The 72089-nt window shown below is 46.4% G+C and overlaps 1 protein-coding gene across 1 annotated transcript; it reads left to right on the top strand.

Moving 5' to 3' along the window:
- The first annotated feature begins 16001 nt into the window (after positions 1-16001).
- Positions 16002-70542, top strand: LOC8037882 (fatty acyl-CoA reductase 1). The gene is made up of 12 exons (XM_040219890.3): positions 16002-16770; positions 39848-39964; positions 44342-44517; positions 45302-45374; positions 46109-46215; positions 50707-50884; positions 54582-54626; positions 56738-56856; positions 62956-63195; positions 63966-64095; positions 68264-68391; positions 69061-70542. The coding sequence occupies exons 1-12, from the start codon at positions 16675-16677 to the stop codon at positions 69197-69199; spliced, it is 1548 nt and encodes a 515-aa protein (XP_040075824.2). The 5' UTR covers positions 16002-16674; the 3' UTR covers positions 69200-70542.
- The last annotated feature ends 1547 nt before the right edge of the window (positions 70543-72089 follow it).

The following is a 72089-nucleotide window of genomic DNA, read 5'->3' as shown; positions in this document are numbered from 1 at the left end:
AGCGCAAACTTTCCAGCGAACACGAAGAAATCAAATGATGCTGTTTTGTGGTATACGTGCATAACATGTCCAATGACGTCACGAACTGCCTGTGTGTCATCAGCCAAAAGCGACATATCTGATGGTCTGGAAATTATTGTCACAGATGGGCCTAGGAAGCGCTTGACGTGGCTTAATTATGCTCACACTTCGTGATTGGCTCTTCTACGTTCTTTTCGGCCAATGCCGTAATTTGATTGACTGAACAGCGATAATGAGATTCTCCGAACTCGCCACGCCATGTGTTTGTTAAACTGTCAGCTCCTATTCACTGAGATTCCTTTCTTCGTCGGTCGGCCCTGAGGTAGACATCTTAGCTCTGACGTCTTCGCGACAGTTCAGCCAATGACAAAGGACAATAAAGATTAGATGCGACGCCCATGGGTGTACCTACGTCCACGATACGCGCGAACCACCCTCGAAAGTGTTTGTGTCCGCTTTTTCGACATCGGGACTAAGGGACCATTAAGAGCCCACACGTCAGACGCCCGGGAAACACGGGAACTGAAAATGTCCATCGTCATCGTGAAGCTCGAAGACGCTAGCGCTTTGACGTGGCATTCAGGAAGCGTCCGTAGGCAGAGTCCATCGGACGGGAATGCGTACGCTTCGGCGAATAATGGTCAATTAACAACGTCTGGCGAAACAAAGAACTTCGACACCGGGGGAGGCATTAGCTATAACCGCGCCGGAAGAACGTAGTGGTTTCCATCCGGAGTTATTGTCGACGTCGGATCGATTGTCAGGAAACGTCACCCGTGTAATTGTTATTCGTCCCGCAGGGCACACGTACAGCCAATCGAGCTACTCGTAATCCCCAGGAGTCAGACGGCACTTTTATTCCCCTTCTTTATATTTCTTTATCCGAAATTTTTAGAATTTTGCGAGTACCCGCCAACGTCTCGTACAAACCAAAATTTCGCACGAAACGAAAGTTTCGTACCCGCGAAATGTTGTGGCAAATTCCAATAGTAGATCTGGAGCGATTCAAAACCGCTTCATGCTCGCGCGTTTAGAACAGCGAATGCTAGCTCGAGTTTGCACATGCATAAACATACAAAGAAACAAGTGCTCCGCAACCGCTCAAAGTCTACCAGCGGAATTTGCCATTAAACGTCGCGTCAAACATTTCGCGGGTACGAACCCTTTGTTTCGTGCGAAACTTTGGTGAGTACGAAACTTTGGCGGGTACCCGCGAAATATAAATTTCACCTAAATACCCAGGAAGGAACTCAGCAGTATTATTCTTTTAGTCGATAAACAACCATCCAGAATTTAAATCTCCAGCCTATTATAAATTTAAGGAAGTGTTAAGTACAAAAATATTGTCATTACTAAAAGGTAAATACATGAGCATAAAAGCGTGAAGCTACCACCGTTCTAAGTGTGGAACGAAAATCGCCGCGGCCTGGTGGTCGAAACGTAAAACGGAGGCAAAGGGGTTACATACACGCCAAACCTTATTTGGAAGGGACTTTATCCTTCCCCGAGCGCTAATGGTAAACGGACTGCTCTACCGATGATCTCCGACTTGCGCCCTTGATTACATCGCACTTTACACCGTTACTTTTCTATTTGTACATTGCGACGCGGATTGGGCGCGGTATTTTTTCTCCTCATGTTTCGGCTGTACATGCGCACCTCCTATATTTAATCGTTCCGATCGGTTATCTTGATACGGGTTCCGAAAGGCGTCAGAAGCCATAGGAATGCGCGCTCTTTCAGTTGATCGTTGCCGTTGTGCCTTATTTTTGTCCTCGCCTTGACAGATCCCGTAATTAGTATCCCCGCGACTTGTAACTCTATAAATAAGTAAACCAGCCTCGTCATGGCCTCCCTCTTATAGTATACGAACCTAAAAGAAAACGAAACAGGACGCCGCGCCCGCACCAAACGTTGCTTTGAAAAACAGGAATAAAAAGAAAAGTAAGACGATAAAATCGATTAGCATAACTAGTCAGTACGTGTTACTCTTACTTTTTTTTTTCTTCATCCTATAAAGCATTTAGAGTTATGTTCGCGGTGAAGGTTAGATGCAGCCAGGCACGCAGCGCGGCTCAAATGAGAATGCGATTCTTTGGAAAACGCGACGCGACACGCGACGCCTCAGATCCAGCGACGTACTTTAGGTCAACAACCGGCCGGCACTTGGGAAAGATACAGCCTTAGAAAGGTTCAACTTGACTTCATTGAGAAGCTTTCGCTGCACGTCTGTTTTCTGCATTTTTTTCCCCTGTGTTTGCTCGCGTCAGATATGCTGCAAGCGAGCTCGCTCAGGTCGCCTTTGCCAAGCGCACGCAAGCAAGCGCTCCACTCTTCCATGAAGGCCGGTTTTCACATGTATTGCGGCGTTTCATCAGCGCTCATTTAGCGCCGAGAAAGCGGCGATATATGCAGCGACTAACATCGGTCTATCAGCTCTGCATGTCGGCCTCTCGGAGCCGGGTTGTGCTCGTCACCCGTTGCGAAAACCGCTGGAACACTTCATCAGCGACAATGAGGGCTACTAAGTGAAACGCTGGGCGAGATCGCCGACCGCCGGGATGAAGGACACATTGGGCTTGGCGCTTTCAATCGCGCCGTCGGCGATCTCTCCGACTCTCTCGCTTAGATATGGGTACAGCTTCGAGGCCTTACTGCGATCTACCTTCACGCAAAGCACAATAGACCCTTTTTTGAAAGTCCGCACCATGGCCTGTTCGTCATTGCTCGATCCCGTGCCGTGAGGGTGGATTGGACACGAGGGTTGCGTCAGGGTTCGGCGAGGACTCGGGTCCAATCACGCGATTCGTGTCTAAGCAATGGCGGCCGCCAGTTTCGAATGTGAATTGGTCACTCTTCGTTTCTTCAGTACGCTGACGATATTAAGGTGTTTATGGAGGCATACGAAAAGACTGGGACTGTGTTTTGCTACAGGGAGATGTTGATGCTTTTGAAGAATGGTGCCGTGAGAATGACCTAAAGATAAATAGCTATAAAACGCAAGTCGTGTCGTACACTCGTGATACACATAACATTGTATTCCCATATGTTGTTCAGACAGACCTTTTGGAACGTATGAACAGAATCAAAGATCTTGGCGTGGTGTTTGACAGCAGCTTACACTTCTCCACTCATGTTGATCACATCGCGAACGCAGCTCTACGCGCGCTCGGGAGTGCGTGCCGCATCACTAAAGAGTTTTATTAACCCCTGCACATTCCTTATACTCTGCGGTGCATTGTTTCGACCACAGCTGGAATACGCTTCTGTTGTATAAAATAGAATTTGTGCCACAAACTCCTCGAAAATAGAAGGGGTTCAGAACAAGTTTCTTTCTATTTATAGACATCGTTACTCAGCGCGCATTGTGCCCACCACTACTGATTTTCCTGTCGCATTCAGTTCAGCGTAGCGTGGCACTACCTACCCTGCGTCGTAGTATTTTTATACAAACTTGTCGATGCCGCCACTGATTGCACGGTATTGACGTCTAGAGTCCTCTTAAAAATAAAAATCACAATGCAAACTGCGTCCTTCTGCAATAGGCGTCTACTCAACCTTCACGATCCTGTGTCCAGACTTGGGCATACTTAGAATTCTTTTTCTGAAACACTCGATATATTTAACAATAACACGCTACAGTTTGTAAAAACGTTAAAGGCCATCACTTAAGTTTGAACTGTACGCACTAACTTGCGGTGTTCACACCTGAATTCCACACTCTGGATGCCTTTTTTTTTTCTTCTATCTAACGATTGGTGGTGGCGGTAGTACCATCAAGCTTATCGTGTGTTGTGGCTTTGTGTTTATTTTTGTCATTTTAGTGCATTTTTGTTTTTAGAGCTTGTCCGTTATGTTTGTTGTCTCTACTATTGCTTTATGCCCTGTTATACCTTACATGTTAATCAGTGCACCTGTACCAAGACCGCAAGGTTGTTCCTGGGCACGAATAATTTTTTTTGATTGATTGATTGGTGGATTGATTGATTGATTATTGATTGATTGATTGATTGATTGATTGATTGATTGTACACACTGCTAGCTCGTGGACCGTAGCAGGGAGGAACAACATATAACGAAACGTTACAGTTCATACCTCCAATAAAAACTTTGAACAATATCGCATTTGCAAAATTGGATACAAGACGCGCCCGAAGCGCAAATAAAGAAAAAAAAAAGGGGGGGGGGGGGGGGGGGGGGGACTAGATGCACGTAAAAAGAAAAAAACAAAGTGATAATCACTTTAACAATAACAATATACTGACCGCAATAATCATCAATAACCGAAGGCACGTGCCGCGTACATTCGAACTGATAACAAAAGACGACGATATAAAAAGACAAGAACTACAATACAACATTCAAAGAATCACGCGATATGTCTATATTCAACTTCAAAGAAGTAAAACGAGAGAAAATAACACCGAGGCGACATGCTTATGTTTTAAACTTGTACTAACAAAGTCTAACAACATCCTCAAACATTGAAATATCGGTGTGATTTATAATATGCCCGGAAAGCTTTTTCCAATCGTTAATCGTATTTGCAAAAAAAAGAATACAGTACTTGAAAACATCAATTCTGGCCATATGATTTAGTCTAGCTGATCTGTTGGTAATGTTCCTAAGAGAAATGTCGCGGTACTGATCATTACTTGGCCATGATAAATAAGAAACAAAAGCTTTAATGGTACAATTTTTCCCCTAATCGCGAAGGGTTCAAGTCCACAAACATTCAACATTTCTGTCACAGAGAACATTGATCTGTAATTTGAAGTTATAAAACGAGCTGCCTTCTTCTTCTGTATTCTCTCGAGCCTCTTTATGTCGGTTTTGGTTGCGGGGTCTCAAACGATCGAAGCGTATTCTAGAGTAAGTCGTATTAGAGTTTTGTATGCTTTAAGTCTTACTTCCTTATTGCTATTTTTAAGTTTATGTCTAAGCATGCATAATTTCCTATATGCAGCTGCTCAAATATATACAATACGCGGCTGCCATATGCTTCAAGAGTTATACGCCGTAAAATAAAATGTGCAAACAAAACAGAAGAAAACCTTGGTAGTTCTCTTGCAATAGATCACATCTGTTTTCGTCTAATTCTGCTTCCGTCAATTTTTACCGAAAAAAAAAATCGTTTCGGTCCTTGTTTTTTTTTTCTTTTTTTTTTTTTTTTTTTTTGTTAGCCAACTGAAAACTTTTTTCTGCCCAGCCTACTAGAAGAAAAAAAGTTTCTGTGCATATAAATGTGAAAAAGTACTAAAATAAAAAAATAACGTGTTTTTGTTCTGAAAGTTCGTAAAAAAGACGAATCCCAGAGAAAAGCTCACCGGAGAAAAGCTCACCGGAGAAAAACTCACCGGAGATAAGCTCACCGGAGAAAAGCTCACCGCAAAACCGGCGGATGCGGAGAAAAGCTCACCGGCCATTGAGCGTATGCGGAGAAAAGCTCCCCGATTTGTTTTCATCTTTTTATATGGAGGCTGTCGGATCATGCGTAACATATATAAATTTATTATCATTAAAATTATTCAGCTTTGTAAAAAAGACGCTTCCTTTTTTGTAATATTTGTTAAGGTTATTAGGTGTATTGCTCCCAAATTAATAATTGTGGGCGAGTGTTTTTTGTGGCATCGAAAGCCTGACTGAAAACTTTATGAATTTGAAAAACAGGAAAAAGTCCGCCAATTTAATAATGTCTGCCTAAAACCTAAAAATCAAAACTGTAAATTCCGAAAATCCGAAAGAGCATGTGCAACATCGCGGTGCCTGAAATTCTCTTCGAAGCTTTTGTTAACCTCTGAAAACAGGATAAAACAGTCAGTAGGATATCGAGGCTTCTTTCTTCCACGTACATGCACGTTTTCTAGCCGTTCGTGCTGGTGTTTCCACACGTTGCGTTTGTGTGATAGTGCCCTTTTACGGCGAGCCACCCATGACGACAGAGCTGCACACTCGCACCGTTGTTACTCGTGACCATAGGCGTAGACTACGGAGGGGGGGGGAGTGGAGCTCCCTCCCCTCCCTCCTCCTCCCCCCCCCCCCCCCCCCCCCCCCCCCCCCCCGCCGAAAATGGAAAGTCTACGCCGCTGCTCTTGACCTATATAAGGAGTAGTCTTCTGTAAGGTAGCGAATAGGGCGAGTTGGTAGACGTTATACATGATGAAAACCGCTCAAACGACGACGACGGTGTGAAGACAACAAACACGACAAGACTAAGCTGCTCTCGCAACTAAAGTTTTGTTAGTGAAATTAACAGAAAGAAAACAGTGTAGCCGACACTGATTACATCAACAAACACCTATACTTGTCTATTAGGCACAACACACTATTTGGAGCTGAAACGGTTTACACACCGCTATTCATATTAGCTCGCAAAGAACAAACCTCTTTATTTGACAGAGCTAGCGACGGCACACTGTCAGTTGTCAATAGAATGTTGTCTTTTTTTACCGGTGCACGATGTTCTGATTTTATACCCTTGCGGCTTCATTAATATACAAAATGGGTGATTCCTAATTTCCAAGGAATTAGCAAATATGCCCATATGAGCTTCAAGAATATTACAAAAACGAGGACATATTTATAATGAAGTGACGGTTGCGAATTGTGTTAAATTGCCACGTTTAACGCGAAATCCGCTAAGATAAAAAAAAAAAAAAAATCGGTGAGCTTTTCTCCGCATCCGCTCAAAGGCCGGTGAGCTTTTCTCCGCATCTGCCGGTTTTGCGGTGAGCTCTTCTCCGGTGAGCTTATCTCCGGTGAGCTTTTCTCCGGTGAGCTTTTCTCCGGTGAGCTTTTCTCCGCCGCCCAAAAAAGACAGTCCCTAACCTTTTTTTTTTCAGGTTACAAAAAATTTTTTACAGCGATAGCTGTTGTGGCTTTATCCCACCACCGGAAATGACGCCCGTTGCGGATGTTCTCGTAGGCACAGTAGGTCGTAGGGCGTACGTCATGGATGCAACCAAATTCTTCTTAAAGATCGCCCGGGCGGGAATCGAAACCGCGTCCGCTGCGTGCGATGTGGAGGCGTCACCACAGTGCTATGCCACGGCGTCAACTCCTGTCTTTCAGACTTTTTTGCTGTTTACAAACGTGAACTGCCGCTTGCGTCCCGAGCAACTTTTGGTCGCTCCGTCTTTGCAAGCCTGTCGTGCTTGCTTACGTCACCAGCGCTAGAAACGATAAGTGCTACACGAATAACAAATTTGCAGATCTAACCAGTGCCTTCCCCTAATTCTAATGGGGAAACACCACCAGGCGGTGCTCCAGTCATTGACGTCCCAGAGAACAATCCGGTTCTTAAAAAGAACGAAAAAAAAAACCCTTCGGCACCGCTGCTTAAAGGGGGGTACACCGGCGATTTTTCGAGCTAGCTCAACTAACTACATTTTCTGACTCCCCGGCCTTTATCCTTTCCGGTGTGCTCTTCAGTATCGCAAAATTCACAATAGTTACTGTGAAATCACAAAATAAAAATGATGCAAAAACCGACATTCAAATATACCCATACGTTTCAGTGCAGTGACATCAGTGGTGGGCAGGCAGGCTTGCCAGTGGAGCGAGCAGTCTAAAAAATAGAATATGCCAATCATTTGTTCCGTGCTGGAGAGCGGGTTCTCAAGCGAGCTTTCAAAGCCTTAATTTGACACCATGAAACTGCTTCGAACCAGTTGGGAACAAATCCTACAGTCCAAAGAGTGAGCCCCTGCCCTACACTGACGTCACTTTTTCGTTGTTGCCAGTAGAGACTTTCAGTTTGAAAAACACGGTAAGGACCAAAATTGCAAACTCAATAAATTCGCGAAAAAAATATTTTGACTTCATATTTGGGGCACAATTTTAGCGATATTTGTTGGCGAGTTTAGCCAATTTCAAGCAAATTAGAGACCATGAAGAAATCGCCGGAGTACCCCTTTAAAGAAAAGCTGAAGAGGGTTTTGAATTTGATTACAAACATTTTATTTGTCTTAATACCACTCCAAGCATGACGAATATCACAAAAAAGTAGGCTATTTCATGCCCGCATCACTTGGAAAGACGCCTTTGAAGTTGCATTAAAACCACGCCCCTCCGCGGCTGCGGGAGAGGGCAGTAAAAGGAAAGCATGACGTCACGAAAGGTTCCTAGCGCGTGCTCCTCGACCCGCAGAGCCGACATCGTGCATCGACGATACTGAGATAGTTAATGATTCATGCTTCTAAAAGATGCCAGCTGGACGCAGGAAGATACACGAAGAGAGAGAGAGAGAAAAGAGGAGAAACAATCTGGCTGGACTAGCAACCATTTACTGAAAATCTTCTCGCACACCCTAGTTTCATATCTCGGAACGAATGGGCGTGGAAAAAGAGGTTAATCTTCAGTAAATGGTGCCTAGTCCAGCAGTTCCGAGCATCTTTCTACAAAAGAGGCAGGCACCTCAGGGAATCCGAGGAGCTTACGCGAAGCGGAGTCAAAACGAGGTAAGGATTTTCAGTGGACAGTTGAGCTACAGAATGCAATAAGAATCGCTCCTGATCATTTCATGACATCACGGAGCAACCCATCAATGACGTTCGGCGACAGCGAGCGGCCGCATATTTTTCGATTTTTTTTTTTCAAGTTTAGCGTTGTGTTGAGAAGCAATTATGGTGATATTTACATCTTCCAGGAAAAACTACGCCAAAAAGAAGCATTAACTTTGTTTTTAACTGTTTTAGCTATTATTTAGGTGACCAGATAAAGAAAAATTAAGTCCGAGATCTGTTCAAAAAATGTTCGAATATTCTCGTAAACCAATAAGCCGAAGGTCCTCGTTCGATCTACAAAAGGTAAGGGCGTAAATGAGCTGGTGGTGGTTAAACATTTCGGCAAAAACCCCGAGACTGGGACAAAAAGGGACGGACAAGCACAAAGTGTCAAGCAGAGCTGAATTTTATTTGACAAGGAAGGGTGCTTATATAGGCGTCAAATCCTACACAAATAAAAAAAGACGAAGGAAAGAGAGGGAGAAACCTTCACAAACAAAAGAGACGAAAGAAAAAAGAAAAAAAAAACCCCGTGCCACAAGCAGTACAACAAAAAACAAGCATTACAATAGAACTGAAAAGTTTATACAAAAACAAAAGCTAAGTAGAAGGACTAAAGTGCATTAGTCCCCAAGAGACCCCAACACTACAACAGGTCGTTTATACAGAAACAAAAGCAAAGTAGAAGGACCAAAGTGCATTAGTCCTCAAAAAACCCCAACACTATAACAGGAAGGACGCAACGAACCAATGACCAGGAAACAACAAAGCGAAAAGACTTAAAATCGGACAAAGGCCTCAACACATCGATTGACAGGACGTGCAGACATCAAATTTGTAAAAACTTTCTTTGTTCTTTATCTATTGTGAGGGATGGCTTATTTACCGCATTCCCATGATTCATGATTGTTATAGGTTCTTTTATCAAACGCTTCCGATCATCCTTTTCTGATAAGATGACTGTTGTTGAGTCCCAGTTGGGTAGACAATTATTGCATTCAACTACATGTTTTGATACTTCCGAATAAGGATCTTTGTTTTTGACCCAACGTTTGTGTTCGGTGAGACGATCGTTTATACAGCGCTTGGTTTGTCCTATGTAGCATAATCCGCAATCAAACGGGATCCTGTATACTACTCCTGACACACAACTGACCTCTTTTTCCTTGTGTTTTTTAGTGCACCCTGCTCTGGCGAAAGCAAACGGAGTCAAACGATTCAGTTTGTAATCATTGCTGAATACCGTGCTAATACCATACTTATTACCAATAGATTTAAGATTATGTGAAATCTGGTGAAAAAACGGAAGAACTACACGCTTTGTGGGTTGAAGAACACTTTGGCACTTTTTCTTGAGGGAGATGAGAAACAACAACTGATTGAACACGTAATCTTGAGGGTACCCAGCGGCTTTAAAACGGTCAAACAGGCGCTTGAGAGCAGACTCAATAAAATGGGAACATGATTTTTTCAGAGCACTGTTGATCAAATTGCGTACTATGTTTTGATCAACAGTGCTCTGAAAAAATCATGTTCCCACTTTATTGAGTCTGCTCTCAAGCGCCTGTTTGACCGTTTTAAAGCCGCTGGGTACGCGGTAAGACCTGTTATTTTAATCGATAAGGTTGTCTGTATTCTAATTTAACTTGAGCGATTCCTTATTTTGATCAAACGTTTCCGGATATTCTACGTTATATTACATTATTTTTTTTTTTACGTTGTTTGAATGGCCGTCATTTTACAGCGGAGAGTAGACGCCCTACCGCAAGAAGGTGAAGGACTTGTGGTTTTTAGTCCAAGCACGGCCTTTCGACGTTACTGAATTAAAATTGACTGTTGGGCTGGTTGGTTAAACATCTTAATTACAAAAGCGCAAAGGACAAGGACAGGACAAAGAATGAACAGGACAAGCACAAGTATTGAAGAAGAAGCGCTTGTCCGGTTCATTCTTTGTCCTGGCCTTGTCCTTTGCGCTTTTGTAATTAAGACTTTCAACGGTGTCTAGAATGATTCCATCAAGAACACTGCGGGCAGAAACAAAGACGCGGAAGTTTTTTTTTTTTTTTTTTTAATTCTTGCGTAGCTGGTATAGAGTAAAATGATTAATACATTTGCAGAACCGAATGTGTTCGAATACAGGGGCTTCCGTGGGTCTCACGCTATGGCAATCACGCGTACTGCGGTGAAGCGGAAAACTATATACACTTTTCGAAACTATTTATTCCTCCATAAAGGGAGGAACGATCTTGTAACCTATCATCTTGTACACGTTACTAAAAACAAAATCGATTACAATTACTATTACTCTTGGCTAAAAAGTATTCGATTAGATTACTTGATTACTCGACGGCAAAAGTAATTGGACATTACTTTAAGAAGTAACCGTTACTTTTCCGATTACTTTATTGTGTGGAGACACATCTTTAGCGCTCATAACAATGAACTACTTCCAACCTATATTTCACATTTGCGCAAGTATTGAAGAAGAAAAAACTGGTTCCCTCTTCGTGGTCGTTGCACCTTCACAATGCGGGCACGGGTAGAATTCCTTTGAAGACGTTTAATGATATGGGTGTTCGTCAGTTTGGGAGGGGGGGGGGGGGGGGGGGAGCGGAGGGGGTTTTAAATCTTGTTAAGCTTAAGCAAGAGTTGTCGTTCAGAGTTTGTGTCACTCATTTTCCCACTGTTTCTTGTGAATATGTCTGCTGCTACGCTGAAAACCCTCTCAACAGACGCGCTGGATGGCATGGCAGTATTGAATCTGAGGAACACTTTTTGAAGGCGAGGGAAGTTTTTCAAGAGGTCTGTTGTATTGTCCTGGGAAGTCAAGTACCGGGGGCAGTTCTCCACTGCCATTAGTCGTCCCCGGCACAGAAAAGTTGAAGAAATTTATGTCAGGGAAGAGCACGCAGTCATCTTGGCGTCTCGATTCTGGTTCCCCGTAGCATGGGAGGTCCTTGAGCGTACTAGAATGGAAAGTTGGGTTAGTTGGTGTGAATCCATATTGAAAAGCAGCGCGAATAACACACGGACAAGGAGGGGAGAACAGCGCCTCGTCCTGTGTGTTCTCTCGTCCTTGTCCGTGTGTTACTCGCGCTGTTTTTTCAATATGGGTTCTTGAGCAGTCGCGTTAACTAATGCCGTACTGTACATGCAAAGGGGTTGACCTCGTTTCCTACAGCTCCGCAAAAAACTTTCTTTTTTCCTTTTCGAAAAACGAAAAAAATTTTATTTTTGTCATTTCAGAAAAAAAAGGTGTGTACGGGGGGGGGGCAAGGGTGTTCGTGGAAAAATAGTGACAATTAGAAGTAATTTTTATTACTTCAAAAAGTAATCGGACTATTCCTGTGATTACTGCTGAATAAAAGTAATCAACTGATTATAAAATACTCCAAAAAGTAATTGACTACAAGTAATTTGATTACTTGTAATGCGTACGGTACAAGTCTGCACCTATGTGCCTTCAGAACGGGAGAAGCTCTCGTCCCTGAAAGCAGGGAAGCCAAATTCCTCCCTCGTCTGCATCTCAATATGGCGGTCCCGAATCGAGCTAATCGAACTCAATAAGGCTTAACGAGGACGCCGCGTGAGTTGTTGGTTTTAACACCGAAAGTTGCCAGGATTCAACCGAAAACACTTGGTATAGTATTAAGAACAGGTAAATACCTCGGGCTACTGGCAACCCAGAAGAGCAGTCAGCTGCTTCGTACCCGCGCGAGCAAGCCAGTACTGCTTTCGGAGCGAGGGGTGCAGCAAATGAAAACATACCACGAGGTCTTCACACACTGCATTGATTGACGAAGTCAGCTTCCCGCCCAGGTAAGGAAATTTGAGTTTCGACCGCAGTTACTCACTCCTCTCGCTGTCAACACTCAGAGGTTAGGGTGCATTTACACTTGCGGATTTCCAGGGGGTCCGCACCGGCGGCGTGAAGTCTTTTTTAGAGCCGGGTGTCGAAATCATCTCTTCGCTGGCGGAAAATCTGGATATGCGTGGGTCCCAGACCGGACCGGATTTTCCGTCGCCCGGCTCTAAAATCCGCTCACTGCCGACGCACATCAGCCCGCCCATTCGCAAGTTTGAACGCACCATTAGACGGATATAACCGAAACCCGGCAACTTCACGCACTTCACATCTTACCTTTGCTATTCCTCGAGCCATTAATCCTTCGTCAACACCCCACGTCATGGTAGAGTGGTAAACCATTCGCGGAACCAAAAAGCGCTTTCAAAAGTGCTAATTCGAAGCAACATATTTAGCTCACCGCACGACATTGCACGGCAACCAGAAAATATCGCGAAGCGTGAAAGAAGGTTAAATAGCTCGCCACCAGATTGTAGGTTCAAGCAGAGTAGTTGCAAGCAGCTAGGATGGGTGGCGCTAGATACCGCCTAGTTCATTGGCCACAAAAATACTTTTGCTTGCTCGCGCACGTATTGCATTTCGAGCATCTCTCATATGGACGTCACACTTTACGCAGCGCAATATACGATAGCATCAGCTAAACATATCACATACAGCAAGATTACACACAAGACGTACAAACATCAACACAACCGCACACTACCCAGATCACTCATGCATACTCTACGTCTTGTGGGTACGAATTTTCTCGGTGATCACCTAAGGTCCTAAACAATAAATAATGTTCCTAGTATGATGAGCTTTTGCCAGTAATGTCATTCGTCAGAAGGTATCCGCAATGACCTAAGGAATGAATCCCTCAGTAAAAGAATGAAGGACGTACGTTCACAACTTCCTGTAACGTCGAATTAGAGCGCAGCTCTTGAGGAGGAGGAGGGTACGGAGAGGAGAGTATGCCCCTCCTTTTCATCCGTATCCTTTCCTCCTTCCCTCCTCCTCCTCGCCTCTTTTCCTCCTCCTTCTCCTTCTCTCTTGAGGTATTTCGATTTACCAACTTCGTCAGACGTGCCACAGAGATCGATGAGTACAGAACAGACCCGTATCCATGTAGACGGCCACCTGGAAAACGATACACAACGTCTTCATACGTGCCTAACTGTGATTTATGAATGGTTATATCCCTTGCAGAACGGGTAGCTGGCACCTCCTCCTCCTTTCCTCCCTCCTCCCACTCTTCCTCTCCTCCTTCTCCTCTTCCCTCCTCCTCCTTCCTCCCCCTCCCTCCCCCTCCTCGTGACCCTCGTTACGTCACACGTGACGTCACGCGTGACGTCATTATGGGAAATGTCCCATAATGCAACGCGCGGTCACGCCGACGGCGACGCCGCTCAAGCCGGAAACGGGCGTTTAAGAGTTGCGCTCTAAAAGCAAATGTTCATGCCATAATTTTTTGCGACAGACAGTAAAATAGCCCGCCCAGTCGCGGTTCCTGGTACTCATGTGTTCGCTTCCCCGCAAAGGACGTCATAGAATGGCACAAAGAACGCGTTTTTCTATCTAGTTTTTTTTTTTTATTTTTTATTTTTTTTTTTTTGCGTTGTTTGTGTGCGGTTGTAATAATCGTCATGGATTAACCTCTCTAAAGGGGGTATTCCCCCAGCTGGAAACGATGCTTCATGGGCAGAGAAATCGCTTTTGGAGCAACATCCACGCGTTCAAAGCCGCTATTTGCGGCAAGAGTTGAGTATGGCTAGCTACGCTGTGGCGAGTTCGAAACCCAGTTTCTCGGCCACAAGTCGATTGCCGAGTAAAACTATCCAGCTTAACGCAAAGCAAATTTACGCAGTACCGCATCGGTCTTCCTGTTCGATTTAGTTTAATGTTAATGTAACAAACTATAAATATACGTACTTTCCGTCATAATATATACATATATATATATATGTGTGTGTGTGTGTGTGTGTGTGTGTGTGTGTGTGTGTGTGTGTGTGTGTGTGTGTGTGTGTGTGTGTGTGTGTGTGTGTGTGTGTGCGTGTGTGTGTGTGTTCAGAGCTTTTGGGTAGTTATCAGCAGCCTACACTTCATGTGAAGCAAAATGAGCTATTGCACTGTATTCTTATAAAGAAATTAGTGTGCCTAAATCTGTGCAATAAAAAAAAGCTTTAATCCTTTGTTTCTGTGTCTGAACACAAAACTAAAGAAACTTCATTAATATTGATGATCGTTTTGAAAGAACACAAAACTTTATAAGTTTTGTGTTCTAAAATTGTATTATTTTCGAGCAAATATACGTATTAAAAAAAAAAGGGTTCCCCGAGTGGCACTAGCACTATACACAGCTCTCCCGGACGTCATAGCCGGGGCTTGTGGGATATGTCAGCGCCATTACCAGGTGCTGACATAGTTTCGGTTTCGGGATCGGCGCAGGCAACGTAGGCCGCTGCTGCGTCGGCTGCGTCGCTACGGCGGTTGCGGCGCACACGGTGCACGTTCCTTTCTTCCGGTGTACGGTCGCGGTCGCAATGGGGCAGTCATGCCGATGTGCGCCATGCTCGGCTGCCGAAGCAGAAGCAAGTCCTCTGCACAGCGGAGTAACACGGAGCTAAATGTAGGACTGCACCGTTTGCCAAAGCTGATAATGCGACTGTGTGAACGTGTGTCGGAGAAACGCCGAAGCCTCTGGCTTGCTCGCATACGTCGAAAATAAGAACCTGAACAACGTTTGTGTTCAGGTTCTTACGTCGTCACTTCATTACGTCACTTTATTACCTTCACAACGTCGTCACTTCATTGCCGGTAAGAAATAGGTTGGCCAACTGTACGTGGATTGCTGGATGCTTTTGTTCGCACCCTGTGCGGATTGCCGTAGCGGCTGAGGCAGTGTTTGGTGTCTGCATGGTAGTGTCACGCTGCAGGGATGTGCTTTTACCTTTCTCGCAGCGTTTCTGTAATTGTGTAGTGTTTGCAGCACACTTGTGTCGGTGGTGTTACGACGGCGGCGCCGAGTTTAACCAGCTAAGATGCTGCGAATTCTAATGCGACGAGTACGGGCACATATCTTCGTGTGCGGGCAAACCTTCGGCTCTTCGGCTGCCATAAAGACGCTCGTTTTATCGCCTGTCAACTCGCCTCGCTCAGTTCGACGATACGCCTCGATGGGAGACGCTGTCAGGCTCTTTGCCCATGCACTCGTGAAATAGTTATGGCCATCCAGGGCCTTGCAGTCCTCCATCTGTTGCAGCGACACGCAGTTCGTCGACGAAACCAGCTTGTTAATTATGCGCACCTGCGTCGTGGCTGGCAGCACGTCCGCGTCTGGAGTGGCGCCCGCGCCGACGCGTAGCGTGTACGGATCGACGCCGTCACACATCTTCACTTTAGACTCGCACCGAGCCCGTGTGGGGCCGACAAGACGTTCGAAGTAGGAAGGGCAGAACTCATGGCGAATGGCTTTCGCCATCACGCTGTACGGGCGATACAAATTCTGTAGCGAAGTAGAAGTCGGGCGGCGCACGGGCAGCGTCTGCTTCTCAGTACCTGGCAATGGCGGCCAGCAGGCGGGAGTAGAGGAAGTGACGTCACGTGAGTACTATAAATGCCATCGCACATCAATCACCATCTGCGCGGCGATTTCGTCAACAATCTTTTTTTCTTTCTTTTTCGTCACGCTTCAATGGATTCCGCCCGACGGTCGAGTTGATGGGGCGCTTACATCACACGCAGCTCCTTCGCGGGCGGGCGAGCGAGCAATGCACGCACGCGCTGGCACGCGCGCCTTCCGATTCCCGTCCTACCCGCCCTACCTTCGGCTTCGTTCACTACCTGAAAAGCGAAAGGGGAAAAGAAAGAAACGAAAACAAGAAATGCCCGAGAGAGAGAGAGAGAAGAGGAGGTGTCTCGAGGCCAAAATACGCGCCGAAACGTCACCGCTCTCTCGGATCCTCGGGATCGGTCGGGGCGGCAGGTAGAGAGTGTCGGTAGAGTCTTCGACGGCGGGGTGCGAGAGCGAAAGTGTGACGCCGATCACTCGGCACGCGACGATTGGCTCCTTCCGGATCACGTGGTACAGGGTCTTCCCCCCTTCCTTTATAAAGGACGAAACCAAGTACCGGCGCCCATCTTCTTCACTGACGTTTGGGACATTGCGAGTGCTGGTCGTTCGTCTGGTGTGCTTGTTTGTCAGTGCCGTCGATCACTCCGGGAGGATCCAGGGCGACCGCGCGCATCATCGAACGAAACCGGGAACGAAAAAAAAAAACGAGAAAAAGAAAAGAGTCCACCAACATGTCGGGGCACAAGTTAGAAGAGACCACGGACATAGCCGAATTCTTCGCCGGCAAAAGCGTCTTTCTCACGGGGATCACTGGATTTCTCGGAAAGGTGAGTTCCCGTCACAAGGGAGCCATGTCAACTGTGCTCTTGATTTCTTTACGTACGTTCGTACGCCCGTTTTTCGTATTTAACAGCATCGTTTCTGCATGAACCAAGTAATTGAAATCCGACCTCATAATCCTTTTCTAATTTTTATACTGACGTAAATCCGTTCTTACGCGAAATATTTTTTCTTTGCCACAATCATGACGGCAAAGTGAAAGAGGCTGGAAATTTTCCTTGGTTGAAAATATTGTGTTTTGTTATATTTCACTTAAAGAAGACATTTCTAAAAATACCTATCCTGCAAAACTCAACTGTGGACCCATAACAGTTCATGGTCATACTCATAACTGTAACCGACAAACATCTGCTCCATCAGGCGCCCCAAAACGATCAGGTTTAAATCCCTTACTCGTCTTGAAATATATTTTTTTTTTTTGTAACGTGTTTTTAAAAGCACTCCCTTTTAGTTGAAAAGAATCAACCAGTGGACCGTAGAACCGAGGTTAAATAAAAGAAAACTAGAGTATAACTTGAGGCATCCGTTTAAAACCCACATCGCGTTTACGTTACTCACGTCCTAAAATTAGTCAAAACAGAGCAGCGAGAGCGTTGTTGCTTCTTTTCCCCCCTTCGATACATGCCAGCAATCTTTGGCGTGTGCTTCTCGGCAAATACGACAACCCTACGCGCTATTAAGCAAGGCCTACAGCCAACGAGATCACCCGTTGTTGCTGGTGCAGTTCTGGACCTCATCCTACAAGTCCTGTGGGGGTCATTGAAGAAATATGTGCTGAAGTGTCCAACAATACGCATTACATCTAATGACTACTCAGAGGCTTACTGTTTCAAAAAGACCACTGAGATAATAAAAAAGTCTATTGCTCATGCGCGCGCAGTAATAAAAAAACACAAGAAAAACAGCTCAGCCAAGAATGGCTTGACGGCAGAACACTTCCGCAGAGTCGCCAAAAAGGATTAGCTATAGCGCTGAATTATTCATTATGCCCAACTCCCTTTATATACGTTTTTTTATATATATTTTTTTTTCAATGCGTACTTTCTCGCGTACGTCTGACGAGCTTAAACCAATTTTTCGTACTTTGCGCAAATACCACTTAAGACGAATCCCTGACGCTTATGACCAATGAAACACGCATTCGTTTTTCTCCCCACGCAATAAACGTCGCAGAAACCAAAACAAAAATACGACCAGCGTTTACACCTTCAACTCGCAGCCAGAACGAGCGCTCACATGATCTGGAGCCGAATACATGCCGCCAATGTTAATCCTAGCCACTCGCTGAGGATGGCAAAGCACAGGGCACGCGCTGATTTGCAGACATTGTTAGAGTCCGGCTATTGTCATCATTGCCAGGATTGGACACGAGCCACCCGAATGCTCGTTTGAACTATCAATTATCACGAGCCCAAATCGAGTGTTCACGCGATGCTCGGGGTCAATCCATGAGCCGCATTCAAATGATAATGCAAATAATCCAAAGGTGCAATTGAGCTGGATAGGAATGACAAAAATAATCCCCGGAAAAGGGAAACAGTAAACCTTTGAGCATAGTCATCACACGGAATGCCTGCTGATAGACCCTGGGATTTGGAGATTTGTGTTTGTTTTTTCCCCTTCTCCCGAGATTATTTTCGGCCTTCAAATTTCGTCCCTGGGGTCCCAGACCAAAACTCATTTCATGGCTCCTTTAACCAGGACCCGTGGAAGGAGCCCAATCGTTCGCCCTGTCTACATCTCATACCTATCCATCGCTCGAGTAAAACTGCCCACCGGAGCAAGTTAGTAGAATGTCATCCACCAGTGCGAAGTCTTTCTACCGCATCCTCTTCTGTTTGCAATCTTCGGCGTGAAGACGCAGCAAAAGGTCTATGTTTCGCAGGTCTACCAACCAATCAGAAGGCTGTTTTAATTTGAAGTCTGGCGACTACTTCGAAGATTTCTGCTCAACACCAACTCAACCCTCTAATGACGCGCCACTACGGTAACGCTGCTGTCTGCGATGCTCATGCGCAAAGGATTTTACCTCACGCGGATATGGTTTTTGAGCAGGCGGTAGCGCTTGTTGAGGAACGCGTTTGTTTCTTGGCCCTGGGAGGACACCGGAGCGTCAAAAAAGGTTCCCGAACAATTTTTTTAGTTGTTTGGCACATTAGTTATTGGGAAAGTTCTATACTCCGTTTAACCAACGTCTGCAGAGCCGTCGCAGCCAATCCCATGCCGTGTGATCGGCACCCGATTCCCCAATTTTCACTGCGCTCAACCCCCCTTATTTTGGTGTTCAGTGCAGAGCGGTCGCAACTGGTAATCGTTATGATTTAGATGCCGCAGTGTCAGCAAAACTCGGGCGGTATACTGGTCCGCTTTGTCGCCAACTGCTTTCAAACATTTCTGGAGGGCGGAAAAGCGTTCCCTGCGATTTGAGAGCGAGGCTTCGGAGAGCCGGCAACAATGATTCGAACAAGTGTCGCTGCTCTGAGGCGCGCCGTCGAAGCGGTCGACCTCCGGCTGCTTCTGCTCGGGAATTCAGAGACGTGCGCATGAGGTCTTCAGACAGAAACAGGCTCGCACGTCGAGTCCTTTCGTGCGACGCAACAGGAGACACGTCCCAACGGTCCCGGATCGAACAGCTAGTATCAAAATTAAAAGCATTCTTTTCACTTTTTTTTTCTTCGTGAGGTTATATACATGATTCGAGTATTTGGAATCACCTTGACGGTAGCGCCGTTAGGCCATGCACTGCTCGACGCCTCATGGAAAAAGCAATCCGCAGTGTTTCTTCCTTGCAAGACCGTCCTGACACATGCGTCGTACAGTTCGAGCCACGCACATAGCAAACATCGTTCAAATATGTTTGAGGCGTGTCCGCAAACGCCTGCGTAATACATAATGCTTTTTTTTTTTTTAATATAAGCATGAGCAGCGTTGCTTTAGGGCTTTCGGAAAGGACTTCGGCTAATGTATAACTTCGACCAGATTCCCATAAGATGGCCGAGCGCAAGGTCTCGGCGGCCAAATCCAGTCCTGGAGTGTTGTGGTGCGTGGGAAGCTTCCATTGTGTCCACAACGGCGACGCCATGACTCTCACCAAGGGGACTTCCGTTCATTTTGCGGTTTTTTTTTTTTTGTTTTTTTTTACGTTTTCTTCTTTGACAAATTTATTTCCGAGCTGTGTGATCAGCAACGTGCGTAGGCTCCGCGGGAGACGGGTTTATGGACGCTTGCTGGCGAGTGATTGGCGCTACTTCAAAGCGTTGTTCTTTTTTGTTTGTTTTTTTCAGCGACGTACGGTGGCTTCGCCTTGATGTCAAGTTGTTGTTTCGTTCTAGACTTTCTTTACGAGCCTGTCTTTTTTTTATATTTTATTTATTTATCCTTTGGAAGAACGTCTGTCAAAGGCGTCTCAAAAATGAAGTAGGCACACTCCACGCAAGGAGCCGACTTGGACGGGGTGTCAGCTACGGCGGAACTTGACACTACGTGTGTCTTCATACATAAACGTTTATGAAGTTTTCCCGACCTCTTAATTTAGAAACAATTTGCAGGAAGTTTAAACTCCTCATTTCATCCAATATAGCCTACCACATATTTCTAAAACGAAAAAAAATGAGTCAAGCAAAATTTAGAAGAAAATTAGAAATTAAAGCTGGATGTCATATCTTACTGACGACAGACGTTACTGCTCGTGATGCAGATCTCCGAAGGTAACTACGATGAAAACTATATCGTTTCCAACTTTTCGTTCGCGTAGCAATATGGACTGGAAATCTTACAGTCCATATTGCCTTTGCTTACCTTTGCTAGGGTTACCTTTGCTAGGGTTACAACTTTTGGCGTAGCTCCAGGCTTCTAGGCGATGCGAGGATGCGGTACATAAAAAAAAAATATACGTAAATACGCTCTTTTTTATTATGCGGAATGCCTGCAGAGAGCGTGAGACACCCGACAATGAATAAACCATGAGGCTTGCTCGGTCAATGTCATTCCTAATCTACGCATGTAACTTACAATCTAAACGGTGCGAGAAGCATAAATTTTAGTAAAAACGGCGGATTAAGCGTAATCTCCTACTAAAGCAAACGATTAACAATAACAATGGCGGGTCAAGAATAAGCTTCATTTAAAACTGTAGGCAACACGAGAGCTCCACACTAACCCTCGGCCCCATGGCTAATACCCATCATGCAAAAGACAGTCTACAGACAGCATGGAAACAGAGAGCCTCTGGAGGCGACGTGATGCCACCAGGGTTGAAGCCAGGAGTGTGGAGGGACTCGCCCCCAGCGGTGTCTGAAACCGTTGTGGTTTGGGTCATTGTTCTGGGCATGTCCCTCCACACTTCTGGCTTCATTTCTGGTGTCGTCATGTCACCTCGAGAAGCTTCCGACCCCGTGATCTGAGACGTGTTTTTTTTTTTTTTTTCCTGAAAGTTTCGTAGCAGTGCTTCAACTTGGGAGACTTTAATAACTCCGTAACATCGCTCATGCAAAAAAAAAGACGAAAGAAAACTGCTTACGCACATGTTGGAAGCTTACACACTACATATATGTATAAAGCGAGCATGACTCGAAAACACTTCTCTGGTTACGGCGAACACCCTGCTCTTTGTACGAGTGTGTCGCGTCCAGCGCATTAGCCGGGCGCTCGCATCGGACGAGGTCGCTGCGCGACAGCCTTTCCATCGATATCGCCGATGGCCATTCTTTCTTTCCATAGCCTGACGCGTCATACAACACTTCCTTTCTTTTTTTCTTCTTTTTTTTTCTGTCTCCATTGCGAAATCACGATCGGGCCGAGCGTACGAGTCCGCGTCTACGGTCTTTTGATGGCGGCACGCATAATTTGTTGGCTTGACTTCAAACGAGCGGCCGCGGCTCGTGCGGGGGTTGCCCCATTGTCACAAAGAAAGAATACCCGAGCGACAACGACGGACCCTTTTGTTTCTTCCGTGTCTCGCGTACGGCTTCGAGCGGGGCCGTAAGCCGCGTGGCAAGAAAACATACCGTATGGAATGTTTTCCTATTCGAGTGAAACCCTCGCTGCCGTATGGATAGCTGGGCTTTTTCGCCTCCGTTTTACTTTCCCACGGACTGTTTCAATTATCGCCGTCTGTGGGCCGCCATATTTGTTTTACTGAGCTGTGGAACGCGATCTGAGTGTTCGCGATGAAGCTTTCCTTCACATAATTCTCCGGCTAAAGGGGAAACGGAGATGGGCTTTATAATGGCCATAGAGGTACGAACGAGAGGATTATGTTAATGGGAAATGGCAAATCCGTAACCGATGTGGACCGCGATACTCTTTTGGCGGCAGTCTTTGGCTGTCCATCAACATGGTCCAGGAACGCTGGCAGCGGCCGCCATGTTGCCTGAACACGCAGTGGCAACGGAAATGATTCCTAGGTGAACCTGGGTGATTCTTCGCGCCCAGTCGATCGCATCAGACGGTGGTTCCGCTGGACCATTCCATTGGAGAATTCTGTTTACGCTTCTTGCTTTCTGATTGGTCCTTTTGGCGTTCTCAGCGTCTGATTTCGCTACCCAATTGGCGGCGGTGTGATAATGAGATGCGCTGGACTAGCCACGCCCTGAGCTTTTTAAGCTTGTCGCAGCTAATAACTTGCGTTTCAAATGGGAAATCTTACAGCGTGTCTTTTACAATATATATATATATATATATATATATATATCTAGACGCGCTGTAAGATTTCCACTTATTGGCAAGTTATTGGCTATGACGTTTTCGCTGTCTAAACGTGTCTTATTAAACGAATTCCGTCATCTCCCTCATGCTACGTCCAATTATAAAACACAGACAAAAAAAAAACTTCTGGGGTGATGTAACAAGAATACGTCGTATGTTTCGGCTATGCTCGACGACGACTGTAAACCACCCATCTTTTCTGAGAAACAGCACACATTTCTGCTATGCACCCGGAAACGTAATATCTATCTTATGGAAGGAAAACCTCCAAAGATTATAACCTCAGCAATAAAAAGAAAAAAGAGAAAAAAAGAAACGAAATATGAAACAAACATAAAAAAGTTATTGGTTCGAGGTTATAACCAACAAAAAATGACGCGTTATATCAATCTGCCTTTACGTTTATATTTCTGGGCTCGCCAAGAAATATCTGCATCCGAATGCAGCACGAACTTCGTGTTGGATTCTCGCTAACATATCTGACCTTTTCATTAAAAATAAATAAAAATATGCTTGGTTGCAGAATTCCGAGTATATATCACAGACTTATTTTTTGTCAAACCTGTAAATACGAGCCTATTGATAAAAAAAAATACTTTCCTTGGTTTATGTTGAAAAGGATCCTTGTGGAAGTCTCAGAGTTGGTGCCGACGTTTAGCAAGGAGATTAAAAAGTGTAAAGTCCATCAGCGAAACGTCCGTTGCTACTATGAGGGTTTGAACAGACTGCTTCTCAAGGTCTTCACAGCCAGCTCGAACTACACTACTGTTTTTTTAACCAACGTTAAACGCTGCGGTACTTTTTTCTGCATCTCAATAATGTCCTTAATTCCGATTCTCTTGATCATGACCTTATCCCCGAAGCATCAGGCAGAAGGCGATGCATCTAAAAAGGGGTTGCGATAACGTTAGAACGCCAACCTCTTATTGGTTGATTGGAAAAAAAAATGAAAGCCGTTTACAACACCCTTTAACACCGAATTAGAGCGCAGCTCTTGAGGAGAAGGGAATACCCCTCCTCCTCACCCTCCCTGCTACTCTTCCTCCCCTCCTCTTTCTCCTCCTCACCTCCCCCTCCTTCACCTCCTCCCCTCATCCTTCAAGCTTCCCCCTCCCTCCTCTCCACCTCCTCATCCCTCCTCCTCCCCTTTCCCCCCTCCCCCCCGTCCTCCACCCCCTCCTCCTCCTCCCCGCGCGTTGCATCATGGGAGATTTCGCATAATGCACCCCGCGGTTATACGCCGACGCCGCTCAAGCCGGAAGCGAGCGCCTAAGAGCTGTGCTCTAAAAAAATAATAATGGGTAGACCTCGAGTAATCTAGCCTTGAGGTCTACCCACTATTCTTTCAATCAAAGCCAGAGCTCGGTGTCGTTCCGAAATCACCGCAATCTGGGCAAGAAGCAGACGACTTGCCCTCCGCATTGCGTGGCTGATAAAATGCGAACGTTTGAGCACGTGACGTTATCTGCATCAAAATATACGCTATAAAAAATGTCGCCATGAGCCAACCTCTACCTAAGCCTAATATTCATCAAACCGAAATTTGATATTGTAAGCGACAATAACATTTATTTCAGCAAAAGAAAAAAAAAAAAAGACATATCGGGAAGAATTAAAAAATTATCGTCTTTCCTACAGACATTTTTTTTTCCACAGTGATAAATGCTAGAGGCGCCAACAATCTAACATTTTTGCGTGACAAATATGAGCCATGCGGACGTTGGCTCATAAAAAAAAAAAAAATCGTTTTTATTTTATATCTTTTTTTTTTTTATTTCTGGTAACGTCATGTTCTCCAACTTTCGCGTTTTATCAGCCCCACTAGCGTCACATTCTCACGGATTTCAAGCACTCCGCGATGCGCAGTTTATTTATACGGTCCAAAAACTACAAAATGAATAAAATTCAACTTCGCATCGGCGTGTGAAGGATTGTCCTCGAGGCCAAGAGTGCTGTCGTTTTTTCGCGGGTATACGTCTTTTTTAGCGGAAGGAGAAATAATGCTTTTAGGCCAATGTCGTTCGTTCCAAACGCTTTTTAGCGTTCAAGATTTCACCCAAATTTTCGCCTGCTTCTGGAAACGAGTTTTGAATTAAATAACTATACTCGTATTCACTTCGAAAAACGGAGAAAAACAAAAATCCGACTTTTCGTAGAGCATTCTTAATTTACTTCTTTTTGCGACGAATTAAGATATAGGTAGCTGAATTTTAAATTAGCTCATCGTTATTTTATCAAGACGTACATGTTTCTGACGCCAAAAGCGCCATTTCTTTCTCCGAGAACAAAATCTTCTAAGAACTACTTTTGCAGCACGTAAATATTGCGCAAGACTTCTTTTCTCTCTCTCTCTTTCTCAGAAACTCGACGCTTCGGCCATCTTCTTTCTTGAAATCATTGTTGGCTGTTATTCAAAACTTTTTTTTAGATCTAAAACGGCAGAAAATATTTTTTACGTCATCTAAAAACGTTCAAACACTCGGCGACAAAGCATAACGATATCGCGCGAGCTTCCCGACGCGGTATCCAAACGTGAGGAAGTCGCATATACGAATCAAACCTAGAGCCACCAAGAAAAAAAAAAAAAAAAATACTACGGGAACTCTACCCCACAACTTCCTGGTGGGCGCCGCCATTTTGACACTCTGCACATAGCAACAAGATGGCGGCGCCCAAGACATAGTCAGGGTATGGAATGTCATTACTCTAAGCGTAGTTTATTTAGTGACTCTATAGTTATACACTCTTTTTTTTTCTTCAAAAGTGCGCCCCGTTTAGCAGTTGCTCAGGCAATTATCCAGATCGTGGCCATTTCTTGGGCAGGCACCCTGATCACGTACTGGACAGGAGCGCTGGGACGGTGTTTGGCGAGGATTCGGATTCACGATTCGTGCCCGAGAAAAGGCGACCGCCGGTATTGCTCGATGGGGTTTTGAAAAAGGGTATATTAAACTCCAACAAAATCTGGACTGACTACCCCCTCGTAAAACACAGGGAAAAATCCATCCCTGCTTTCTGCAAAAGGGACTGGGCGAACTTCCAGGCTGATAGTTCAAACATCGCAAACGTTCATTTCGTTCTCTAGTAGTACGTCCATAGCCGGTTCAGCCAGACGCCTACGTTCACGGCGCTCTTCGTCGGATAATTTAGCGCGTGGCATGCGTACACTTGGAGTGATAAACCTGTTGACAATCCAGAACCCTTTAACCAACTCTACCTCTCCCACATCGCCACCTCGCCTACCTCTCCCCCTCACTCCACCCTTAGTCAGATGACCTCCCCGTTAACCAATCAGCGTCAAGCGTCTCCCTGCTCCACTCCCATCCGTCAACCAATCAGTGTCGAGCCTCGCGGCCACGCTTTTATCCGGGATTCACTTTTCGGCTTCACAAAATGCCGAACAATAAAAAAAAAAAAAAAACACAGTCTGAGGTGCGGCACTGAACATGGTGAAACGTCGTGTTTACTGCCGCAGCACAATTTTTGTTTGTTCTTTAGGTCTAAACGTATTTTACTCCTGTCATTCCGAGCTCCTTTCCGATTATGCTTAGCGGGAAAGTAGACGCTCCAGATATGTTAGAGTGTAAGGACGCCGAAATGTAGACGCTTGATGTATGCCCTCGTTTTAAAGCGGAAGGATGCGGCCGAAGCGCGTCACATCCGTCCGCCGAAAAGGACGTCGGGCCTTGACCCGGAGGGAGTCCCTGGGGGCGCTCGTCGGTCAGCAAGCACGTCCCGCGACCGCGGCACGGATGACTCCCAGGGCCGCCCGAACGCCTTCCTCCTTCGACGAGGCCGTGATCCGTCACCCGCCCGAGCGCCCTAAGCCACGCGGCCGGCTTATGCGCATTATTCAGCGCCGCCGGAGCTCCGACAACAGTCGGCGACGTGACGAACCCCGCGCGACCGGTGCCGGCGTCGCCATCTTGAATCGCGCAACTTCCGGTAGGCGGGAAAACATCGGTTTGCTCTCACTACGCCACTGGGACAAGCTCAAGTTTGAATCGCGACTGTCGACCATTCCTAGATTCGGCCTTTTCCGTATTATTTTACTTGTTCTAAACCAAAATGCCCTTTTTTTTTATTAGATTTGTCAATTATAAAAACTATTATACGTGGCTGGACTGAAAGTGGGCAAGAGGGGAAAGGGCTGTTTACGCTTTCTTCTTTACTGAGTGATTAGAAACAAGCGAAAGAGCCGGATGGACGCATTGGACGCGCGTGTTTCTCCAAGTTTGGTCGGTTTCTTCGCGGTTCCCTCTATTCTATTTTACTGTCAGATGTAATTAGAGCTAGAGTAATCAATGGCGACAATCACCTGGTCATCGGGAAATCATTGTTTGCTAATAGGCTGCACGAATGACAACCGAAAGCGCAGAATATTACCGAGGGACATCTTTATCGCGCACTGGACCTGACAAGACAACTGCGGATTTATTTTATTTATTTATTTACATACCCTCAAGGCCCTGGGGGCGTTACAGAGGGGAGTGAGTGAAAAAAACAACAACAAACAGTAATAGAAGACATGGAATAGGTCACGGGTCACTTTCGCAAAAATAATTAGTAACAGCACTTTTAAACAGATCTAACGAGGGTAATAATATTAATGACGCCGGAAGGTGGTTCCACTCTGGTGATGTCCTAGGAATGAAAGATTCGTGATAGGCTGAGGTTCGAGAATGAGGAATGCCGACTTTGTACTGATGATCAATGCGTGGAGAAACGTAAGGTGGGACGAGGAAGAGCTTTTCTTTAAGAATGGAGTTAGAATTATATATTTTATAGAAAAGACATAGACGAGAACACTTACGGCGCAAAGAAAGCAGTGGCAAGGAGAGAAGAGATTTCATGGATGATACACTAGCTGTACGGTGATAATTGTTAAGTATGAAACGAGCGCCGCGGTTCTGAACTGACTCGAGATGAGAAGTGAGCGTCGTCTGACCAGGATCCCAGACTGAAGCTGCATACTCTAATTTTGAGCGAACCAAAGATTTGAATAATATTAGTTTGAGAGAAACTGGTGCAATGTCTTCAAACGCCATCGCTTTCCAAATGACCAAAACCTCCAGCGGCAGTGGGTTGAGTCTGTAAACAGAGAAGACTTTACCCCGACGCCATTCTCTCGAATGTGCTCGGAACATTGCTCGAATACGGCGCGCACCGAACTTACCGCGGTACCCTCAATCAACGTGCTCGCGTCGCAAGTCGCGTGCAGGTTTTCCCGTGAGAATCGTTCTTTCAGCTTGTAACTTCTCACAGCTTAGTTTATATTCAAGCTGATATCTTTCAGTGTTGACATTGACTCGATTTTATCGACAACAACGCTTAGCTGAAGGTTCATTTCGCCGCCGGGTGTGGCTCGAAATTGTCGAAAAGTGAGAGCAGAGAGACGTGAACTTACGTTGACCGTCACAACGCGATTGGGTTCTTCTTATTTTGCAAATTAGTATATAACATAGGTGGAAAGAAAACTTCAATTTCTATTGCTGAAACCTGCTCACGCATCGATTTCGAATCGTTGAATCCTTGATCGACTCGCTCCGGCAATGGGCCCATCTCGACTTCGCTGTTTTCTGTTCTACACAAAGGACACGCTCGTCGACACAACAGGCCGGAGGGAACTGCCTTCGACCGTTCCCTGCAATGGTCTCAACTCACGCGTCCTTGTTCATGTTAAATTGCATTGCGTCCAAAGTCTGATACCCAGCACTTTGGAGCACCCAACCAGCACATTCAACACGGGAGCGGCGCCCCGAAGAGCAGTTTCGCCAACGTTTCAAACCACTCATCATGGCCGCGGACCCCGGCGCTCGCTAAACATGGCGCTACAGTATTCAAAAGACTGTAAGTGCGCGGGCGAGCTGGTGGGAGCTAATCGTGTCGTTTAACTAACGTGCTTACGTATCACCTTAGAGCGGTAAACCTGAACCCACGGCCTGCAGCGGAATGGCACCAATCCGGTTACCATCATCTTGCTTATTTGCCACATTAGTGATCACGTGACGTCAAGATGGCTGCCCCCTGAAGTGGGCCAGACCAGATTTGTCAGATCACGGTCAGCAGATGGGCCCTTTGGGGCTCTCTTCCAATCTTACACTCTAAAAAAAAAAAAAGTATATTCTTGCACTCCTTGGTCCCATATACGACACAACAAAAACGAACAGACGGTACGAACTTTCACAAAAGCTTGATAGCAGAGTAATACAGCTTTTTAAAATATCTAATGTACGTGTTACTGACTACAAAAAAAAAGTAATCGGAGTTTTCTTGGCCCTACTGCAAAACGTCAGTGTTTCTTTGTTTGCTTGTTTTTTTTTCTGTAGTCTTTGATACGTACTTTAGCTGTTTAATGATGTCTATATCACCGTTCTCAAGCCCCTTGGACGAGTTGGGGCCGTCTGTTCGACAGTACGCTGTTCGTCGAACTGAAGTTTTGGGGTCTTGTAAAGGGGACAAGGGGTGTAAGATTATACCCTTTTTTTCTGAGAGTGTATACTCGAATGGATGCGAGTTACTCCGGCGGATCACGTCACGTGACAAGGCAGATAGAGCAACTATACGCGGGTAGGCTTTTAAGGTACAGGATCTTTACTCTAGAGTGAGATCGAGTAAATTTTGGAACACGGCCCTGCTGACTGTGATCTTGGCAATCTCATCTTGCCCACCTCTGGACGCAGTCATCTTAGCGTCACGTGACCATTAATGTGGCGAACGGGCAAGATGGCGGCTACCGGAGGGTGCCATTTTTGGCCGCTGGTTTACCGCTCTAAGTTTACTCAAGCTCTTTTCGTTTAACAGATCAGGCTCTAACGCAGAAAAGAAAAACAATCGCGCGCATTGAATGTCCGTGCGTGATTGGTTCACCAGGGGACAGCAACCCCCCGGGGGGGGCAAGATGGATGGATGGACGTTAATGGCTGTACCCTTTGTAACGGGAGGTAACTTGCGCCGCCCTAACCTAGCCATTCTCCTCCTAGAAGATTAGCCCGTCGCTCAAAATCTAGACCAAAGTTGCTTTTCCCACTCCGTTCACCCCTAAGCTGACAATGCTGTGGAAGCCACGTGCTGCTTGGGGCAGCCACACGCTCGTCACCCCACGGGTACTTCGAACAGCTCGATTGTAACGCCTTGACGCTAATAGGGAGTTTTCGTAGACCGCGTTTCCCCCTCCACTAAGCCCTCCGCAACGAAGAAATTGCTACTTCGCCTGCGCGCCGATAGCCTTGACTGCAGGGTTCCGGGTATTGTAGCGGGTTGCGGAGGGCAATAGGGAGTTTTCGTAGATCGTTTTCGCCGTCCCGCAAAGACCTCCGCAACCCGCTAGGACAGCGGGAACTCCACAGTCAAGGCTATCGGCGCGCAGGCGCAGTAGCAACTTTTTCGTTGCGGAACGCTTAGCGGAGGTGGCAGCGCGGTCTACGAAAACTCCCTATTGCTGGACGGCGAAAACGGTCTACGAAAACTTCGTACTGACACCACCACAACGCTGACAATGCCACTAAGGGCAAAGCTCAAAACCACGCCAGCCTTGCTACGTCACGAATGCGGGGAATCTTTTCTTTTTTTCTGTTTTTGTTTGCGCCGGATATCCCATGACGCATCGCGCCCTCCGTTCGCTTCTCTTCGAGCGCTTGCTCGAGTGCACCGTTTGGAACGAAAAATAGAGCCAGTCGTTCCAAATACAAACGGACGATTATCATTTACGGTTATTATCCGTCGTGCTTGACTTATTTCCAAACAAAATTTCAATATTTAATTATTTTTTTTTCCGTACCCCTTTAATTCAACGCAGAAAGGGGGAAATGAACGTTCCGCGAGGGGCTGGACTTTTTTTTCTTCTACGGTTCTTAGCGTGAACGACCCCGAACGACCCAGAGAAGTGCCTAAAACACATGCCGGAACGCAAAACGTGCAGCGCCTGTACAACAGTTCGTCAGAGCTCACTGTGAATGTCCGAGCTTTTCACATCGCTGCTGAAGGCGTGCATGGCTTACACGCGTCGTCGTCGCACCCCGCTGTTGGTCATTCCCACTTGTTTTTGCCGACAAAGACAAACTCGTTGATGAGAAACGTACGCAAAGAAGGCACGCGCTGGCCAACGAGGTTACCCCAATGGCAGCTGATGTGACGTCGGTGCGAGCCGTGTAATGAATCTTAAGAGTAATTTACACGTTCGAGCTTGACCTCCTGCCGTGCGGAAACATCGAACGATTGGGACACGACCTTGTATCCTGGCGTAATCGTATTTTATCGCGCCTGGACACAGGCACGTCGTACTTCCTACTTCCGTCAAAACGTTAAGCAAAGGGAAGTTTACGAGCGATCAGCATCGGACGAAAATAAACACCATTTTCGAACTGACCGAACAACCAGAGCAGTGCGTATCACGACGGTAAAATCCCTTTGACTGAGGGGAGGTCATCAATGGAGGGAAATTACCAACCAAGCAGCCCGGTGAGTAAGCAAGCGCATAAAGACTCGCTCTCATCTCTTTGAGTGAAAGAATACGGACCAAGGACAAAGCTGTCTCAATGTCAACATCTAATTTGTTTCGCGGATGTAAATTTTTTTTTTCTGCGTGTGTGCGTGTGCTTAAAAAGCGGACTTGGCGCCTCAACTCGCCGACAAATCCCTCTGGAAACTTTTAAGCTAAAAGCTGGCCAAAGCGGCAATGGTGCAAGGTCGTTTGACCTTAGGATGGACCGTGGATGATGCTACGAGAGGGCGTAGTGGCACGCAGGTCGCGTAGGCACGTGATGTGTTCACATTGCAGGATTGGGTGGAATGACTCGTAGCACCCGCTGCGAGTCACCTGTACCTTTCCTCTACTCTCTCTCGTATCAGGAACACTTATCCCCCCAAAACAACAACAACAAAAAGCGTAAGAAAGCCGTTTGGGATCTTGAGAACGAGGAGCGGTGCGGCCATAAAAAACAAGAAAACAACTTATTTTTGCCATTGCTTATCTCTATCTCAGACGACAGTCGGGGTGAAAGGAAAAGGGGGAAAAAAAAAAAAGGAAAGAAAGCAAACATCCCCAACAAAACCTAGCTTTAAAACGTTCCGTGGTAAAGCTAGGTTTTCTCCGCCAGAGCTTGCTCAAACACAAATACCAAAAGTGGATGGAAACGGGGCTTGACAAGCCTCCATTCCCTCCCCTTTCCCTAATACACAGTGGAAGCTTCCACAAATTGAAAGTGAGGCGGACACGGTAACGGCCTCAGGACAGAGCAGCTAAAGGTGAACTGCGGTGGGGAGACAGAAACCGGATTCGCTTCCACCTGTGAAGGAATGCTTTCTCCACGAAGGTCGCTGCAGTTTTGCCTCGCTTCGAAGACAGGTGCCATACGTGTACGCGTCTTAATGGATGAGTAAACGGAAGCTGGTCGGATTGTTGGAACGAATTTCTAGCGGCTTCGGTGCGAGTCCCCGCGAGTCGCGTGCGAACAGATCTCGTATGCGACGTTTGTTCGCGTAGGACGCGGAAAGCGTCTACGGCAAGATCTCGAAGCATATCGGTCTTTCCTCTTAGGGACGTGGTCGAAAATCGGGCTGACGAGTTACGCCGAAAAAAAAGCTCTGCCGACATTTAATGCGTGCTTTGAAACCAGGAGTCGCACTGATTTATACGTCATACTAAGGACAGTCTGGCAGACGTCAGTCACCGCGATATCCCTGGTTCGAATGCCGCGTGCCAAGTTTCTTCTTGGACTTGTTGCCATGCGGCATTCGAAGCAGGGATTTCGTGGTGAATTGTGTTCGAATCAGTTTGCAGACTGCATTTTGTATGATGGTATAAGCAGTGTCCTTGAAATGGACAGGTTCTTTACGGAGAGAGTGTGTTTGAACCAAATCAGGGGTCTCAAACACATTGAAGCGAGGGAGCCAGATGGCCCACCCCGGAAAAGTACACAGGGCCCAAAAGGTGCACAGCCGACACAGGGCCTGGGGGGGGGGGGGGGGGGGAGGAAGAGGGGGGGAGTAAAAGATTACGTTTTGGGACAAAAAAAAACAACAAGGACAGCGAAAAGAACACCAGTTTACTTTACGTTGCAAAGCATCCGGATGCCTCTTCATATGGCAACTTTAGTTCCATACCTGATGTGATAACAAGATTGAACATGAACCGCTATCGTGATGCCATTTTTCTATAGAATAAGGCAGCTATACACACTCGCGTCTTTCGATTCTCTCTGGAATTAATCTAAACTCCCGGACAACTTCCAGTGTCACGTAGGAAATGAAGAGTGGACATGCGCAGCTTTGATAGACGCTCAAGATGCCCAAGCGCAAGGTGCACCCATAGCCAGAAAATAGTCCGTAAATGTATAACCGGTATCAAAGAAAAACAAAATCTTTATACGAATACGAGAGGTTTTTTCTTCTCTTACAATTTTCATAGCAGCCATCAGAAGCAAATACTTGTACTTCAGCCTTATTTTCTGCCGGTTAGAAACCCCAGCTCATAGCTTTGGCAGCTACTCCCGCTGAACAAGGGTTGGTGCAGCCGAGGTGCGTCCAAAGGAGTTCACGCTTGTAGCATAGAAGTGGGATTGTCGTACAGGTAAATAACATAAGCAAAAAAAAAAAAAAAAAACAGAATAAAAAAAATTAAGACGAAACAATACTCCTATTTTAAAAAATATATATAGTCCGATATATGTGAAATCCGTTATAATAAGAGCAGGGGCCCTAATCCTTACGGCGGGACCAAGGAACCGGCCCATCCCCACCTGCTGCAATGACCAGCTTCGTATCGCTGAGCAATCGAAGGCAGGCGGCAGTGTCCCGGTGCATTCGTCCCGCCGCGTAGACTACGGCCCCGGGGCTACGTTTCGAGCGAAAATGAACCGACGACACGACGAGACCTTTCTTGATTAGGGCGCCTATGTATGACCCGAGACTTGGGAGCGGCCGGTATCGCAACAGCTTGATGCTCGGGAGCCACGCCCGAGCGAGCCGCGGGCCGCGTGTTTGAGAGCCCCAGGCTAACCAAAACTTAAAAAAAAGAATGCTAAACTGGCTAGCTATATTTTTTTAAACGTTAATTCGTGCGCGAAACCCCCCTAATACAAACGTTGTGGAGGGTGTTTGGAAACATACCATCATGTCGTTTTAATCCACATAGCCCTCGTAATTTTTTTTTTTTTTTTTTTTTTTGTAGTTAAAAAAAGTTAACGCGTTTATCCAAAGCAGGAGTTTTCAAACGTTTTGGCTCACGAGCCCGATCAGGGATCTGTCTTTGTTTCGAGGGCCGGAAAATAAACTAAAAAAATATAAACTAGGAAATTCTCCATAAAGCAGTCTACATGGGTATTTAAATACAAAAGTTTAACTAAAGCAAAGATAAAAAGGTAAAGATAAAAATATAATATATTATTCTTTCTTTAAATTCAATGCGTTGCTAATTTTGACATTAAAAAATAATTGGGACATAGAAAACTCACTAGGCAAACATGAAAGCGCATGGAGATCTTTGGCATATTCACAAGGACAGAAGATTTATGAGTGAGGATGGTAGATCTCATAATATGCAATAGTTATGACACAGGACACCAAGTGCGCCATACATGAGAACGGGAAGAAATTTTCTGACACAAAGTTACACACACATGATACGGTGGACTACGAATAGTGACGTTGGCGATGGCGACATGTACAAAAATTAATATGGCGAGAAACCCCGCGTTTCGATGCAGTTTTCTCGCTTTTTTCTCTCTCTCTCTCTCTCTCTTTCATATATTCGTTTACCATTTTGATACGCGGTGCCTTTTGATTACGCGCGCTTATTATTATTATTGTGTGTGTGTGTGGGGGGGGGGGGGGGGGGGGGTTAGTCGCAGTGGGACAGGCGTCACTGGAAAGACCGAAGCCATCCGCGGGTAAGCCGGAACACCTCGGCGGGCCGGTATTAGCTAAAGAGATTAAAAATAAACGACTTCATAAAACGTTTGTTTTCCGAACTTCGAATTCTTCATCAATAGACCGATCTCACCAGCCAGTTTGACTACACCACCGTTGCCGCAATGCATCGAGGGAACTTTAATCTTTCTGCGCGTGCGAGAATCTCGCTGGAGCTCTGCGCGCGGAGGACACGAACAGCCTCGTGCACTGCCGATTGCCTCCTGTAAAGTTACGGCTGCCTCGCACATGCGTCGAATGCTTGGTGAGATCGGTCTATAGTGAGATGGTCATCGATAGAGAGATGGTCTAGTTGGTGCATCGTTCTTTTTGACAAAAGCTCCACAAGCCAAGGACATAAAGTAAGAGACACAGCCAACGCTACTAGAACAACTGTTGGGAAACTGCCATAGAGCCACCCGCTTTGAAAAATTGGCTTTGATCCGTATTCGAGAACCGAACTAATGTAGGGTGCCTACGTGTCTGTCTGTCTGAGGGTGAAGACATCTATTGTTGCCCTGAATGTGCCAGCGCGTGACGCTCTCGCGCACTCGGTGCGTGACTTGGGCGGTAAAATGGCTTCCATGCATTAGCCAAAGCTACGCGCTCGAGCTGAGTGACACCAGATTGCGCGCGCTTCAATAAGCATAAAAAAAAAAACGATTTGGCGGAAAGATGGCTGAGATGTCATTACTCAAGCAAAAGGGCGCGTGTGTATGAAGGCTCTCTAAACTAATGGCGATCGCAACGCCGCCATTTCTCCCGCAGCGGCCACTCCGGGAATCGCACGTCTGCATGTATCGGTTCATGTCGAGTCGCGCGAGGGCCGGTGGCGCCACCTCGCATTGCCATTTCGCAGTAGCAGTATAAATGTACTTCCATTTTTTGACTGGTCGCTAAAAGGCGGCGGCTATTATCTCGGTGGACGCGAACGGTTCGGGTTTCATGGGCGAGTTTCCCAACTGAGGGTTTTAGTAAAGTTGGACACTGCACAGGCGCTTTGCATGTTTGTGTAGAAGTCGGGCAACGCTGTCCGTAAGACGATCTTTTGTCGAAATTTGCTATGTCGCGATACGACAGAGACAGCAAGCAGCCCAAAAAGTGCATCGTACCGGCGTCTTGGTACGGGTTCGCTATCAGTGGCTAAACAAAACACGCGGGGGAATAAACGCAGGATCGGCGGCGCTTTGCTTGACTGGTTCTATCAATCGTAGTAAACCCACAAAGAAGATGAGCGCCGATTGTGGCGAACCCACGAGAGACGAAAGCAAGTTCGTCAAAAGTTCGCGACATCCCTATTCGAAACTTAGCGGTGCACCGCAAAGGCGGCCGCTCTCTTTAGACCGCCCCGATTATGCAAACAGAGGCGCGCGCAATACCACGCGCTCGGCGACCGCCATCCAGCCAGCGACGAAGGTTACCATGGCCCTTTTTTTCTTTTTCCTGGATATAACACGCAGTCGGCCACGGTGTGGCCGACCGAACCGGCGGCTTCTGCGTACTCTAATTCGAGATGGCGAGGTAGCCCTCCACCGCGATGAGCGAACGCGGTTTGGACGAAAGGTTACCAAGAGGAATTGCGCGGAAAAGCTTTGCCGCCGCTGTTGCTGCGTCGTTGGTGGTCTGACCTTGAAGCCGACCTGTGCAGTTCGATTTACGGCTTGATGCAGCGAACCTTATTCGACCTTCAGGTTCTACGTCTCATCTCGAAGTTCGCCTGATTCGGCGTAGCTTCGAGCATTTAGCAAAACAAAGCAAACGGTTGTGTGTATGTTTATACAGCCGGAAGGTAGTCTGCCTCAGCGGGCGTCTGGTGTGAGCAATTTAGCCAGTGCGGTACAACCGCTAGACTGGGGTCTTTGACGAGCACCACGCAGTAGTGATACCCGACCGCACGCCGGTACGATGCTCATCCAGATCGAAACGGGCAGGGGGGGCGACATGCAACTCGGGATTTTGGGTTCTGCAGCGAGGGCTTTCGCTCCACGTGTTCGAGCCGGTGTGCTCAATCCCACTAGGCCACCGATTCCCTGAAACTCTGAAAGCAGGCCACACCGTTGTGCGTTGCATGCCTCACAAATGAACTGTATGGCTGGTAGAAGTGCATGTACTACGAAGTATAAGTACACCGGACTGTGTGAGTTTTAGAGTAAAGCATAAGGACTCTGATGACACAATTTCTATTTGTTTTCATCGACACCACCACAGAGAAGACAAGTTATCATTATTTTAATTATCGAGCCACTCGTAACCGCCCCTTTCTCTTTCCCCCGTGATCCAGTTTGGAAAGCACCACCTTGTTTGTTTTCATATGGCATGGATGGCGATTGCGCGATTATTTTGCGCGGGATCTTTTTTTAACTACACGTTCGTCACTTGCTCCATTCAATTCCGTTAATACGGCGTACACCACTATCAAGGTTACCGTCAAGAGCGCGCGTTTTAGCCGAGACCGTGTGCAAACGAAACTCCAGACGAAGCCAGGCCTCGTGCCAGGAGCTTCGAGTAGTTTGTTATGACTGTATTAAGGGCCGCCCACACTAGCGAGAAAACGGGCGCGGCGCGCCGATAAATCGGTTGAGCGGGAATCGGTTGAGCGGGGTCTCTGCACGCGCTCGTGGCGCTGACTGTGCTACGGCGACTTTTTGTTACTTCCCGCGATCGGCGTGCCACGCGCGTTTTCTCGCTAGTGTGGGCGGCCCTTTAGACGGAGTAAAAATAAATTCAGTACGGAATACAACGAAGAGTTGACAACTTTTACTGAGGCTACGATGAAACACCCAATCGCCATTACCTCTAGATTCCTACATGCCCTCTCAATCGGCATTTCATAAAAGAAAAAAAAAATTATTAAGCACACCTTTTTTTTTTTTTTTTCTTCGGTCTATTTCCTTTTATTCTCTCAACCCGAAGAACCCATATTTTTTTGTTATTTCAAGAGCAGTATTCCTCCCGCATAGTAGACATCTTTCGCGTACCCTCGTTTACTGCCGCCAAATATCTTGTATAGGCGGCAAAAAAAAAAAAAACATTTCAACTTGCAACTAGTAAAAACACAGAGGGGAGATAGAAGGAGGATGGGTGACGGTTATGCTTATATCTTAAATGCATTCTATTGGCGTGGTGATGGCAACGTTTTCGCCCAGAGTGGACGTGACAATGAATATTTCGAGATAATGGCGCCCTCGCGAAAACGTTCCACACATTCCCGCCTCGAGAGCGCGCGAGCGGTTGCACGTGCTGGCATCTGGAGCTGCGCGTGCACCGACGTACCCTGCATTCTCCTTGGTGCTCGGGGAATTTAGCGAATGCCTAATGTCACTGTACGCGTTTTTAGTTGTTTTGTACAAAACCCGCCTCCCTGACGCGAGATAAAGCGCAGACGCATCATCTCACGCGAATCTGCCTTCAGCGTATACGGGCAGTTCACAGCTGGAGTGGACATACGCCGGCTTCCGAGAGAAAGAGAATAAACTTTATTCAAATCGGCCCAGCAGTTTTGCTTTAGGGCGAAATGGGGAAGAATGGGATTACCCCCTGTCCCGCCCTACCCTCCGTGGACGATGATGGAGGTGGTGGTGCCTCAGGTGACGGCTCGGAGTCCTTGGACCCGAACGTTTTTTGTTTTTCTTTTTTTTGTTTTTTTTTAATAATTTTTTTGAATTACTAGATTTTGTTTTAAATAGAAGTTGGTCAACACTGTTTAAAAAAGTCGAACTTTGTCGAACTTTGCCAAAAGCTTGAAGGCTCACCGAACCATTTGAATCTCAAGGTCCAACGTACAAACCTCAAAATATAAAAAAAAAACAAAAAAAAACGTACGTGACAACATTTTTTGTTAAGAGTTTGCACGCCAAACCGTCACAACTTTGTATTTTCGGAGCAAGTTTCACTAATCCTACTCTGTTTCAAAAACTAACTCAACTATCTGCCAACAAAAAAAAAAGAAAAAAGCACGAAAGGTAAACGGCGGAACGGATTACGATCTACGGTCTTGTCCGAGGTCGTGGACGGTGCGTGCCCAGCGCGTCGACCGGTCTGCGCAGCGGCGTTCGTCCTGCCCCGAGGTCGTGCGTTCAGTCGTTCCCAGAAGCCGGGCGCTCCCTGGTCATTTAGCGGCTTTTGCAAGTCCCCGCGACGACGACCTTGAGCGAAGGTCACCGCCGGTCGCAGCTTTCAATGACCCCCTCCGCCTGCGCGCTCCTCCCGCGACGGCAGTGGAAGCCGGACTTCAACTGAATGCTTTCCCGGCTGCGAGACGCCGGCTACAAAGAAGGGCTAAGGCTTTCTCAACTACCTAGATTAAGAAAACCCGCTTTAATTAATATATATATACTAATAATGTTTGGAGAAAATAAACTACGCATCACCGAACCCTTTGTATTCGACCAAATCCGGCGCTATAGCGCCGGATTTGGTCGAATACAAAGGGTTCGGTGATGCGTAGTCGCTTTAGTCGCTTTAGTCGCTTTAGTCGTAGTCGCTTTAGTCGTAGCGTTGGCCACGATCGGACTTTGGCGTGTATACACGCCAAAGTCCGATCGTGGCCAACGCTACGACTAAAGCGCCAAAACTATACGGTCATTGCGCTCGCCGAGTTTCTGCACGTTTCCTATCACCGGCTAAACAAAACAAGCCAAGAAAAAAAAAAGCGCCGGATCTTGATGCATTCTCCGTCCTTGTTTGGTGTAGCCGGTTATGTATTAAACGGGCAAAAGTGAACGAGCGCCGTGACGCCACACCTTTCGCGCCGCTTGATTGGCTCCATTGGATCGCAGCGTTGGTTACTAGGGGAGCTTTAGTAGATCGTTCCGATAACTCCGGTAACGATAACAATAACTCCGAAACGTGTGTGCAACATTTCAACATGTAATCAAATTCGACACCAAGACATACAAAAGAAAGGCATTCACAATCGTGTTTTGTCCCTCTTTCGTTTTTATGTGCTTGGTGTTTGTGCACAGTAACGATGTCGGGCATTAATTACTGCTTTTATTATTTATTAATATTATTTATTAACCGTACTTTCTGGGGATTATCTGAGGTTCCCCTATATTTGTTAGTAAGACTGAAACAAAATTTGGTTGGTGGCTGCTTACTGCCACAGTATAGCGCACGTTAACTCAGAGCACGTCAAAAAAGTTCCATAGCATTCTGCTCTCTGGCTTATTTTTTTTTTTTTTTTAAACACACCTAAGTATCGCTTGAGAACACCCTGTACAGTGTGAGCAAATGTGGCCATTCTATTACAAACCGACCTCACGTTGTGAAAACGTGTGGCATCTAATTTGCTAGCCTTTTTTTTTTTTTTTTTGTCTTCTCTGCTTTTTGGTGGAACACGTTTCCCAGGCATTTGGAAGCTGCTGTTCCAGCTCCCACTCCCAGCCTTCCGAGGCTGCCGACTGATTATGACCTTCATCTTCAATATCGTTTTGTTCTGTTCCTTGACAGGTGCTCCTGGAGAAGATGCTTCGGTCGTGTCCAGACATCGGCAACATCTTCGTACTCATCCGGGAGAAGAAAGGCCAGAAGGCCAGAGACAGGCTCAAGCAGATCCTCAACGAAGTGGTAAGCTGTGCTGCTCTGGTCACTGCTTCCCATGACGCCAGCACCAAGGAAGATGCCTGTCGAGTAGTGTATCGTGTAAAATATGCCAGCTCCAGTCACCGTAACATAATTCTAAAGATATGTTATATGAGTAGGGTCAGGTCTTGCCCGCGAGCATTTCTTACGTTCACATTAGCTACCACACTTTAGCTTCCACGTGGTGCACCACTCTTTGCTCTAATTCTACTTCTCGGGACAAGGAGCGGTGTTCTTTGCGCCGAGTACAAGTTAGCACCTCAAAGTTTCCCAGATGGCCAGGCCGACACTTCAACGACACACCACACTTGCAAAATGCAAGTGTGACGACCACGAATTTCTTTCAACGCGATGGCTTTCTACGGGAAACCTGCACGGACCTTGCTTGTTCGCGTTGCTGTTGGTCTCGTCGCACCAAGGCCGTAGGGAGAATGTCAGCAACCGAGTGGCTATTGGTTTGACGTCGTAACGTGCGGGATTAATGGCGCACCGCCCCGCGGGAAGGGGGGAGGCGGTGCGCTATAACACTGCCCTCTCCCTTCCTCTCCGCTCGCGGTAGCAGGGTAGGAGCTGCGTATAAATCTAGTAGGCACGAAGACATCTCAAGGTCAGATTTTGTGCGCGGCGGCATTTCACAGAAAATGCACAATGCAGTGCTCTCCAAGAAGAGCTGAATGAATGCACGAAAAAGGGAGGTCATTTATATACATTCACAATTTCCTCGCGACATCTCACATCATTCCGGAGCTCCGGCGGTTTTCTGAGCTACCCGTATTAACTACATTTTCGGAGTACCCGCGAAATTTACTCTTCCCGACAATGCTATTTATCATCTCTAAAGTCAGAATAGTTATTGAGAAAGCGGGAAACGAAGGTGATGACAAAACTAACCTTCCGATCTTCCCGGGCTTTCTAGCGGGGTGACATCACATGTAAAGCCTCCGGGTCGAGCTGGCAGTGTTTTAGACCATAGCCTCGACCGTACTCACAAAGCCTGGCAGTTCGACGACGGAGCCATAAAGTGCCCGGTAGCAGATTTGGAGCGCGAGGATCTGGTAGCACAGAGCATTTCTCGGGGAACCTGGACGTCAGCGCACAGCTTTTGCAGCGGCGAGTACCCGAAATATGGTTTTCCAACCATGGCCTCCCAAGATCCCGAAGCGCGCGCGGGCTTCGGGATCTCGGAGGCTATGTTTCAACCCGACGAGAAAGGGAAGCGGTAGCGCGAGGAACGCGAAGAGCACGACCAGACATTCCATCGATCGGGAGAAGTGTGTTTCGGCGTCTCGCCGCAGCGCGGCGCCAGTCACGTGGCTCTCCTCTCATCCGTTGTCTGCCGCCCTACCTTTTCAATTTCGGCGACCGCTTTTCGTGGCGATCTGCCAGGCTTTATCAACGTTAAAAATGTAATAACTTCACAAAAAAGAAAAAGAGAAAGGTTCACCTATAATTTGGATTACTGGTTCAACGTGTATATTGATGTGTTGACCAATTTTCGAGCAAACGAGCCACTATGAAAACTTCGCCGGAGAGCTCCGGTGATTTCGATAGGAATCGATTTGCATCAAAATTGGTTCAAGACATTAACATACACGTCTGAACTAGTAATCCAAATTACAAGCCAGAATCTCCTTTTTTTCTTTTTCTTTCTAGCAAAGTCAGCGAAGTATTAAATTTGGACTTACTGCAAACACTGAATACGTAACGTCAGATGTTATATATGGAGCAGCAAAAAGGCAAAGGGTTACAAGAAGTTTGATGGTGCGAAATGAATGCTAATTACAAAGGCCTGTTCACAGTCTTGTGACTTCTTAAAACTGGGTCCTTTCAAAACCTCTTAGAAAAAGAGGACACACTAGCGCCCTCTATTGGGTAGCAGTGTAAACTGCTACCCAATGTCCGGCATATTTTCTGTTTCTCTCGGGCATTATCTTTTCTTTCTTGCCTCGATAAACTTTTGTCAACGTTATAAACGAGCCTTTCTTACAGGTATTACGCACATTTGACTACAGAAATACCGCAAAACTTTCGCTTTTGTGGAATGCAGTTCCAGTGTCACCACATAGATGGCGCTAGCGTGTTCTCTCGTCCAAAGAAATTTTAAAAGGCTTTAACAAGTCTCGGTCTTTCTCGGTCGTACTCGGTTGCAAGAGTGTGAACGGGACTTAAAGCTCCCGCCAGCAAAACAAACCAAACGAAGCATGCACAAAATAGTTTTTTTTAGACTGCCTGCTCTAATTGCAAGTTATTAGCCCCGAGAAGTTCGCGTGGCGCCCCCTTACGGCGAACCGGGGTGACGCCACGGCGAGGAGAGAATTTTTCCGCGACTCGGCCCGCTCGCCCTGTGGAGGCTGTGACGACGCTAGCTGTCGGCGCGTTCGTTTCTATTTAATTTTTTTTTCGTGTTTTTCGTAGCAAGTGTAAATTTTTATATGTGCCTTTATTGAGGTATGACCTGTAGCTATACAGACGAAACTTCAACCAACATTTTAAGCATGGTTGACAGGGCAGGCAACGCATGAATCACAGCTGGGATATGAAAATAAAGAAATATGGCCGCAATTGCAGGAGCATCACTACAGATTTACATCTCGCACAATAAATGCTGCTGATGGTCTGTATGAATGGGCAGGTTATGTATACTATTTTTGTCTTGCATCTCTGTTTTTAAACAAGATCGCCGAAGAAAAAAAGCTGCATGCTGCTCGAGCAACATGCTAAATACAGTCTGGGCCATGGGGAGAGAATCACAAGTAAGACAGTCCAAGTGCAGGGGCAAAGTAAAAAAAAACAAAAAAAAAAAACAAGGAACATTTACGATATACATTGCTCGCATTTGACCTTTGCTGGATTCGGATAGTATTTCAATGGACTACGCGGGTGGTTTCTGTGGACTTGTTTATATAAACCCTCAAGTAATGTGTAACAAACGTAAACGAAGGTGTCTAACTCGTTATTAGTCACTTAAGCCCTAAAATTGAGATTTTACTTCAATCGAATCGTCCTGAAGTTAAAATACCAGAAGCTTTTCTCACGCAGACTGTCGCCCTTCACAGGTTCCACATTTTCATACTAGTGCTGCATCTACCACTGGACAGACGTTCGAATGCTTGCTTTTACTCCTGTTTTCCTCTGTTGTCAGAGAGTCCAGCTGTACGGAGTTTGGAGGCTGAGCAAGCTATTGGGGACCTACAGCAGTATCTCTTTTAATTGGAAATGACAATTCAGACTAAACGGTGTATTTTTCAAATACCCAAGGCTGGAATAAAGAATGTCAGGAAAAACTATATACATTCCAAATTACGGCGCTATTGCTGTGCATATTTTGGGCAGTTCAATACATATACAGGCAACTGGGGGCAATTCCGGCCGTGTTTGCTGCTACCATACAAACTAATTTCCAGTAATTGTGCATCTTCTAAGAAGTATACTTGCATGCGTGTATATACTATATAATTAATTCACAAAGAAACTACATTTATGTAAAGCAACCGTGTTCCACGAGCTCTTCGAAGATCATCAGAACATAGCCTTTGAAACATCTGCGAACCAGCGCATGCAGAGTGGCAGCACAGAGTCGGGGTCGCGAGCTAATTTGCCGACCCCCCAAAGGCCCATGATATAAATGCCACTTCAAATGCCTTGAAAGCGGAATGTAATATCGTCCTAAATCATGAACATGCAAGGAACATAATTCCTGCGTCTGAAACACTTGCGCCATCACTTCACCGACCCGTCGCAAGATTACCTTGTGCCGTGTGGACGGACGGGGAGGTTCATCGGCGGAATCGCCTCCGCCGATAGCTTCCGGGCTTCGTAACCCAATTTTAAAGGTAAAAGGGACAAGCAGGCTTATAAAATGTACGGAAGCACGTCAATATCGGCCTAACTCAACGTCTTGTATACCGGGTAAACGAAGTCCCGCTCCTCGAAGAGGTTGCGGCACACAACGCCAAACCAGGAAACCGGTGCTGGGAAGAGAGCCGATACGAGATCGCGGAGCGGAGTCCTCCCCCTGACGTCACGGTACGCCTCACCCAATCAGGGCGCGGCGACCGCAGCGACGCTTGTGTTCGCTCTCGGGGCTAATAGTACATGTGACATCACCTCACTGGAAGCACGGGAAAATTTGCACGTTGAATTTGGCATCACATTCGTTTGTCATTTCCTTAACCTTGAATCCAGAGATTATAAATAGCATGCCGGCAAGAGTAAAGTTTGGGTATATAGAAAATGTGTCTTGTGGGTATAGTTAAAGAAGAAAAACAAAATCGCCGGGGAACTTGTTTCCATTGGACGGAGTTAAAGAACCCCGTCCAGTGCCGTCGCACCTTCATTGTTTGTTTCTCTCCTGCCGATCAGCTGTTCGAGCGAGTGCAGAAAGTGCACCCCGAAGCGCTGTCCAAGGTCCAGGTGGTGGCAGGGGACCTGCTTCAGCCGGAACTCGGCATGTCCAACAGCGACCGGGAGCGCCTGACCAGGGAAGTGTCCGTCGTCATCCACGGCGCTGCCTCCGTGCGCTTCGACGAACCCCTCAGGTACGCCTGGCGGACGATGTACGCGTGCCGGAGGCCGAGGTGCTTAAAGTCGCCTACCGCAAAATCCCAAGACAATTCGCACCATGTGAAACAGGTGTAACACTAGGAAATGTACAGGTTTATGTTGTAACTTTAAAAAAAAAAAAAAAAGGCAGCCACGCTAGATGCAGGTTATTTATAGGTATTCCGTGACGCATGTAATTTATAAAGATTCTGTGATTTTATCACAACGAACGTCTCGAAGAATCTTTGCTATCATCCGCTCACCATTTTTTTTTTTTTTTTTTTGCGTCTCGACCATTTGTGCAATTTACGCCAAATTTCATCGTTCACAGATTGTTATCAAATGTCTAAATTCCTGTTGGCCAAAAGAGACAGGAACGCACTACCTGACTTCACTATTTCCATAAATACAGCTGCCCCTCCCCTCTTCCTCTCTCTATATAGGTGCCAGTGTTATAGCGTTTGTTCAAGTGGCGTTGATAGTAATTTCGTATATAAGTATTCTAACCCCTTGTACAACGCAACGGGACACCGACGATCCGAGGTAGCACACAGCGCTGTGTACTGTCTCGTCTTTACTTCGTCCGTGTCCCGTTGCACTGCTTTATTGCGAAACGTTTACCCTCCAACTAGCCCAAACAAACCTTTCAGCAAAGTAAGTAAAGGACGACACACGAAAAGCTTTTGTTCCCCGCAGTGTCAGGGTTGTGTTACGTCTAATCGTCACCAGTTTTCTGCTGCACAATATATGCGTTAATCGAGGCTCGTTTGTTGTTGTCAGGTTCTCAGTCCGCTCCAACATCGCTGCCACAAAGATGATCCTCGATCTCTGCCACGAAATGAAGAACCTCAAGGTATGTACTCCTTCGTGCACTTTCTTAAAGGACACCATATTCACACTTAATTCTCATCAGCTTAACTAGTCCATAAGGATTAAGGCACCTAAACAATGACGGCCCTAAGTAAATTATGTAAACAGAAAAAAAATGTCCTTTAATCCGCTCATCTGATTTTGTTCGGCTACTATTTCACAAACGTCTACTAAAACTCACTGAAGTAAAACTCAACTATAGCAACAAAAGCGAAATTGTCGTAGTTTTTAGGCAGTGAAAGCAAAATGAATCAGATTGAATCAAGTTGATACAGTTGTAACAAATACCCTCGAACAAACCCGACAGGCTGAGAACTGAACTATTTTTGTTTCACTGCTGGTATTCACATGAGAGAAAAATCCGACGCTTCGCTCCGCCCAGGGCGCGTCACGTGATGCTGACGTCACGTCTTTCTGAGGCGGCGCGGTGACGTTGACCTCCGCGACAGAGGCGCGGACGAACACTCCTCGACTCCGAAGCTGGCTCCGCGGTGGAGGCGAGGGCCTCGCCGGTCGACGTCACGCAGCTCCGTCCCGGGGGTTTCGTGTGAATAGCGCATAAACAGTAGGAAGCAGAGCCGAACGTTAATTAGTTCATCCTTCAACATTTTTCATTAAGAAGGAGGCATCGCAGCAATGGAGTACGGTTGATTCCAAACCGAAGGATGTACAAAAAGAAACTTGGCCTAAAAGCAATTGTCCGCCTTTTCTTCGAAGGTGTACGTCCACGTGTCAACGGCCTACTGCAACTGCAACGAGAAAGAGATCAGGGAGCAGGTGTACCCCACGCACATGAAGCCCGCCAACCTCATGAACATTGCAGAGTAAGTCAGCCACCAGAAACACTCATCATAAAACACTTCTTTCCAAAACCACCCAATGTCGCAAATGCAGCCGCTTTTCTTTTTCCTCTTTAGTTTTGTAGTGTTTTGTCGCGATAAGCGTACTATAGACCGATCTTACCAAGCGTTCCACGCATGCGTGACGCCGCCATAACTGTAGTTCGTAGGAGGCAGACGCCCATACCGCCTCGTGCTCTGCTCGCGCGGGCCTCCAGCAGGGTCATCGCGCGTGCAGAAAGACTACAGCTCCCACGATGCATGGCGGCAGCGGTGGCGTACTCAAACCAGCTGGTGAGATCGGTCTATTGACAGAATAAGAACGACAGAGAGGCGAATGCCTTGAGCGCTTTTGTTTTTAGCCTAAAAAGAAAGCCCGTTAAAGGAGCGATGCAACAATTTTTGTACTTTGCGCAAATACCGCTTAAAACGGATCCCTAACGTTAATGACCTATGAAACACGCGTTCGTTTTTCACCCCACGCAATAGGAGTCTCACAAAAATAATTAAAGAAAGACGAGCAGCGTTCACCCCCTCAACTCGCAGCCAGAACAAGCGGCCACGTGATCTGGAGCCGATTATATGCCGCCAGTGTTAATCATAGCTACGCGCTGGGGTTGGCAAAGCACAGGACACGCGCTGAGTTCCAAACATTGGTATGGCTCGGCTGTTGTCGTCGTTGCAGCGATTGGACACGGGTCATACCCGAATGCTTGTCGAGCTAGCAGTTATCACGAGCCTAAGTCGAGAGCCCACGCAGTGCTCGGGTCCAATCTATGAACCGCATTCAAATATCGTCACTTGGGAGTACTGCGATCCCCACGTTACGTCATCAAATTTTGCAAAGGAGAGATTGAATGAAAATGATCGCTTTTGTCCTTGAAATTACACCGCAACAAAGGAGTTTCTTGGCCAGTGGCGTTGCGTGTGAGTATCCTTGAGTCCCAGGTGTGCCAGTAAGCTCGTGTCAAGCGAAAAACATGCCAATTGAATATCGTTGCACCGCTCCTTTAAATATACAGGGTGTCACAAAAGAAAATTTACACGGTCTTTTTTACCGCAAAAATAAACTAGGCATCTCCGAACGCTCATTCTCCGCCCAAAGGTAGCGCTAGAGGTCACAACCAGATGCCAAAGTTTCAGCCCGATCCGATAACTTAATCAAAAGTTACAAGTGATTTTCTGAAAATTTCAATGGGAAAATCGACGGAGTTTTCAAACACATGGGGCTCTATGGCAACAGAAACCGAAAACGGGCCCAAAAATGGGCTCCATTTTCCCATTTAAATTTTCAGAAAATCACTCATAACTTTTGATTAAGTTATCGGATCGGGCTGAAACTTTGGCATCTGGTTGTGACCTCGAGCGCTACCTTAGGGTCGAGAATGAGCGTTCGGCGATGCCTAGTTTATTTTTGCGGTAAAAAAGACCGTGTAAATTTTCTTGTGTGACACCCTGTATATATATATAAAGATCACGGGACAACGCGCCCGCGCGTCGTGATTACTCAGCGCTTTCAGACGTGCTCTGAAGGAACGAAGTCCACCTTATCAATGGCGTGCTGTACGGGACAGGGCTTTGCGACAGCAGGATCTCGCGCCTATCTTCGGGGCCTATACCAACACCAAAGTCCTGCTTCCGACAGTGCGCCAATAATAAGGTGGACTTCGTCCCTTCAGAACACGCCTGAGACGCTGCGAGCGCAGGCGCGTTGCCACCTAATATTATTTCATATTTGTCAAAAATTTTCTTGTTAGGCTAAAAGAAAAAGAAAAAAAAATCGCACGGTGCGTAGGTCGACTATGCTGCATAAGTTACTACGGCCGCAGCTGAAGAAACGGCCACGGACTCCTGCCGCATGACGATGTCGAGTGCGCAAGAAGCGAATGTCCGTGGATCCAAGTCCGCCAAATATAAATAACACATGTCAAGGTGTGAAGTGGCGTTGAAATTGCACTCGGAGTCTGGCCGTTAGCTGATCGTGCCACAAACGACGCGCTCCTAAAGCGCTGAATGATCGCGTGGCCTCGGCCTCGTACCTATTTCTTTCGACTTCCGCACAGAGGCTCTGCCGCGCACAACTCCGTAGGTTGCCCCGAGGTAACTTGTAGGCCAACAGATCCCTGATCTGCGGGCTTGAAGTTCAACTGGGGCGCCTCGCTGGGAGCGTCCTTCGCAGCACCCTCATAGCATTGGTTGTTTTCGAACGCAAGACTCTGGATTTCCTCGCGTCAAGGAAAGGCGCGCGCGGAGAGCGACGCCGTTGAGCTACAGCGAACGCTGAATCGGCGCTTACTTCATTATCATGAGTTACCGGCTCCATTCGTCGAAGAAGAAAAGTTCCAGGCAGCCGTTAGTCCGATAACAACCGGTCGTGAACTGATCAGCTGTATTAGTCCGAGTGGTCCCCTAATTTAGTTGCATTCTCCTGAACCACGACTTCTGTCGGGTGATGTGCCTGTGTTCAGTTGTTTCTCCATCACACGGGTAGTCATGCCGAAAATAAACGCCCAGAGTAACAGAAATGTTCGGGAAGCCTGGATGCCTTCGTGTGAATGCGTTGTCCATTGCATTTAGGCCACGTTTGATCGGATTGCTACTAGTTTATAAATATAAGTAGGGAGTATGTTCACCTGACCGCCTCAGGGCTTTTCGACGAACCGTTTAACTAGTTTAGCGCTTGTTTCATAAGTTACGACAGATAACGAGTAATACAAAAGTACCGTCAATACCACAGCACTGAGAAGGAGGGAGTATTAACAAAGAAAACTTTGAGGGTGCAACTGAGCTGGAGTAAGTTCAGAATAGTTTCGGGTAATTCTACAATTATGAAGGACTACAATCACGACATAACAGCAATAGGCAACGTTTTTAGTAAAATTTGTAGCACATGTTGCGGTCTTTTTAGATGAATTCATGGAAGTTTCAAACAGGAATTTGATTTCCATCCAAGAAATCCAGACTTGAAACTTAAAATCGAAACTTCCGAACTTTTCGTCGACCTTGCCCTCGAAAAAAAAAATCACAATATTTGAATTTTTCGAAGTTGAATCTAAAATAAATTCGAAATGATCGGATATTTCGAATTATCTGTCAAAAAAATCTGATATCTTCGAACTCGACCTTTCAGAAACCTTAAAATTTTCGAATTATTCTAATTCGAACCTCGGCGGGGTTCTAAAGTTGCGAACTTTACAAGTTCGAACCTTAGCGAGGGTCGAAAATTTCGAACCTTTTGAACCCAACTTCGGGAGTTTCGCGGCATTTCTACTTGTAAGCGTGAATTTTATCGAGGGTCTTTAGAAGCTAGAGTTCCTGTATAGGCTCCCTACGGGAACCAGAGTTGCGCTTCTGTTTTTCACGTGCCGCCGCACCGCTATTCGCCCAGATCCGATCACGTGAGGAGCCGAATCAAGAGCCGTGCAGGAAAGTAGACGTTGCGCCCGGTTCCCCCGCTTTCGAGAGCGCCGCCGCGCGCCTCCAAGATGCCGATGAGCAGGAAAGACGACGCTACGGGGATGAACGCGCAACGCGCAACTCTGGCTCCTGCTGGCTCCCGTAGCGCTGCGCCTCCTGGGAGAGCGGATGTGCACTAACAAACAGTTACGCTCAAGACCGAGAGAGGACTCGCAAAGCGTCGGCGGCTTGAACGGCGGCTCCGACGGCAGAGGCCGTCGCTGTCGCATTTATTTTTCGCGCCTCGGCCCCACTCTTCTTGATCGCGATGGTTTACTTGAAATCGGTTTTTATTCCGAAAAATTGTTATATCGATGATTTAGACCTTGCAGGGCCGTGTATTAGAATATCTGAAGATTATTAATTCATAAAACAAATTCGTTGTGGCGGTCATAAAACCCTTGGCCACGTAGAAAATGGGACAAACAAGTTTTTTCTCTATTTTGGGGGAGGGAAAACAAAAAGCACCCCCCCCCCAAATAAAAATAAATAAATAAATAAAAAAAAAGCTTTACGGATTTTTTTTTTTTTTAAGTCGCGAAAGCTATTTAGATAATATAGGGGGCTAATTGACACAAGTCGGATAATTGCCTGAAATCTGCTAGTTTCTTCATTACTACAAATAAACAAATATGGTTCCAATTCTTCTGCGTCATCGAAAACCACTAAATCAGTAAATTTTAGGTACACATAGAGCATGTGGCAAGCAGGTGTTGCGTTTGTGCAACAGACACAAGGCCAGCAGTGCAAGAATGCATGATAAATTATGCTCAGCAAGTTTATAACTGAAACCATATATTTATTTTCACCAAATTAAAATGTTCATTAGAACAGTTTAGTTATTCCTTTGACTGATCATGACAATGACCCTTCTACATTATGTCTCCCAGGTTGTATAACATGCACCTGCACAAACCGTACCTAAAAATAACTGCCCTGTATATGATAGCAATATTCCACTGTATTTTATTTCTTCTGCTGCAAACAAAAACTGACGGCTTGTCTTGCCGGTTCCTTCAGGTGGATGGACGACTCGCTACTGGAGGCCATCACGCCGAAGCTGATCAAGGACCGGCCCAACACCTACACATACACCAAAGCTGTAGCGGAGCAGCTGGTGCAGGAGGCATCTTCCACCCTGCCCGTCACCATCATCCGGCCCTCCATCATCACCGGGGCGTGGAAGGAGCCCCTTGAGGTATGTGTCACAATATGACGATTGTTTGAGATGTGTGCAAATGTGGAAGGTCTGTCCAGGTATGTTTGCTACAATGATAAAATGATTGTTAGAGGCATGTGTGAATGTGGAAGCATCAAGTTCATCGAGGCACGTTTTCCAGAATGATAATGATGATAACATTGATGATTAGAGTTCTGTGCAAATGTAGGAAGAGCCCGTCCAGGTATGTCTATCACGATTATGATGATGATTGTTTTAGGTGCGTGCGAATGTGGAAGGAACCCGTCCAAGTATGTCCGTCACAATGATCATGATGATCGTTAGAGGTGTGTGTAAATGCGGAAGGAGTTGTCAAGGTATGCCTGCCACAATGTGTTGGAAATGATTGTTAGAGCTGTGCGCTAATGCAGAGGAGCCCGTCTAGGCATGTCTGTCACAACGATAATGGTAATTATTGTTAGAGCTAGGTGTGTGCGAACGTGGAAGGAGCACTGATCTCTATGACAATTGCCGGATTGCAATTGCCCGCTCCGCGAATGCGGCCACTAGTGGCCATCTTTTTGGTTGAGTTATGTTACCTCTAGCCGAGGTAGAGCTGCTGCAGCCGCTATCATCCATCCATGGCAGACAGCGTTGTGGTAGTTGTGGTGGCAGGCTGCCATCAAAATAGCGTGGGTGATATTCCGTGCTTGACTGAAATTGTTCGACGAAACATATTTTTGAAACCTAGCGTGAACGGTAGCCCGATCTTTGAGGACCCAGTGAAAGTTTCATGAAATCACAGCACCGGGGAAAAGTAGCACAGCACGCATCGAAAGTCGCAATGAAAGAAGCATCGAAAGCAGACGCCGGTACGGAGTCTGCTTTCGATGCGAGCTGCGCTGCTTTCCCCCGGTGCTGCGCTTTCGTAGAACTTTTGCCGGGTCCTCAAAGATGAGGCTACCGTTCACGCCGGGTTTCAAGAATCTGCTTCGTCAAACAACTTCAGTCAAGCACGAAATATCACCCACGGTACAGTGTACTAAACCCACGGCTATTTTATGGCAGCCTGCCGCCATTGCGCTGTCCGCCATATTACTATGATGGCTACAGATAATATAACTACCAAAAAGATGGCCGACCGTGGCCGCATTCCCGTCCATTTGCTGGATTGCTCGAACGCAATCCAGCAAATAGACATAGAGATCAGTGGGAAGGAGCCTGTCGAGGTGCCTGCCACAATGATGATGATGATGAAGGCTAAGTTTAAGGGGCCACAAGGCCTTTGTGAGGTATATTTTCCGCATCAAGCACCACAGTGTGCCATCGGAGCATTCTAAGGGGTTGTCTTGCAGTGTGTTGCTTATGCTATGAGCTCAGGTACAACAGAGCATAGGTACAATAGTCAGAGAAGCTGATTCAATGCTCATATTTTGCAACCAATAGTGCTTCAGACTGCATAAATCAGTGCAACAAATGCCACCCAGAGATTGAGACCAAAATTTAGTTTTAATGTCCTTTGTTCAGTCCGTGCAGCTCAGAAAAAATAAAAAGCAATATTTTGACATCCTACCTTGATATCACAGCATAAAGCTGAGAAGAGATTAGGAGTGACCTGCGTAATAAAAAGAAGGTATATCTCTAGTAATTTGATTATCCAACGACAATTGCATTACTTCCAGGGTTACTTGGCAACAAAAACAAGACAGCTAGCCTTGTACACTCCCACGACTTCCTATTTGGTTCCAATTCATGTTTGTACCGAGTCAATCCATCAAAAATAAAGTTGGAGAAGCTTGTAAAGATTATAAGCTTTCAAATATTGATTCGAAATTTGAACTACAGGGAGAGACCAAGAAAATGAAACAGGGTTTTCCGTCCTGCATTAATAAACTATGCACCACAGAAAGCTGAAACTCCCTGAGAATGCGATGCTACACCTTGTCTCATCCTACGATGAACTAAGAGCCAAAGCCATGGGCCGCCAGATCCAATCACGTTTCATGCTAAACTATGACATGCTTAACATCGGTTAGGGGTGGACGAATAATGCTCCGAATCCCAGAGCGCTGCATCTTTTCTATAGCTTTGACATTGTAAAGAGCCTGTATGTAGTGGCTTTCTTTGCAATGTAAAATTGATGAATCACTCAGTGCAATTCAATTCGAACCACCATCCGCCCATCCTCATCAGTGATCCGAGACGCGGGCACCGATACGTGCATCAAAGCGACATGCCACCCTCGTTGCATATACCACGCACTTGCTAAATGGCTCGTGGTTGGATCTAGCGGTCCCTAGCTTTTGCCTTTAGTCCATCGTAGGGTGAGATGAAGTATAGCGGTTATTTATGATGGCCGAAACACCAGGTTTCATTTTCTCGATCTCACCCTGTATGCTTTGTTTTTAAGTCAAAATCCGCAGCCCAGACTACCAGTTGATGGGACCAATCAAACAGCGTGAAAAGAACAAGTCACTGGTTCTTCCCTGCATATGGTTCATTGATGATAAAACACTTAGGGATACTTGACAATCACCATGACATTGCGTTTTTGATGCCGTTTGATTGGTCCCGTCGTCGGCTATTAACCGATTTGACCTAAGGTGAAATGAAGTATAAATAGTGAGATTTGTGAATTTTTTAGAATTTTTAGCTTCGTCGAGTGCGCTTTTCCTGCGGCACGGCTGCACTGCAGCAAAGCAACACTCGCAGCGGTTGTGGTGCAGGGGAGGTTTCCCGCAGCGCGAAACTGGAAAAGCACCTCTTTTACTTTGGCTCGTTGCATGTGCGTTCTAACATCCTTTTAGTTCATGTTAAAATTGTATCCCGCTTAAAAAAAAAAAAAAAAAGCCATTGTGGCCATTGCAGAAGCATGTGCAAATGGGGACTAGCACACTGTATTTGTAATCTTTTAACATACCAAACATGATATAATTCTATATTTTCTCACTGCAATTATTTCTCAGTTCTTTTAGCAAGAGCCTAATTTATTTCTTGTAATCGCCTAAAGCTATAGAAGTGAACTAACAGTCATGACATAGGGATACAATGCATTTTATCACTTTTTTTCTTGGCATTGTAGCATTGTTTTTGTGCAAAAACCATTGAAGAGCATCAGACAGTAAAGCTCCTCAAGCTAACTTGAGCGGGATTTTCTTTCACTGCAGTCTTACATTTCATAAAAACCATATGATTGAAGATTCTAAATTAATCAATTCAATTAGAAATTGCCTCCAAGGTATGTGTGACCGTTCAACTCGTATTCAGTTCTGTCACCACCAGCACATGTCCAATGATTAAACATTATACAAAACCGCCTGTAAAAAGAAAAAAAAGTTGTGAAAAGCATTAGGAATTAAAACAGAAAAAAATGTTCTCGTTAGCTGCCATGGATTAAAACATCACTATACCCCATCTCACTAGTTGTGTGCAGCACTACCAAAAGTACAGGGGCGAGAGAGTGTAACCCAAGAAGTTGGGAACGAGGAACTCCCCTTTTCCTCACACCCCTGTCACTTTTCACCCCCTCGAAGATTAGCCCGTCACTCTTAACTCGTACAAAAGCAACCTTCCTGTTCTCCTGCCAATGGCTTCCGGTGCACTGTGCACCACTAGTGAGATGGGGGGGTGGGGTATAAAGAGTGCAAGTTTTGTTTGTGGAACCCCGATACTTTCAAGCCCCAGTTACCCTTCCTTCGAAGATTTCTGACCATGTTATTTTTCCTCTCTTCTTCAGGGCTGGGTGGACAACTACAATGGCCCCACTGGCCTCCTCATTGCCGTGAGTGTTCAAGCTTTTTCTTTCCAAAAACCAGTCTTTGATTGATAGTAAAAATTGCTTCAGCTTCTTGCAAGGTTACACTTAATTACTATCTAAAAGGTTGTGGCATTGTGCGATAGTTTAAACAGCGGGAAGTTACTCAGCCTTAATGGTGTCTGGTGTCTCCGCTGCAGGTGGGAAACGTAGCCAGTGCAGTGCAACTGCTAGCCTAGGGTATTTAACGCGCACCACACATTGGCGATAGACGACCGCACGCAGGTACAATGCTCGTCCAGATCGAAATGGGTCGGTGTGGGGATTGAATCCCAGGGTCTCCGGGTTCTGCATTGCGAGCTTCCGCCCCACGTGCTCCTAGCAGTGATGCTCCAACACACTCGGCCACCGGGCCCCATTACTAGTAGGTCCGAGTAGGATGCTTTTCCAGTTCACGGAACGCTATTTTAGTATGCCCAAATCATGCAATAGTGCACGACCATAAATGCATCTCACCTCTCCTAGAGTCGACGACAACAGCCACTATAGAAAGAGGACTGTTTACCTAAAGAGAACACTAAAAACTAAGTATGCCAGAAACCTGGCGAAAAGAGAGTTCGACCACATTCAACTTTTTTGGACCTTCAACTCTTAAGATTAAAAAAAGTTTGAAGTTCAACTATTATGCGCATGTGTTGAAACTGCTAACAAACTAAATCATTAAAAATATTACACGTTTGCTTTTATGATGGGTAAAATATACAACAACCTACCGCATAAATAAAGTTTCTAAAATATATTAGATATTTTTTTCAAAGTAGGCCAACAATCTTCGGAGGTTGAACCAGTTGAACTTCGTCAAACTTAGCCAAAAAGTTTGAAGGTTTGCTGGACTAGCCAAACCTTGATGTTGAAACCCAGGTTTGACAAAAGTTTGCAAGATCCCTACTGAAAACACAAGCAAGGTGCCGACAATGTGCGAGGGTGACAGAGGCAGCGTGAAAGGGTGACAGTTGTCTTTCTGCACTTTGTATAGATTTCTGCATCTCTCCTCAGGTCCACACATATTCGGCTCAACATTAGCACTAAAAGCTCTTCTTAATCCCCAGCCCTGCCCGTTTTCACATAGACGAGCACCAGCGTGTGGTCGTGCATCACTACTGCATGATGCAAGTTAACCCTTTGCCTTCCGCAAAAATGTTGAAAAAAAAAAAAAAAAAAAGATTTGAAAATGAATTTTTTTATGTGCCTTATAAATTTAGTATGCAATATACAAAGGCCAAAAACAAATTTTAAAGTATTTATTATACGAGAAATCTTTAACAGACTGCAAAAGAAAAGGGGATCAAAGTTTCGCTTCACTGCATTACCGCAGGCAGTTCACGTCACCTTGCACATGGACTTTCAGGCCGGACGTAGCAGTACTGCAGACAATTCACATCACCTTGCACGCAAAGTGAATGCAAAATGTGGAGGGGCTGGAGGGGGATTTTCTACATTGATTCTAGCCCAATGCCGACACGCCGACACAATGTCCTTATCGAAATCGAAGTCGTTTGAGCTAAAATCCAATAACTCAGCTGCATCGCTCTCGCTGTACGATGAAAGATTCATTTCCTCGTCTTCTGAATCTGAAGAGACGTCACAATATCTTTGTTTTCGCCCCGATTTTGAGGCAAGATCGTCCCTACAACCGCAGCGACCAGAAGTTGACGCCGCCATTTTTAAATCCCGTTTTCTGGGTTGGAACAATTTCCTGCCGAATTCAGAAATTTACCAGCTTTTTATTTTCCGTGAAGTGCCATCTATCTATGGAAAAGCTCACTAGAAATATGTGGACTAGCCCAGTTCGTCCATGGTAGCGTAATGGAGCCCGAATCAATGTGGACGAGCCCAGCTCGTCTTCGGGAGGAGTGGTACAAACAGTGTGGACGAACCCAGGTCGTCCGTGGTAGGGAAAGGGTTAAAGACCCAGGCCGGCAGCAGTACCGCACTGGCTAAATTTCTCGTCTACAACAGAGACTCCAGACGTCCACTAGGGCAGACTAGCTTTCTGCTGTCTCAACAAGCACACAATTAATAATAAGAAAAAAAAAGGAAGCGAAATTAAGATGTCAATTCTTCCGGCACCCTTTCAGCTCGGCAAGGGGGTCCTCAAGACGGTGTACACGGACCTCCAGATGTCGGCCGACCTGATCCCGGTCGACATGGTCTCCAACAATGTGCTGGCTGCCGCCTGGTACAGGGGATCTGGAAGGCGAGTCGAAACGCTCTTGTCTCATAAATATGTTCAGAGGCGAAGCGAACAGAATGACTCTGATCACCAATGGGGCGAGAACGACAGGGAGGAGTTGTAGTGATCCAGCTTCCAGCTCGAGCATCCTACCTTCCACCTCGCTTCAGCGTCTCGTGAGCCTGAAGCGCTCATGCTCGCAGCCAAACCAAGGGGGAAGAGAACCAGCACGTGCTGGAGGGGGTAAGCGTTCGAAAGAGACGCCCAGTCATTTCCGTCCCGTCGGCGATTTACACGTGGGGTTCCGCGCTCTCTATGTTCATTTCATATCAAATTCAAAAAATGTTTCTAGGATTTCCTTTTTTTTTTTTTTCTTTCAAAATCTTACGAGTGTGTTTGGTTTAATTTTTTGTTAAATTCTCGTTTCTCCGGAATTGAGTTTCATTTTTTCTCTTTTCCTCATTTTTAAATATTTGGCGCTAAATTCGTTAGAACTCTCGAGTACCAGTCAGAACTCTCCAGTATCAAAATGATATTTCTTCAGCTACATTTGGCATTAGCACCCTTGAGATTGGTAATACTGACTGTCCCACGACAAAACTCACGAACGAGTGATGCTTCGATGAACGTTGACACTTTAAGATCTAAAATCTCGCAAGCGTTGCAGCCGGGAAACTAGTTTTCCGATACCGTAGCGCCACGCCACCTCATCGTGCACTGGCACGAACCCAGGGAAGTGGCGGAGGGGGTAATATTGAAGTTTCAACTGCCCCTCCCCTCCACCGCCACAATATCTTAAGGATTCATAGCTTTCACTGTAATAAAAACATATACCTCTCTCTCCTAAGAAGCAAAAATACTATTAGTGCAGTATATGGTCTAGCTTAGGCACATGAACACCAGCTTTTGTCGCGACCCACAAGTGGAATGACCCGTTCCTTGACTTGACCAAAGAAGTTAAGCCCCAGCCTTTCTCAATAGACAGAGATCTCAAAGAAGAGTAGAAATCAATGACTGCCCTGAACAAACTTGTTTATACAATACTGTTGTTTAAATATTTTTTTGCCAAATGCGATTTTAAGATTGGAAATTTATCGAATAAATTTGAACCGACAAAACCGTTACCAGCGAGTGTTCTTCAGAGTTTTTCGGATTTATCCAAATGCACGAAACCCAAATTATAAGTGATCAGATCTTTAAAAGCCGACATAGAGTTTGCACTTTCCACTTTTGCTAGCTTCCTCCTTTCATATATATTTTCACTTTTTGCATTGCCACAACTTAGCTTCCCTCGGAGCTTAGAAGAGGGGAGCACCGAGAGGATTATATTTGTACTTTGTTCTCGTTACCATGAAAGAACATATTCGTGAGATCTACTTTTCGCAATGTTATTTCAGTCGGGAAACTCGGGAAAATCCAGTCGTTTACGGTATATCTCTTCAATATTGTTAAGCGCTTAAAGGGGTGGTGCAACGATTTTATGATTCAAAGAATTTGCATGTCATTTTTACGCTGTCTATCGCGTCCGGGAGGATAGAGAAAACACCTCCTTCATTAAAAATGTCGCGATTCCGCTGCATAATCGCAAAGCAAAAGCCAAGCTTTTTCCCCCACCTGCAGCCCCAAGTGGCAGCCGAAGGAACTATGGCGAAAAGATTACGTGACCTGGCTCGGCTCTAAGCTGCAGCATAATGCCCGCTAATGCACGCAGAGAGAGGGAGGGGAAGCGTCCTTCGAGATAGCACACGGGAAGCTACACGGCACCCCGAATGACGTCACTAGAAGGGGGAACAGGTGTCCCCTTCCTAGTGACGGGGGACCAGGAAGGCTGGGAGTGAGTTGAGGGGTGCCCGAAATGCCAATATTTATCTTTTTTTTTACGCAACAACTAGGACACGCAGGCGAAATCGGTTTTCTGTTCTTTACTTCAGAAGTGTCAGAGGGCAACTTCCAGAAATCTTTGAACGAAGTTGCATCCCCCCTTTAAAGGGATTGTCCGGTCAAATTTTGTACTCGAGAAAATCATTGAATATCGTTGTTATTCGCGACTCCAGCAAAACGGACGCCGCCAAGCGGGAAAACCGGGAACCAGCCGGTCCAGGTCGCTCCGCGCCCCTACGCGTCTCTGGTGGCTTTCGCGGAGACGTGTTGTCGGCGCGGTGGCGAACGATGTAATTTGACGAAGGTCCGAATATTTCTTAAGTTTGTGAGTGATCATTAGTGTGGTGAAGCCTCAGTAGATTTTTTCTTCTATTACGTGTTTGAAAGCCCGTTTACTCCACAGCACACGGTCGCGTGCTTTCGATTTCTTGGATGGGGAAGAATCACGAAAACTTTGTGATTTCTTGTCTGTCTCGAATCACATTCAAAGCGACACTTGGTAACTGATACTGGAGGGAACGTCAATGTTGCAGTCAAGTGAATGGGAAGGTTCGATAGCTGCTTTTCTTGAGTTTGGTTGTGTTCGGTTAGCTTCAAGTTTGAGCCACCCACGCCGGTCGGTGCGTTGGCTATTCATCTTGGCTGCTTTTCGCCGAAAAAGCCTCTGGACCACACTGAAGGAGTTGGTCTGATTTCGAAATTACTTGATTCAGGAAAACTTGCTCACTGCAAATGATGAATGAGGGAAATTATCTGTTTTCAAAAGGTGGGAGACATGTCTCGCAACGTTAGTTGCTGTCACGGCATTTTGACCTATCGCGCCTCCAATATTTATATTACGAGGACGTCGAAGCCAGCAGCAATATACGTCTACATTGGTCAGGTTGACCGGCCACAAAAAAAAATACTAATTTTCTCCTTTCAATGCAGAGAGGTTCTGGGCGGATCTTCAGTGAAGACTCTCTTCAGTTTGTCCCCGTGCTGCCGGCTATAGAACCATTTGGCTAAGTTTAAGTAGTATTCTCCGTCTGTCGAATATACTTTTATTCAGCAGCTCACCTAATAGCTAGTCAACTAAGCTCATATTTCAACCCGAAGGGTATACTAATATCGCTTTAGTGGGACCCCCCCCCCCCCCACCCCCCCATAGTACGTAATATAATACATAACCCGCTCGTCAAAATGACTTCTCGATTGCTACTAAAACCTGAATTGAAATACGAGTATCAGCTGCTTAGTGGGGCGCCGTCGGGTTAACACGGTCCTTGGCTCAAGAGGCGGTTGCTTAATTTTCGTAATTTTCCTGCAGCCTGTGTTGTTGGCCGAGCAGACGACTGGAGCTGTTTCGTAAACGCGGATACGCACAAAAGCTCGATTTCGCGGACAGATAAGTCGCATGGTCGAGGCATGCGAGTTAGCTGAAAAGTTAATCTCTGTGGAACAATTCTGTAGTCATCGCCGCTTTCCTTAGATGATCAAAACTGATTAGTATATTACCGTCCCTCCGGAGCCCATAGTTTCGGTTTTGAACGAAATCTCCGAAACGAATGTTTGACACGAAAAGAACAAAAAAACACCGGCAAAACAAAACTATGCTTTGCAAGTTTATCTGCACCGGCTACACTTAACCGTCTCAGTTCAAATACCTATAAAATTGGGCATTAAACAAAAGAAAATCTGTTAAATTGAACGCGCCACCTGTTCAGGCGGCCCGGCCGACCCGCCGCGACCTGGACTCAGCCGCCATGTTTGTCTGGTGGGGGCGCCCCCTATAGGTCGCTGGAGTCGCGAATTGCCTCGAGAAGCATCGTACGTGCAATATCTGAATTTTATATGCCCCTCTGCGTGAGTAATTGTATTTATGCTGCTCCAATCGCATTCTAGCGTAAGCGCTGCTTTCGTTGGCAACATTGAAACTCTGACGTCACAAAACACAAAGCGAGCAGGCGAGCATTTCTGTCTCGTCGTTTGCCTGCAAGTGAAGGCCTCAGCGTGCTTCGTTTTTGTTGTTGTGCTCGACTTATTTCGTGGTTGGGTGAGATTTTTGTTGTGCGGTTGGGTGCCACAACCACCGGGCAGCACATGTGAGCCAAGACATGACGTTCCACACTTTTCCGCGAGACGTGCAGTGACGAGAAAAATGGATTGTCGTCGTACGTAGGGACTGGGTTCCCGTCAAGATCGAGATTCCCCTTATGCAGCAATCACCTCACAGAAAAGAGCTACGAGCTGAGCTCTAAGCGGACAGAAGGCTCGTAAGCTGAGGTGCGATGCTGTGCCAACGATATTAAACTACGTTCATCCACTCCTCGCCCAAATCGGATCAATCAATATGATTATGCAGCGAAACCGAAACTGTCACAGTTTCGATTCCCCTTTGACGGTTCTCCCGCTGCCCCTCTACAACGACTGTAAACAATATTTATTTTTGTTGAGGCCGGTCAGCCGGCGCGGTTGGCGCGTGTGCCCAAGTTGGGGAAGAACGAAATGAGCTCAGGCGGACACAGAGTTTGAACAATGAACAATATATTTACATGAAAAAAAAAAAAAATATATATATATATGTGAACATAAATGTCAAGGTTTGGCGCATCGGCAAACAATACACAACAAAAAGAAAACCCCAAGGTTCCATAGGAGCTTCACTAAGTATAAAATAGAAAGAATTCTTTCTATTTTATACTTAGTGAAGTTCCTGTGGAACCTCGACGCGCTAAAGCGATACTACGGTTCAGAATACAAAAAACAATGAAACAAGAGAACCAAGCCACGGACGGAGAGCAAATCGAAATAAAACGTCCGCAAAAGCGAAGTCCGAAGTTTACGGACGGGTCTCACTGAAATTTGGTGTCGAAGGGGCATCCTCAGCCTCTCGGCGGTGGTGAACTGGCAGGAAGACCGCGACGGTGACGATAATAAAGAAGACTCAGAAGATATCGCGTCGCCGGGACGCCATTCCCTCCGACTTCACCCCGCAACCATGAACGTCTTGCCCCCTTGACGACCCAAAAAGCTCTGCGCAAAAACCATCGGCTGATTCGGCTTTCCGCGAAAACCGTCCCCCTCCACGGCGGCGCCGAAGGCACCCCCGGGGGAAAGAAACAGAGAAACAAACAAAACCGGGTTTCGTCTTCCCGTTTGTGGTCGCCGCAACGCAATTTGCTCACTGAAAAGGCAAACTGGCGAAGGGGCACGGCGAGCAGCACAAAATCGCAAAGAAAAAGCTTGTGGGAGAGTCGGCCGGCGCCAGAGTTTATGACAGAAACCAACAGCTAGGCCGTCTGGAAACAATGCCAGAAGTTGTATTTAGCACGCTTGCAGCCCGATTCTCTTTGACCCGTGTGTGAAAATGGAGCGTGACTATACGATTAATTCACCAAGCTCGCCCAAGTCAATTGACGACATGCATTTGAACGATTCGCCGTTTGCCTTCGACCCGCGGACATCGCCTCTGAGGAAACGTCCCGCAGCCTCATCACAGATCCAGCGGATCCGTTGACATGTGTACTCAGATGCCGCTTCGTGTACCTAGGTGCAGCTTCAGAGGCGAAATCTGCATCCTTTGATCGGTGGCCGTCGCAGCTGCATAGTTCTTGTTGCGCGAAACGGCATACGTTTGCTCGAAGCTTATGGCTGTTTGCCAGTAATATCCCGCTAAAAGGCGTGACTTTGTTTGCACATGCTTAGGAACTGCATTCAAAGAACCGTATTTCAGTAGGGTACACCCTAGAAGATTATATAATTCGAAACAAAATAAAAGACATCCATCGATCAACGCTTGTTATCCCGACCATCCGACAAACCTTTGCGTTCTGTGACGTCACGCAGCACTTACGGATGTCAGCCATTGACACTGGCGAAATTCGGGGTGCAGTTTCGTACATACGCTCATGAAAGGTTTAATTAATAACGGGAGATCATATATCAAAATAAAAATAACGTTTGTCTACATGGAGGCTCCCTTGACGCAACGAGCGCAAAAACTTAAGTACTTCCGGTTTCGACCGGACAATCCCTTTAAGCATTTGAGCTGGAGTGTGCGATTGAGTTTCGAAGCGTTTATTTTAATGCCGATCAATTTGAAAGATGTGTCGTATAGAGAGAGCGGTCACCCCGACCCAATGTTTGCATTTCGAGTTGAATTGATATTTGTAATACCCCACCTGCCACAGTGTTCCAGCATTTCTAGATGTATAAACGAACAACGCCCCCCCCTGTTCCGTTTCCCGCACCCAATTGCAGGAGCCAGAAGCTGCTGGTGTACAACATGACCTCCGGGGCAGACAACCCGCTGACGTGGCAGGAGTTCATGACGCACACCTGGGAGATACCCTACAACTACCCGTCGAGCATCATCCTGCGCTACCCGCAGCCACGCTGCACCCACTCCAAGCTGCTGCACCGCCTGCGCATGTTCTTCCAGCACTACCTGCCGGCACAGACCTTCGATGTCGCCCTCCGCGCCGTCGGACGCAAGCCCATGTGAGCCCCGCCTCTGTATGCGCGCGCGGTGCCTCAAGATTTACGCTTTTTCAAAAGTGGTCACCCCGATTTTTGCACACGGCCCATGAAAGTGCAGTGCTGCCAGACTAGATCCTGGCCGTGGCACAGCGGCGAAGGTAGATGTGGCAGATGCCTATTGTGTAGTAAGCGTGGAAATTGAGAACAAGCAGACACCGCCCAGCAGAGGAGTGGTGCAATATTCACTCATTTTGTTTGCCATTATGTACCCTGAACACGGGTCATTACCTATTCCCCAAAATTTATAACACACAGGTTTATATTACTTTGAAATGATATAAACGCCGTTCGAGAAGTTGAACTCCAGGCGGAAGATGAGCCCCCCCGGCTAGACCTTCAAGATCCAAAGTTTTGCAATGACCCACTACAGTGAGGAAGTTGAAAAAATCCAATCTAATCCAATTCATAGTCAAACTCGAGGGTTTTACGTGCAAAAACCAATGAAGGGCATTTGGCAAACCTCAGCGAAAAACTGAGAATTGATTTCAACTACCTGGATATCTTTTTTGCCGTGCAACCAAAACCTCTGCTCTCCCTGGAAGATTACGGGCACCTCAACCAGGGTTTGAGCACACCACCTGGAGATCTGTAGGTTCGTAGGTCAGCACTTTGCCTTGGAATCACCGAGGTGGCATCCAATTCGTAGAATTTTGCCTAAAGTTTGAAGGTTCGCCAAACCAGTCGAGCCTCGAGCGGCGACATTCCTACATGAGATGCCTTCGTTATTTCAGGCTGTCCCGACTGTACGACAAGGTGAAGAATAACATGGACCTGTTCGAGTACTTCACCACCACGGAGTGGTACTTCCACAACGACAACGTCCGGGCACTCTACAGCGAAATGAGCTCCAAGGACAAAGAGGTGAGGACTCGGCTAGTTCACTGAACTCATGAGAACTTGCTTCTACTCAAAGGCACTCGCAGCAACTCATTCCTACTGAAAGAACTCAAGTTGCCAAAAGACAAATTTTGTGATGAGCAAATTAAAAATTACGGTGTCTTGTTGACCTGGGGACTATTGGCCTGGGGACTTTCCATGCAAAAAATTATAGTATGAAAACTGTCCCATTTCTTCCCACTCTCTCCTAATCGAGGAGAAATAATTAAAAGAAGTTTAATTATTATAAAATGCAGGGTCTTCAGGTTATATTTAGAAATATACAGGTATAATTAATAACTCGTTGGATTGAACACAGATATTATTTTAATAAAGTAGGGTACATAAGATAGCATTGGAACATAGAAAAAGCTCACATGGACGTCAAAATTTTTAATAAATCCTCATTGCTTATATATTATTCTGTATGGGCAGCATCTCTGTTTCCATCCTAGACCCGTCCGATCTTCGAAATGAGTAGTTTTTCACTATTCTTTTACCATCTTTTTTTTTTGGCACTAGTTGAAACGGAAAAAGGGGAGGGGTAAAGGACACTTCACAATGGACATCAAAGCAACATTTGAGGGCTCGATTTACGTTACTGAAGTTCACTGATTCCAAAAGAATCTACGATTGTTTGAGATGTATGGAGCCAACGAATGTTTCAATACCAACTCTTTGTTCCCTAGCAAATTTCTTTCGGGGCAGAGTTATTTAGAAAATGCTTGAACTCAATTTCCAAAATTGGAGAAAAATTGGGTTTAACCCGATTTTCAAGGAATATGTCTGGGGTGTAAATCTATGCGAATATTGGGGTCTACCCGAAAACGAAGGACCCCAACTATAATACCACTGACAGGGGCTCCGGAACCGGGGGGGGGCAGGGGAGGCATCCGCCCCCCTTATGTTTTTTTCGTAGGGGTCATGCCCCCCCGACGCTGAAGGCTGACCCACAACCCTCCCATAATGTAGTCAGAGCAACATGCTACCGCGCCTTCCAAGCTTGAAGCGGAATAAGAAAGCGTTTTGTCGGGACGAGAATTGGTAGTAAAGCCGATACCCCTGTTAAGTGCTGGAGTAAACGTTTCTTGTGAGCCAGCCTTGAGGCGCGCGTACTGGTCACATCTTCATCACTGGCAGTGGGACGGGGACAACTGAGATAGGCATCTTTCTACCATTCCTTGTCATAGGAAAGGATGGAGGGGAGGAGGCCTCCCTCCGGCTCTGGATAAGCCTCCCCAAACGTAAAACCTCTTGCCGCTGGAAATTGGTTTCTGGCAGAGCGCTTCGACGAACAGCAGTCCAGAGCCTATGTCCACGGAGGGGCTGCACACTCTCTTTGACGAGGTTTGCTTGGGATCGGCTCTTTCAAGCTCGGCCATGCCAATACCGTGCCAATTAAGCGCACTGATCCCATAATGGCTGGAGAGGGTTCAGAGCTGGCCTAGCATGGGAGGCGCCCCTTGAAGTTTCTGCACGACGCCTAGACGCGAAAAGCATTTCTGCCATCCGTCAGTCATTTTCATACTTTTGTTCGATGTGACAGGAGAGGCCACGGAAACGCTCTTGCGCGCTAGAGATTTTGAAGATCTCTTTTTGTTACTCGGAAAAGATTTCGGCTAAACAAAGGTCGCTTCCTCTATTTCGGTTTTTCCGTGCGTACGATCTTCAGAGTTGGGGGGGGGGGGGGTGGGGGAATCTGCACTGCAAGGATCTCAGCCTTGACCCCCGCCCCCCCGATCAGAATTGACTTCCGGAGCCCCTGAACACCGAGTTTTTAATTATTCTTGCACCTCCACACCTCCCCTACCAAGTGAGTGCATCTTTGAATAGTTGCAAAGCAATCCGGTTGGTCTCGCCCTGCACCTAGTTTGTGGATTCATTTTTGAGATTCCTTTCGTTTTGTTTGCGTATGATGAATCTGGGGTAGCTACAAAACAATCTGGACAATAAACAAAGTGTTGAGGAAGCAAATATTGCCTCCTTGATGTTTCTTCGCCGGTGCAAATGAACAACAAAGCTTCCGATGCACCAAGCAGAAGTCTGTATCAGAATAGACCTTTTGCAAAATCCCCCAAGTGCCCCGGCTCGCGCGCAAAGAATTGTGGGAGATTGTCCCTCGCCTGGCCGCTCTGCCTTGAGATCACATTGCCTTGTCGCTTGCCTCCTCTTAATCCAACGTTTTTCGATTCCATTACCTATTTTTATCCATTCCAGTGTAATAATTTTTGCTTCTAAGTGTTTCTATTCCCTTCTGCGCGTAATATTTCTTGTATATGTATAGTATTTGTGTCTTTATTTCGCCTTTTTTGACGGGAGTGCCAACGGACAACACGCCGCTTCGCGCCTCGTTCCCCGGGCAAGTACTAGCGTTGCTACCGATTCCTATCGCGCTGTTAGCTGTTCATTTTGGTTCATTTGTATGAATGCCTGCGAAGCCGTAACACCGCCGTCATATGCAACGTGCGGTGCCTGACAAACTGCGCGCAGTGGCGCGAGCCCTTCGCAAGCGCCGGTGTCCCAACATCGTAGCTTGCATGCGCTTATGGTATGCCTTCTCGATCTATCTTCTAAACGGTTGTCAGTTGCAAACACCCTTTTTCAAGTGCAGAGATGTGATGTCACCCAGGCAGTCACCTTGAAACTCGTAGTTCCTTCGATAATTTTATTTCTCGAGTCAAGATGTCAGCTGCTGCTCGAGTCAAGATGTCAGCTGATGCTTCAGTCAAGATGTCAGCAACTGACAACTGCTGAGGAGACTGATCATGAATGCATGCCAAAGATGCATACAAGCCGCGACGTTGAACCGCCGGCGCTTGCTAAGGGCTCGCGCTGCAGCGTGCAGTTGTCAGGCGCCGCAGCGTTGGATATGCCGAACAGCGTCACGGTTTCCCAGGCATTCGGACAAATGATTCGCGATGGCAAAGTGGCGTGCTGTATCTTGGTCAAGTTAAGCGGCACTTGAAGGCATACGCTACAGTGTAAGTCAACGGAGTGAGCGCGGGCGGCCAAATCACAGCGCACTCGGCTCTTGCGTCGCGATTGTTGATTCAGAGCTCTGCCTACCCCTATGACATGTGCGCGGGTGTTCATAAACGGCTCCTCTCGACTGCACGCGGGTCAAATGAACCAAAATGAACAGCTAACAGCGCGATAGGAATCGGTAGCAAAGGTTGTACTCACTGAGGGAATGACGCGCGAAGCGGCGTGTTGCCCGTGGGCACTCCCATCGAAAAAGGCGAAATAAAGACACAAATACTATATATATATATATATACAAGAAATATTGTGCGTAGAAGAGAATAAGAACACTTAGAAGCAATAAAACATACACTTGAATAGATAAAATAGGTAATGCAACCGAAAAACAGAGGATTAAGAGGAGGCAAGCGACAACGCAATGCAACCTCAAGGCAGAGCGGCTAGGCGAGGGACAATCTCTCCCACAATTCCTTGCACGCGGGCCGGGGCGCTTGGGAAATTTGCAAATCGTCTATTCAACATGCATTTTTCCAACATTAAATGTTGCGCAAGCAGCTCCCGTCTCTTATAGATAATGTGGAATAAGTCATGCATTCTCTGATCAAGTAAACATTATGTGCAGCCTGATAGCAGAGTTGTGTCTTGAAGTTTTCTTGTATTCCCCCAATCCAGTTGATCACATGGCAATTGATGTCAGCAAAAGGTGCAACACCAACTGCAAACAAGATAATTTTTATATCGCCACTTTCAATCTTCTCTGAGACCAAAGCTCCTAGTCGAAACTTCGGTCAGTTGTTTGTGGTGGAAAGTTTGACTGGAAAGGTCAAAATTATTCGTAAAATATTTTCACGTCTTTAGGAAGTCGTGTCACGGGCAACAAAATAATAGTTCAATTATTTTGATAGTAGACGTTGAAATAGTGGCTGCCTTCCCACGACCTCTATTACGTCTCAAACTGTCAAAGGTTCTAAGCTTTGCATTCCAATGCAAATTTCAACCACAGCTTCTAATAAAAACTGTCAGGTAAGCCAAAAAGCAAGCCGAGCTGTTGCAGCTCATACGTATTGTCCGTGGTTGTACTCGGGGATTCACTAGTGTGGATTTCGAGGTAGTCTGATGGAGTGTTGAATGTCTGTGACGAAGGGCACGTGGCTGTTGTCCTCTTTGGCAGGAGTTCAACTTCGACGTGAAGACCCTCGACTGGAAGGAGTACCTGTTCAACTACTGCATGGGCATCCGCAAGTACCTGCTCAAAGAAGAGCTCGACACACTCCCCGAGGCACAAAGACACCTCACGAAGTGAGTACCAAACACGCATTTCTGTTTTCACTGCCGCCATGCAATGCAGGGTCGACACATTCACGTCCATAGGCAAATTTCCGGTACTGGCAGCATTCTCGAAATTCTGCCCGTCTTACTCAAAGTTGGAACTAGGAGGCCAAAGAAACTTTGAGAGGTGGTGATGATGGCGAGTCGGTTCATGACAACGAAGTGGCGCACAGAAACGTGACGACTAGCAAAAGGAGCACAAACAGGATAAGCTTGTCCCGTGTACTCCTTTCGTTTACCTAATCTTTCTCATCTAAGATACCTATGACACGTAGAAAGGTGTCCTTCAGCCAAGTACTGTCAGAGGTACGAGCGACAACTTACGTGAATGCAAAGTGAATTTCCTTCGGGATTCCTACACAGACACGCGAGTGTCGCCGTGTAATTAACTCCCGGCTGCCGAAATTTTCACGCACCGCCGAGCCGAAAAGCGACCCGCTACAGAACGTGCATCTTCCACGCCTACCACCACCGCCGCTCAAGATCAAGGCCGACGACAAAGTTACTTTTACGACGTCATCATAAAAGTAACATCGATAGACCCTGTTCAAAGAAGCGTCGGTCAAAGACGTTTTCCGGGCATTGCGCGCAACGGCCGAGCACGAGGAACAAAGCGTAACCGTCACGCTCTCCCCGCAGGCTGTACATCGTGAGCAAGGCCAGCAACATGCTGCTGATGCTGGGAGCCTGGCGATTCATCAAAGCAGTCGCGTTCGATCCCGTCGACATTGTCTACAACATGGGAAGCTACTTCCAGGAATTCGTCGACACGTTGTAAGCGACGCGCCGGGGTGCAACAACGTCCGCATCAACTGACGACGCGAGCGGAATGCGGCAGTCGGATCGTACGGCGCCGAAAGATACCAAGAGCTCTTCCAAGCGATTAAAATGTGTAGCGAAGGTCCTGACAACGGGACGGCGACCGTTTCTATGCATGGTTCACCACCCAAAGGCCAGTTCACACACTATGCAACCGCTTACGACCGAGCAACTCAAAACCTCTCTGGATCTTTTATGAGGAGAAAGCACACTAGCGCCATCTATTGGGTAGCCGTGGGAAGACTCGACATTTCCGCGTATTTCCGTTGTTGCGGCAACGTCGAAACGTCGAGTTCAGATTGGCTCCGATTAGGAGGATGGTCGGCAGACCTCGAGGCAACTTGCTTCGAGGTATATCCACTATCCTTCCAATCGGAGCCAATCAAAACTCGGCATTTCGACGTCACTGCAGCCTCCGCAAAAAAGCGGACGAACTTGTGCTCTTTACTGTTTTCTCGTATCATTCTCTCTTTCTCAGCCCGAAAAGCTTTAGACAACGTTCTAGACTACCATTTCTCGTATATAGTATACGCATTGGATCTCACAACTACCGTGAAACCTTTGCTCTGGCGAAATGCAGTTCCAGGGTCGCTTCGTAGATAGCGCCAGTGTGCCCTCTCGTCGTAAGAAATCGCGAGAACTCTGTCGCAAGCAGGCGCGAGAGTGCGGACAGGCCTTGGGCCGACAGTGCGGCGCAAGCTACGCGCCCATTGTGCCGATCGTACGTTGGTCTTTCATCGGCCGTCCGGCGAGTGCACAGTCTCCACCGCACCGTCGGCTCATGGGTGAGTGGAGTTTCGGTGCGGGCATCCGACGACACGATCAGCAAACGGCTAGGGTGGTGGCGCACCTAAAAGCACGATTGTGCAACCGACAGAGGAAAGCTCTCGTTGAAGAGAAGAGAAATGTATCTCCCCGTCTTATCAGTAATAACCAAAGCTGTCGTTACGGCTTCGGGCGAAAACTTTGCGTGAATGTTGACCGATTGTGACGACCCGATTCGGGTGCCTAAATGAACCTTTTTTAGTGCTAGATTGCGAGGACGCAACGTTTTATTTTGCATCCTCACAAATCCGGTCGACGTATGCCCCACACCCTATTGAATGTGCATGTGATGTTGCGTTTGTTTTTCGAAATTCGAATCGTGCCGTTCTTGGTGCAGTTGTGCAGCATTGGATGCTTGCTTTTGCGAGTCGTTCGACGGTTGATTTTCAGCTTGGTAAAAGGGGCAGTTATTTACTGACTACCCTCCTTCCTTTGTATATAAAATGTAAATAAAAAGCACTTGTTTTACCTTGAAAACTGCAGCCCTGTGTCAATTATTTTAATTCCATTGGATGCTGATCATGTAATAATACTTTCAGAGTACCTCTCAAATGCACATAGTGTTTGAAAATAAAAATGGATGTACATGCTAGCAAAAGATGTGAAAGCTGCTCCTGAAAATTTAGTCTGAAATTTCCAAAAAAAAAAAGACACATTTTGCCTATGCCTACCACAAGCGGATAGGCCAATACACATTTGCAAGTACGGCTTCCGGGCGCCGCCATGTTGCTCACTTGGGGTATGCATGGGTGTGGCCATAATCCATTTATGACACATTACTAAGGCGTCGTAATCGGATTAGCTCGGTGCCCCAACAGCAAGATGACGGCGCCCGAGACCGTATTTGGAAACATGTACAGGTAGTAGTGCTGTTCGGTGTTAATTTATGGCACTATTCGGCACATTACAGCAATGCCCATCTACACAAGAAACCAATGCTTAATAATATGCATCCCGCATGGGCGACGCACGAGCTCGTAGAGTATGAAAACATTTGTACAAAGTGAGCATAACTGCACTAGAGTGGACAACTATAACTGCATACAATTTGAGTTCGAACAGATCTCAGGGCTCCTTCAAGCACCTGCCAATTTTTGAGAGCTGTGGTCCAAATTAGAAATGTAAAGCGAAGTTGAGGTTTCTCATCTCCCAATTTTAACAAATCGGGAGATGATGAAACTTGCGAGGACTGCGAACAAAGAAAAAGGCCAAATCGTCTGTTTCAGCTCAAATTGTCCGCGGTGGTACTGCCTTCGTGATAATTTAATTACACTTTAGGAGAGCCACCGCACTGCAAATAGGTGGGTGGCCCATGCTACTGAAGCTCCTGAAGGTTGCCGCAAGACAAGCGTGAACAAATGACGAGTGATGGTAGAAACAGAGCAAATGTGAAATGAAAAAATAAATAAGTAATGATGAGAGTAATAAATGATAGTAAATAAATATTGATGAGTAGTGCACAATCAACACTAGTATATTTGCCGAGATACAGGAAATAACCAATAAAGGTCATTGACGAGAAAGTTCAAAGTCCATTCTGTTTTCACTGATTTGGTACGATAAAACTGTATATATATTCATTGGTGGTTCTTTTTTCGTTTTTTGATAAACGCCAGGCAACACTTACAAGAAAAGCACAATACAGACTAAAAAGAGGCCGAGAAAGCCAATTACTGCGAGAGAAAACTGCGCCGACTGTGCAATGAATTCTGGGAATGTCCTGTATGGTCCCTCTTGCCGCCCCAACATCTATTTCATCTACCTCATTTATTTATTTACATACCTTAAAGACCATTTTTTGGTGCTACACGGAAAGGGTTGAAAGAAAGAAAGGGCAAGGCAGTTGCTTGGTTGACTTTGCCTGCTTGCCCACACATCCTCCGTCACTTCTATGGTTATCTCTGTCGTCTGCTACAGATGGTTTTATAAAGGTGTTCCCAGCATTCCTTCTGGTGCCACAAACTGCACTCCATTCTTTTCAAAAGGTCTATCACAATAATTATCTATGGGATAAATTCAAGTGA

The sequence above is a fragment of the Ixodes scapularis genome, unplaced genomic scaffold (assembly GCF_016920785.2).
Source record: "Ixodes scapularis isolate PalLabHiFi unplaced genomic scaffold, ASM1692078v2 ptg000885l_1___fragment_2___debris__unscaffolded, whole genome shotgun sequence".
In the NCBI taxonomy this organism is placed as follows: domain Eukaryota; kingdom Metazoa; phylum Arthropoda; class Arachnida; order Ixodida; family Ixodidae; genus Ixodes; species Ixodes scapularis.
The sequence above is the reverse complement of the archived record's forward strand: the minus strand, read 5'-3'. Positions and strand labels throughout refer to the sequence as shown.

Coding starts and splice junctions, on each gene's coding strand:
- LOC8037882 (XM_040219890.3), top strand. CDS start 16,675: ATGTCGGGGCACAAGTTAGAAGAGACCACGGACATAGCCGAATTCTTC. Junction 63,196..63,965: donor GCCGTCGGACGCAAGCCCAT/GTGAGCCCCGCC, acceptor TCGTTATTTCAG/GCTGTCCCGACTGTACGACA. Junction 64,096..68,263: donor TGAGCTCCAAGGACAAAGAG/GTGAGGACTCGG, acceptor CCTCTTTGGCAG/GAGTTCAACTTCGACGTGAA.